The sequence below is a fragment of the Myotis yumanensis genome, unplaced genomic scaffold, assembly GCF_028538775.1.
Source record: "Myotis yumanensis isolate MYYU_CA2020_CCGP unplaced genomic scaffold, mMyoYum1.0.hap1 SCAF_10, whole genome shotgun sequence".
In the NCBI taxonomy this organism is placed as follows: Eukaryota; Metazoa; Chordata; class Mammalia; order Chiroptera; family Vespertilionidae; genus Myotis; species Myotis yumanensis.
The window spans coordinates 83,915,155-83,984,965 of NW_027223761.1; the positions used below are offsets into that span (position 1 = coordinate 83,915,155).

At 57.8% G+C, this 69,811-nt stretch overlaps 1 protein-coding gene and 1 non-coding gene across 6 annotated transcripts; both read right to left on the reverse strand.

Moving 5' to 3' along the window:
• Nucleotides 1-31,566: 31,566 nt before the first annotated feature.
• Nucleotides 31,567-56,442, reverse strand: TRIM29 (tripartite motif containing 29). 5 transcript variants are annotated; one of them, XM_070426244.1, is made up of 10 exons: nucleotides 55,511-56,436; nucleotides 47,735-47,830; nucleotides 46,794-47,027; nucleotides 45,888-46,086; nucleotides 43,342-43,443; nucleotides 40,087-40,179; nucleotides 38,043-38,144; nucleotides 36,760-36,858; nucleotides 35,082-35,158; nucleotides 32,591-32,740 (listed from the first exon to the last, which is right to left on the reverse strand). In XM_070426244.1, exons 1-10 carry the CDS (start codon nucleotides 56,312-56,314, stop codon nucleotides 32,678-32,680), a joined length of 1,869 nt encoding a protein of 622 aa, XP_070282345.1. In that variant the 5' UTR covers nucleotides 56,315-56,436; the 3' UTR covers nucleotides 32,591-32,677. The 5 variants fall into 5 exon arrangements, with proteins under 5 accessions (XP_070282343.1, XP_070282345.1, XP_070282344.1 ...); XM_070426243.1 differs by having other exon boundaries at nucleotides 36,760-36,861; XM_070426246.1 differs by lacking the exon at nucleotides 36,760-36,858 and having other exon boundaries at nucleotides 55,511-56,428.
• LOC139019193 (U6 spliceosomal RNA) lies at nucleotides 50,929-51,033 on the reverse strand. The gene has a single exon (XR_011473072.1). It is a non-coding gene; the product is annotated as a U6 spliceosomal RNA (small nuclear RNA).
• Nucleotides 56,443-69,811: the final 13,369 nt, after the last annotated feature.

The window sequence follows — 69,811 nt, forward strand, 5'->3', positions numbered from 1 at the left end:
GGCGGACTCAGCCGGCTGCAGTGGGCACCCAGGGCCTCCATCCTGGGCCCTGCCGCCGGCCTGGCGCACAGCCCGCCCTGCAGCCTTAGATGGTCCCAGCAGCCGGGGTCATTGGCTCAATTAATCAGCCCAATTAGCACCTTCTGGTGGGGCCATGGCCAGAGCCCACCCAGCCTGTCAGCTGGGCTCAGCCCGGGTGCCAGCGCTGCTGGGCACGAGAGCAGGAGCTGAGGGGATGCCAGGACTGGCTCAGGTGCTGCACTTGCTGGGAGAGGAAGCTCTGCTCCAACAGCAGGGCCCTGGGCCTCAGTCCTGGGGGCACCCCCGCTCCCCCTTCTCTGACACTCTCACCCACCTGCACGCTGAGTCCCAGGCCCTGTGTACCTGCTGTGGGTCCCTCCTGCTCGTCGAGGAGCGGGGGCGGGCTTTCCCCTTCCCACTGGTACCTCCAGATGGATTGACGGAATCTTTTTACAGTCTTTCATTTTTAAATATATATTTATTGCTTTCAGAGAGGAAGGGAGAGGGAGAGAGAGAAAGAAACCTCAATGATGAGAGAGTCATGGATCGGCTCCCTCATGCACACCCCACACTGGGGATCAAGCCCGCCGGGCCTGTGCCCTGACCAGAATGGAACCGTGACCTCCTGGTCCATAGGTCGACGCTCAGCCCCTGAACCATGTGGCCAGGCCAGTCTTGACCTTGCTGGGGCCACCACACACTCCTCTGTGAAGGTGTTGTTTCTGCCTTTATCTGACAGATGAGGAAGAGGGCTCTGAGCGGGAAAGGCCACATAGGGCACATGCGCATATGGACAGGAGTGGCTGTGGGCGGGGCTCTGCCTGCTGCCTCAGGTGTTTGATAATCCCAGCACCTCACACAGACACCCGTCTCATAGGACCCATTGGGAACCATGCCAGGTCCCTGGACAGCCAAGGCCGGTGGGAGCACAGAGGCCTTATTATCAACACACCAGGATGGCCACAGGCCGCGCTGGGCATGTGCTGAAAGGGATGTCCAAGGACTCTGAGCCTGGGAACCCTCATCAGGCCAAGATACCATGAGCAGGTGCAAGGACACACGGCACACTGTGCCCTTCAGTAGCCAGTGTGATTGATGTCACTGTTGGCACCAAGCCTTCGGTGTCTAAATGGTGTAAAAGTAGGTTACTGACCAGCTAGTCGGCTGGAGTGAGAAGTCAGCTGGAGAGAGCAGCTGGGATGGAGGGAGAAGAAGTCTACTGGACAGAGCAGCTGGGATGGAGGGAGAAGTCTGCTGGAGAGAGCAGCTGGGATGGAGGGAGAAGTCTGCTGGACAGAGCAGGTGGGATGGAGGGAGAAGTCTACTGGACAGAGCAGCTGGGATGGAGGGAGAAGTCTGCTGGAGAGAGCAGCTGGGGTGGAGGGAGAAGTGCTGGACAGAGCAGCTGGGATGGAGGGAGAAGTCTGCTGGACAGAGCAGCTGGGATGGAGGGAGAAGTCTGCTGGAGAATGGACAGAGCAGCTGGGATGGAGGGAGAAGTCTGCTGGACAGAGCAGGTGGGATGGAGGGAGAAGTCTGCTGGACAGAGCAGCTGGGATGGAGGGTGAAGTCTGCTGGACAGAGCAGCTGGGATGGAGGGAGAAGTCTGCTGGACAGAGCAGGTGGGATGGAGAGATAGAGAAGCTGCTGAGCTGGAGCTCAGGTGTGGCTACGACGTTAGGCGGTGAGTCTAGAAGGCAGCATGCGGCTGCTCAGCTGAAGCTGTGGGTGCAGGGACGGATGCTGCTTCATGGGGAAGACCTATGCTCACCAGCCGGTGTCCGCTGCCTGCCTGCATGGACTTGGCTGTGGGGACTGTTCTTTCTGACGGCTGTGTGGCCACTGGCTCCCGCAATTATGACTCATCCTTATACACCGGCAGCCTCTCGTGGCTTCTCCATCTCCTTCATCTCCCAGGACCCCCCTGCCAAGCTCTGCCCAGAGTCAGAGCATTTCAGAGCATCTCAGAGCACTAGCCTCGTGCACAGCCCCTGCTGCGTGCTCACACAGCCCCCTGCATCCCCCAGGGTGGGACTCCCTTGCCCACTGGCTGAGACCTAGCCTGGGATCCGAGCTTCCAGACCGCTCCCCACCCCAGGCCCTTGTGCACCTGGACTTCACCCTCCCTCTCCCCACACCCCTGCTCTCAGGAGGCAGGTGCAAGCAGGGCTGGGATTGTGCCATCAGGACAGGGCTCCTTCAGCAACATGGGATTCAGGGGCACATGCCAACCAGCTCAGGAGCTGTGGTGGCCAGTGTCAGGAGACGGTGGTGAGCAGAGCTTAATCCTGGCCCTTTGGGCCCTTTAGGAGCTGTGTGGAGAGTGAGGCCACAGATGGGGTGCAGCCACACGGGCAGTGGCAGGGGCTCTGGGCATCTTCCTGGGAGAGGCCCTGTGGTGGGCAGGGGGAGAAGGGTGGGAGGGAAGCACAGGGGACGATGCTTGGCTGTTGGCTGTTTCAGACCCCGAGCAGTATGGAGGGTTTTCGACAGGATGGTGGGTGGGTTTGAGCAGGTGTGCCGTAGGACCAGTCTACGTCCTGGTGACCAGAACCTGTGATGGGGCCTCATCTGGAGAAAGAATGAAGTTGAAGGATCTCAAGGGAAATCACCCTGGATTATCTGGGAAGGAGGGCCCCAGATTCAATGGCAAGTGTCCTTACAAGGGACATACCAAGGAGAACCTGGGGAAGGAGGCAGAGGTTGGGGTCCCTCACTCTGAGCCAGGGAGAGCAGTGATGAGGGAAATAAGACATTTTTGGGGGGCGGGGCCTAGCAGCCTGACTAATCAGTATCCCTAATGCACATTCTTGTTAGCCTATAGTCTAGTCACTGCCCCTTCCTTAATTATCTGGTCTTGCAAGAGCTATTTACCTAAACACTCCCATTTTTCAGAGGCCATAAACCATGAACCACACACAACCCCCGGAGGGGTTCTCAGCGCTGGCGCCAGGCCAGGCCTTTAGATGTGGTCTCACAGCCCCCATCCCAACACACAGGGCTTTTTGCAAAGCCCGTGAAAGGTCCAGAAATCTGATCCATATTTGGGAGACAAGGAAACCAAAGGGTATAAAGGGAGAGCTTGCTCCATATTTGGGGCTCAGGATTCAGAAACAGGTTCCCTGAGTCACGGTGCTAGTACGTCTGGAAATAACGGGTTTTTCCTGTGTCTCCAAGTACTCCTGTGTGTGTTTTCTGGTCGCCTGGTAAGTTCTGTAACAGCAGGACCCCCATAAACAGGAGGAGCTCAGGGAGGCTGTCCGCTGGAGCCTGGGGGGCGGGGTCCTGCTGACGCCTGACTTTGGGTTTCTGGTCTCTCGGGGTCTGTGAGAGAACGCATTTCCGTCGTAAGCACCTGGTTTGTGGCAATACATTATGGCTAGGAAGTGAATACAATCATCTTTTTAAAGAAATAAAAAGAGTTCTGATTTTAAAAAAACACACCGAGCTGTGGGAGCAGGACTTTTAAGGGGCCTTGCTTAGGGTTGTTAGAAATAAGACAAGCCCCCGAGTCAGGGGTCCTGGTGGAACACAAGTCATACTTGGAGCCAGGCAGCAGGAGGACATCTTTGCTTCTACGCAGAAGGGTGCACACATGGTCTGGGAGCGCCCACACCGAGCAGGCGGTCTGTTTGGCTTTATAACGTGTGACCTGTCCCTTGCTCCTGATTGGCGCTCAGGCGCACAGTCTTTCCCGATTGGCTAATTCAAAGGGAGGGGCTGGCCTTTGCTGTTTCAAGATGGTGGCCCCAGGGGAGCTGCAAGCCATGGGGCCAACATGGTGGCTGCCTACACCAGTGATGGCGAACCTATTGAGCTCAGCGTGTCAGCATTTTGAAAAACCCTAACTTAACTCTGGTGCCGTGTCACATATAGAAATTTTTTGATATTTGCAACCATAGTAAAACAAAGACTTATATTTTTGATATTTATTTTATATATTTAAATGCCATTTAACAAAGAAAAATCAACCAAAAAAATGAGTTCGCTTGTTACCTCTGATACGTGTGTCATAGGTTTGCCATCACTGGCCTATACTGTTCTTTGACAGAAGAGATGACTTGCTCATTCTCACAGGATGCTGAGTGTGAAGTGTGGACGGAAGGGGCCACACGCTACCTGACAGCCCAGGGGAGGCCTGCATGGCGGGCTTGCAAACTCAAAGACCTAAAGTCACCACAAAGGATGGTCTGGAATTACACTTGAACTGAAGGCAGTGATGGTGGGTAGTCACCTCCTAGGCCAGTATCTTCACTGACCAGGTCAACCTTTACCTTCACTGAGCCTGTCTGTCTTTTTGCATCTATGATAACATACTCTTGAAGTGTCTGGGTAACTTGTAACTTCCCTTTTTATGGACCCCCTTGGGGCACAACCTAATGTGCTGGGCGCCAGGACAGAGATCACATATTCCTTCATTGTTATCATGTTCATTGATCCTGCACCCACCTAAGTATGTGTCCATCATTTTACTTTTTATCCAATCCCAGACCCCCCCCCCCCCCGTTTTCCTTTCTCCCACCTCCCTAGTCCATCATCAATGGATTTCATGTCACCTACCTCTGTCCCTCCTTTGATTGCAATGTATACATATGTAACCCGCCTTCTCCGGAGCATTATCTCAATATGTTGAGGTTCTGCTTCCCAGCATTGTTAATAGCTTGGCTCAAATAAACTCACAAAATTCTTTACAGGATTGAATGTTTTTATGTTAACAGAAGCAAGCATATTTCTGTTATGGGTTCACTCAGCGAGATAGACCACCGACTCAGAATTTAAATTTAAGAGCCTTTATTAAGCTGGCCAGCTGACTACAGTTACAGCACCCTGCCAAAGCAGAGGCCGAACTGCAGCGCTGACTACAAGAGTTACATTTTATTATTAAATTTTGTGGAGGCCCAGAGAAAAATGTGTCTTTCAAATTCTGGGCCCCCAATATGGAGGAAACTCTCTTTATTTATACTTTTTCCAGTCCTTTGTCTCCCAAATTTGGAATGAGACTTCTGGGCCTTCTGAGAAAGAAGGCCTGCATGCTGGGAAGGGGCCATGAGACCATATCTCAAGGCCTGGCCTGATGTCAGTACCTTCCTATCTATGTGTTTTAGGAACAGACAGCACAGCATGACCCATCTGGCCAAAGCACCAGATATGCAGCCCAGCACAATTTTCCCCCACCCCGCTGCCCCCAGGACCACCAGAGGTCAGACAGGTCTAGAACCCATAGTGAGGAGGCTGCAGGAATGCCCACCAGGAAATGAGTCCTGGCTGTGCAATGCTCCCAATCACCCTGGGCCACATTCAGCTGAAAGGAGACCCTTTTCAGAGGCAACTTCTGGGTACAAGGTGCAGAGAATAAGAGCCCCCTGCGCACAGAGGAGAGAAGGGAGCAGCTGCAAGCAGGGATGCATCCCCACCTGTTGGGCAGGTGAGCCAGGACCCAGCTTGCTCCTCACACACCTTTGCCATTGCATCAGCTCAGACAAAGACATGTGTGGGTTGTCATTGCCGGAAGCCGGTCCATCCTTGCTGCTTGACACAGTTGCTGCAAGGAAGAAACATCTGCACAGCAAATGTTTCAAGGGACCTGGTGTATATGGCATACTGTTCTTAATATGTTTGCTCCCCTTCTTAGCGCTATGTGTTTTAAACAAGACCACCTCCCTGAGAAAGGTTGTTTCCCCAGGTGAGGATTTTTTCCCCTGGAGTTAGGGGTTAACAGGACTAAGGAAGATAATAAATCAGTGAAACCCCCTAGTGTTACAGAAATACCATGTACTATTTATGAAGAACTTGGACTAAGACTATTGGCAATAAATTTGGGACTTGTTGGGCCCACATCCCCAGGGGTCTGCCCACCAGGGAAAGCACCAAAGCCTATACCCCTGGAGACTCACCGACACAGGGCAGTCCCAGGGAAGGCAAGCAGCGAGGCTGGGAGGACATAACCTTTACTGGGTAGAATAATCTCCTTCAGTCACTTCCTTGTAGCTTATCAGTAGAGCAGTGACCTTGGAATAGCCCTTATAATGGAACACAGAGATTAACCTAGACAGGATTAAACTCAACAGAACTAGATTAACAAATGCCCTAACCTTTGGAATAGAATGGATAGGATTAAAATCAACTGGTATAAATATAGATGTAACAGGACAATAACGACTGAACCTGGCTAGAACCTCACTATGCTGATCAACTGAAAGCTGTCTCCGTGTCATTCCTTCTTCGCCAACTCCGTCCATACCTTTGTGGAACCCCTAGACCTGCTGGGGCTGGACTCCAACATGTCATGACAATGAAATTGAAACTGGGGTGGACAACAGCCACTCAGCCAGCAGAGGAACCTCAGTGCTGACCTGTCATTTTCATCACAGCGGCCTGGGCCTCACATGGACATCAGGTGGCTAAATGTGGAGCTGTTAACATAAAAAAACATATTCCAACCTGTAAAGAATCTTTGTGAGTTTATTTGAGCCAAACTGTGAACGGTTGCCAGGAAGCAGAACCTCAAGGGATTGGGATCATGTTCCTGAGAATGGCGGGTTACATCTGTATTTATACGTTGCAGTCAAAGGAGGGGATGTAGGTGGATTATGTTATGCCCAGATTTCAGGATCCCCAAAAGACCACCAGGGAGCCAGCCGAGTCTGATGCAAAAGCAGAGTCTTTATTTGAGCTAGCTCAGCTCACCGACACAGCGGCAAGCGGCAGAGAGAGAGCAAGCTTTGTGGGTAGAGGGGTTTTATAGGGAGGTTGGAGTAAGGGGAGGAGAGAGAACTGTGGGCCCTGCCGATTGGCCAGGCACAAGTTGGAGTCTTGTTACACAGGATGTGGTCGTATCTATGGCGCGCACTTCCCTTGATTATCATTGGTTAGTTTAAAGAAATCCTAGGTGTGGCTAGCAGAGGCTTGGGCTTCCAGGAAGAGGATCCTTGCTGAGCACATGGCTGCTGCCCAAAAATGGAGGATTCGGGGCAAGATGGAGGGCATAGCCCTTGCCCTTTCAGGTTACATGAAATCCATTGGTGATAGATTTGGGAGGCGGGAGAAAGCAAAGTGGGAAACTTCTGGGATTGGATAAAGAGTAAAATGATAGACACATGCTTCTTTTACTCCGGTGAGTGCAGGTTAGTTAACAGTCAGTAATTAACATGATAACAAAGACTATGAGGGAATCTGTACTCTGTCCCTGGCCCCATTAGTTGTGCCCTGAGGGGTCCAGAAAGGGGGAAGTTATAAGTTTCCCTGACACTCCACAGCAGTGTTATCTTAGATGCAAAAAGACAATAGGCTCAGTAAAGAGCAAAGTTGATCTTTGTCAGGGAAGATACAGGCCTAGGACATGACTACCCACTATAAACTGCTTTTTAAAAAATATATTTTTATGGATTTCAGAGAGGAAGAGAGAGGGAGGAGAGATAGAACATCAATGATGAGAGAGAATCATCTATTGGCTGCCTCCTGTACGCCCCCTACTGGTGATCGAGCCTGCAACCCGGGCATGTGCCCAGGACCTCCTGGATCACAGGTCAGTCAGGTTGGCATGTGGCCCTTCTTCGTCCATGGCCACAGAGCTGGAACCCAGCGTGGTCTTTGCCTCTTGAGCTAAGATAGGGGATTGAGTGGCAGCGGTGAAAGGTCCCGGGCCTGTAGAGGGACAGCAGAGCACAGAAATGTAGTGCAAGGGCCTCAACCAACCAGAGCTCGCCAGCAGAAAAGGTTACAATCTGGTACCCAATCCTAAATCAAATTCCTCAGAAATCATTGCTGGCAGGGGTGGGGGTTGGGGTGGGGGTGGGGAGGGGGACACACACTTTTAAGCTCAGCAGGGCTTCCTGGCATTCACCAAAGGGGTCAGAGCAAAACTGATCATTTGACTTAGTTAGCACTTGAAAATCCTTTTGCATTTCCAGGGCAAATGCAAATGTGACAGGGGCAGAAACGGAATGACTGTGAGGAAGATGAGTCCTGCTCTGGGACCGGGATGGCTGTTCTGATTGCAGAGGCGCATGCTCACCTGGATGGGAGTTGCAGTGGGACCCGGGGGCTCACCTGGGAATGCGGCCCATCCCCCCCACCAGGGAGCTGCCTGTGATCATGAAAGACTAGCAACCTCATTGCAGAGACCAGAGCCCCCAGCCCGGAAAGGCCCCCAGCCTTTGCTTACCCGCAGGCCTTTGCTTACCCACAGGCCTTTGCTTACCCGCAGGCCTTTGACCCTTTTGCCTACTTCCCCTGTACTCTTTGTCCTTCTACCCAATATAAGCACCTGGTGCGATGGGGAGGAGGCAGAGCAGCTTTCTGTGGGTGACCTGCTGCTCCCCCACGCTGCCGGCAGGATTGGAACACACGCTCATGTGATTCACCTGCCTCTGCTTAACTGGCTCAGGTAGTGACAGGCAACGCACAGCCCCTGTGGCATCCCACCCACCCTCCACCTCTGCTGGCCTCAGGCCCAGAGCCCAGACCCCAACCACACCCGCAGAGCTGAGCACCAGAAAGAGAGTAGCAGATGCCCCAAGCCACACTGCAGCTTTAAAAAATGTGTGCTGTTATTTATATTTAATAGCAGCTTTCAAAAAATGTTGCAAATCCTAGGGCTCCGCAAACATGTAAATGATAATTGATTGTTATCCTCCAGAAACTTAGAATTCAAAAGTTTAATCATCCTTATTAGCCTACTTTGGCGACTTCAGTCTATAACTTGGCCTTGGAGTTGATGATGTATGTGATAGATCCTCCCTTCCCCCAACTGGTGGGCGGAGTATGACGTAGCCTGCAGCCCGGAAATACCTGCGTGACTAACCAGGTACCTTATATGGCCTATACATTGGACCACCAATCAGCACCTGCCAAATACCCTAAGCCCTTGTCCTATATAGACAATGCAGTAAGCCACCAATCAGTGTGCGCCCAGTACACTAAGCCCCCACCCCTTCCCATTCCGCCCCTCAAAAGGCGTGCCCACCCCTGCACGTGCTGCTGATCTCCCCTTGCGAGACAGCCCGGCAGGTCTCTTTCCCCTAATAAAGCCTGTAATCCTGGTTTTTAGCTCCCGACTGGTCTCTCAGTATGGCGTCCAACAGAAGCCAAAAATTAACTTTGATTTAACGCCACAATTCCAACCCCAATATAATTCATCATGCAGATATATTTGTCAAAAATAAGTCCGTGAGCACACGATATACAAATGATGGATTATAGGATTGTACACCTGAAACTTGTATAATTTTATTAACCAATGTCACCCCAATAAAGTCAATAAATACATTTTTAAAATGTATTTGTATCGGTAAATTACACACACATTTCCCCAGAAGGGTTAGTGATATGCAAAGGGCTGTGGGTTCTGGTTCCTGCCACAGGTTGTTAATCTCTCCATGATGATCTGCATCCACACGTGCAGCTCCCACCAGCTGAGCATGCACCTTCTGTAATCCGAACAAGACAACCCCGGTCTCCGAGCAGCAGTCACACTCCTGACTTTCCTAGCCGGTCCCCACATGCCAGCTGCCCCTGTCGGGACTGGTCCGTTCCCTCATTCTCACCCAGTGGCATTTACCTCACCTCGGTAGGCGGGGGCCATTGGAAACATGGAACCGGACAACCCAGGGGTCCGGGCCGCCTGTCACTACCTGAGCCAATTCGGCAGAGATGGTGAATCCTATGAGCGTGTGTTCCAATCCTGCTGGCAGCGTGGGAGAGCAGCAGGTCACCCACAGACACCTGCTCCCGCAACCCCCCCTCCCCCCCATAAGCCAGCTGCTGTATTGAGTAGAAGGACAGAGATTACAGGGGGAGGCAAAGGGTGTGCCAGATGGGCAGTTTACAGGCAATGTGGGCTAGATATGCAAAGGCCTGCGGGTAAGCAAAGGCCTGTGGGTATGCAAAGGCCTGCGGGTAAGCAAAGGATGCGGGTAAGCAAAGGCCTGTGGGTAAGCAAAGGCCTGCGGGTAAGCAAAGGCCTGTGGGTAAGCAAAGGCCTGTGGGTAAGCAAAGGCTGGGGGCCTTTCCGGGCTGGGGGCTCTGGTCTCTGCAATGAGGTTGCTAGTCTTTCATGACCACAGGCAGCTCCCTGGTGGGGGGATGGGCCGCATTCCCAGGTGAGCCCCCGGGTCCCACTGCAACTCCCATCCAGGTGAGCATGCGCCTCTGCAATCAGAACAGCCATCCCGGTCCCAGAGAGGACTCATCTTCCTCACAGTCACCGTGGCCCCACGTTCCGTTTCTGCCCCTGTCAACCGGATCCCAGGGAAGTTAGGCCACTTGTCAGGTTCCTGGCTTGTAAAAGGTAGTTGGACCCTGGAACCCTGTTCTGGCTCCACGTGCCAGCCGTGGGACAGGTGCCCGCTCAGCACTCTGTCTCCAGAAAAAGAAACCAGAGTCCTGGGCCTTCCTCGGGGGCTTGGGCAGGCGGAGACAAGGCTCCCAGAACCTGGAGAGAGCCTCGGGACTTGCCCGACGTGGCATTGCTGTGCCTGCGGAGGACGCTCCGCAAAGGCAGGTTCCCACGGAGCAGGCAGAAGCGATAGAAGGAGCCCCAGATGATGGGGCATCATCATGCAGGGCTTCTCCTGACCCCACTTCCCACGGTTTGCCTCAGAGCCCGGCCAGCGGGGCTCAGTGGCTGAGCGTCGACCTCTGAACCAGGAGGTCACATGCCCGGGTTGCAGGCTCTATCACCTGGGTGTGGCGTGCAGGAGGCAGCGGATCAGTGATTCTCTCTCATCATTGATGTTTCTGTCTCTCTCCTCCCTTCCTCTCTGAAATCAATAAAAATATATTTTTAAAAATTTGCCTCTGAGATGTGCCACGTCTTCTGCCGAGAAGGAAATGTGTTTCCGTGGGCAGCACCAGCAGCCAGGCTGGCCTTGCTGGGCAGGTTCTTCCTCAAAATTCTCTGTCTGGACATAAAGCGCCCAGCACTCAGCACCTCTGCCTCCTCCGGGGAGCACCCACACGCCAGGCAGAGCCAGCGCCCCCTCCAGGCCAGGTGCCTGGTGCTCCTCACAGTGGTCAGCTGAGCTGTGTGCCCACAGCCAGGGCCCTGCCCGGTGGCTGGCAGGCAAGTGACCAACTCAGACGGTGCCATTTGGCTCTTTGGCTTCTGCTCTGGGAAAAAAAGTAATTGGCTGAGAAGAGGTAAAAGCTGTTGGCAAAGTGTAAAGTCTGGGCTCTTGGTCCCAACTCAGCAAAGATAATCCTGACTTGGCTTGGCTTCTGCATGTGCGCGTGCGTGCGTGTATGTGTGCGTGTGTGTGCGCGTGCATGTGTGCATGTGTGTGTGCGTGCGTGTGTGTGCGTGTGTTTTCACTGCTCCGTCACATGATTTTAACTGTCATAAAACGAAGATGAAAACAAGCCAAAGTTTCATTGTGAAAGAGAAAGCACCTGGGGCCTCGGGCCAATCACGACCAGTCTTGGATGAGGTCACCTGCCAGACAATAAATGGCTTCGCCCAATTAGAGCAGCCAGTCGGTTCGGTCACCATCTGGCCCACCCATGGGAAAGGCACTTGTTAGAGACTGTGTGGACTTGGCTGCATTGATGCCTCGCCAGCTAAAGGCTGTGATGCTGTGCAGAACCTCTTCCGGGCCTCACTTCACTAAAAAAAAAAAAGGTGTTTTCCCCGCTTCCATTTCTGGGCATGTATTAATAATAACAATGATGCACCCTGTGCACAGGGGCCTCTGTCTGAGCCATGGACTCAGCTGTGCCCTTCATGTACTTTCTCCAAGTCACCCTCTACACTTGCTCACAAGTACGCAGGTGTCTCCCCAACTGGACTGCAGCCTCCGTGACAGGAGAGCCAGCCCGTCCTGCCTGCCCCTGGGCCCCGCGTCCACAGCAGCCGAACAGGAGCCCAGAGCAGGCGCTCAGTAAATGCCACTGGGTGAGAATGAGGGAGCGGACCAGTCCCGACAGGGGCAGCTGGCATGTGGGGACCGGCTAGGAAAGTCAGGAGTGTGACTGCTGCTCGGAGACCGGGGTTGTCTTGTTCGGATTACAGAAGGTGCATGCTCAGCTGGTGGGAGCTGCACGTGGGGATGCAGATCATCATGGAGAGATTAACAACCTTGTGGCAGGAACCAGAACCCACAGCCCTTTGCATATCACTAACCCTTCTGGGGAAATGTGTGTGTAATTTACCGATACAAACGGCCCATTTGGCACACCCTTTCCCTCCTTCCCCTGTAATCTCCGTCTTTCTACCCATACAGCAGCGGCTTATGGGATGGGGCAGATGTCTGTGGGTGACCTGCTGCTCTCCCACGCCGCCGGCAGGACTGGAACACACGCTCACAGGATTCACCGCCTCTGCTGAATTGGCTCAGGTAGTGACAGGCGGCAGGACCCTGGCTGTCCGGCTACACTGTGTCCGTCTGCTCCGTGAGGGTGGGGACAGGTAGAGGGCCTGTGGTGATTAATCGTCCGTGTCGTGTAGACCTGAATGGCCACAGGTTCCCGGCGAGTCGGGAGGGAGCTGCTGGTGAGTGAACTGGAACCAGGCACTGGGGAAGCAGGTGGCCTCCTAGTGTGCGCGGGCCCATCCACACACCGAGGAGCAAAAGAGCATTCAAGGCCGAAGAAGAGCAAACCTCACTGCCGGCCGGGCAGGTGGGGGCGGCGAGTCTCCTGCCTCTGACTGGGACTGAAGCGCAGGCCTCCCGGCTGCACGGCAGCCCCGGGCGGGTTAGCCTCCAGAAGCGCCGGAGCCAGTTCCTTAGAGTCGCCCTCTTTCTACGACTATGTGTCTGCTTATACCCACTGGCTCTGTGTCCCTGGAGAAGCCTGACTAGCCCAGGGCCCCCGACAGGCTCCGGCTGGGGAGGACGGTGGCAGCCAGGCTGAGCGGAGGCGGCGGCCTCCCGACCCGGCTCCAGCAGACGCCCTGTCTTCTGCTCCTCGCAGGCGGCCTCCTCAGAGGTCCCTTTTCTCTCACAAAGCGTTTCTTTTCTCTCTCTCTCTCTTTCTTTCTTTCTTTCTTTCTTCTTTCTTTCTTCTTTCTTTCTTTCTTTCTTCTTTCTTTCTTTCTTTCTTTCTTTCTTTCTTTCTTTCTTTCTTTCTTTCTTTCTTTCTTCCTTCCTTCCTTCCTTCCTTCCTTCCTTCCTTCCTTCCTTCCTTCCTTCCTTTCTTTCTTTCTTTCTTTCTTTCTTTCTTTCTTTCTTCTTTCTTTCTATATTTTTATTGATTTCAGAGAGGAAGGGAGAGGGAGAGAGAAACATCAATGATCAGAGGGAATCATGGAACCCCACTGCCTCCTGCACGCCCCTCACTGGGGATGGAGCCCACAACCCAGGCATGTGCCCTGACTGGGAATCGACAGCTGACCTCCTGGTTCCTGGGTTGACACTCAGCCCCTGAGCCACGCTGCCGGGCAGAAAGCTTTGCTTCAGTCTCTATGGACACATGCGGCAGAGGCGCCGTTCTGACAATACAGGTAGAGCAGTGAATAGAAGGTCCTGGCCTCCTGACTTGCCATTGCCATGGCGAGTGTCATAAGGACATTAGTGTATTGAAGGTGAGGATTACTCTGGAAAGTAAGAAATGGATCCGGGTTAGGAAGGTGAAGTGCACCAGGGTGGGCACAGTGAGCGCTGAAAGGGACACTAGCAGTGCCTCAGTGGGAGGGCGAGCAGGAGGTGAAGGAGGCCCCGGAGGGAGCGCTAGATGCTGGAGGAAGAGATGCCAGACAGAGCAGCCAGCGCACTGACCCTTGGGGAGAGCTGCCTGGTGAGCGGTGGCTGCAGAGGGGCAGGTGCTGGCACGGGAGCGGGAAGGAGGCGGCAGCAGGAGGCCGGATGGGATCACAGAGGGCGAGACATGAAAAGCAAGCCAGGCAGGACGTCCCAGCAGAGGAGGGCGCCATCTGAGGCAGGTTTAAAAAGGATTTCTTTGGCCCTGGCTGGCTTGGCTCAGTGGGTAGAGCATCGGCCTGCGGACCCAAGGGTCCCAGATTCGGTTCTGGTCAAGGGCATGTACCTTGGTTGCAGGCTTCTCCTCTGGTTGGGGTGTGAGCAGGAGGCAACCAATCGCGGTGTTTCTCTCACATCGGTGTTTCTCTCTGTCTTTCCCTCTCTCTAAAAATCAGTGAAAATATCCTCGAGTGAGGATTAACAAAAAAGTAAATAAGTAGATACATGAATAAAGAGGACTTCATTGGCTCTTTATTGAGAAGAGATTGCAGAGGGGCCAGGGACAGGAGCCCGGCGAGCTGGTCGGATGCCAGGTGGAGTGAGCAGCAGGGGAAGAGGTCCCACAGAGTGTGCTTCTTCTCTCTGCCCAGGGACGTGCCCTGAGGACACCCCCTCCCCTGGGACGCCCTGAAACAGTGCTGGGTCATGACTGGGGACAGTCTACGTGGAGGGCTGAGGAGGAGGGGGAAGGCCAATACCTTTCCCTGTCCAGAGCTGCCATTAAAGGTGATGACATCATATGCACCCTAGAGCTAGGGTGGGGGCAGATGGTAGGGAGGAGTGTCTCCCCCATAAGTTCAGGAAGGGATGTGCTGGTAAAGGCTTAACAACTGGGGAAATGTGTGTGTAATTTACCGATATAAAGGCTATTTTGCATGTATTTTGTAAATAATAATAAAATACACAATATCCTTTATTATAAACTAGAAGTCCCATACACAAATTCCTGCACCAGTGGGGTCCTTCAGCTTGGACTGTGGGGATTGGGTGAAACTGGCTCTCCAATATGCCCCCAGGGGTCCCAGATTGCAAGAGGATGGTTCTCAGGTAACGGCACCCCAGAATCAGGCTCCCTCCTCTCTGGTTCTGGGTGTATCACCAAGAACTGCAGCTGCCAAGTCACTGCAGCTCGGCAGCTTCTGTGTTGACCATTTGCCCCCTGGTGGTCAGTGCATGTCATAGCTACTGGCCAGTCGGCTGGTTGCTTAGGCTTTTATATATATAGACTAGAGGCCCGGTGCATGAAAATTCATGCACTTGGGGGGGGGGGGGTGTCCCTCAGCCTGGCCTGTGCCCTCTCACAGTCCAGGAGCCCTCAGGGGATGTCCAACTGATAGCTTAAGCCTGCTCTGGCCTCCCTCTGTGGGAAGTGACTGGGCGGGCAATCAGGGGATGGCGCCGGCCCCCATCGCCCACTGCTGGTTGCCACCGTCCCTCCCCACCCCTTTGCTGTTTCCTCCCTCTGCCTGCTGGCATGCGCCTTGGCTGGCCTGGTGCCACCTGCTCACTGGCTCTGCCCTCCACCTACTGGTCATTCTGCCATTCTGTCCATTTGCATATTATGCTTTTATTATATAGGATTCTGTGTAGCTATTTGGTTCTGACAGAATGACTCTGTTGATTTTTAAAATATATTTTTATTGATTTCAGAGAGGAAAGGAGAGGGAGAGAGAGAGAAACATCCATGATGAGAATCATTGATCAGCTGCTTCCTGCATGCCCCCTACTGGGGATCAAACCCGCAACCCAGGCATGAGTTCTGACCTGGAATTGAACTGTTACCTCCTGGTTCATAGGTCAATGCTCAACCACTGAGCCATGCCAGCCGGGCAATTCTGATGGGTTTTGCAGAACTTTTATGACTGTTGGCAACCTATGGTTGCAATTGACAAGTGAGTGTAGTTCCCACATGAATGTTGTTAATACTTGCATCTATATTAATGGGTCAAAAGAATGCAAAACAACAAAGATGTTTGTTGAAACTTTTTTGTCCATCCATGACATGAGCGAGTTCTTTGCTGCATCAGATAATCATTTTCAATGACTGCAAGAGCATTTCCTCCATGTGTTGTGCCATGTACAATGTAATAACTGCACATAGAACACACCTATAGGTTTAATCTGCATCATTAAGATGTTCTCCATCACTATTTTAAGTCTAAATAAATAAAACTATAAATACAGTCCTGACTTCCAGCATTTGCTAGTTTTCATGCTGTGAATCCTCCCACCTACTCACTTGCGGGTGGCATTACTGAGCTGGTTTGGGAAGATGCTTAGCAGTGAGACCCAGGTAGCATGTCCAACATACAGACACCATTGACAGAAATTGCCTCAAGAGCATGGATAATCTTATCTAATAAAGAGGGAATTTGCAAATTGACCATCACACCCTAACAGTCAAGATGGCTGCGCCCACAGTGGAGGCTGAGTTCCCGAAATGAGCCTTAACGAGCAATCAGCAGGGACCTCAGGCCGCACCCCTGCCCCATCCCTGAGCCGGAGGACCTGAGGCCACGCTCCCTGCCATGTGGAGCTTGATGGTGTGAGAATGAGCCAGTCATCTCTTCTGTCAAAGAACAGTGTAGATAGCCGCCATTTAGGCTGTGTCACTTGGCAGCCGCCATGTTGGCCGCATGGCTTGCAGCTCTCCTGGGGCCACCATCTTGAAACAGCAAAGGCCAACCCCTCCCTTTGAATTAGCCAATCAGAAAAGACTGTGCGCCTGAGCACCAATCAGGAGCAAGGGACAGGTCACACGTTATAAAGCCAAACAGACCGCCTGCTCGGTGTGGGTGCTCCCAAACCATGTGTGCACCCTTCTGCGTAGAAGCAAAGATGTCCTCCTGCTACCTGGCTCCAAGTATGACTTGTGTTCCACCAGGACCCCTGACTCGGGGGCTCGTCTTATTTCTAGCAACGGGGGACCTCCGGCCACACCCCCCGCCCAGCAGGGCTTGATGGGGACCTTAGGCCATGCCCCCCGCCTAGTGGGGCTTGTCAGGGGTGGGGTCGGCCGCATCTGGATCTAGCCCAATGGGGGTGGGGCCGGCCAGGTCTGGGTCTAGCCCAATGGGGGTGGGGCCGGCCGGGTCTGGGTCTCGCATGATTTTGAGGCACCCGTGGGTGGGTGGGGACTTGACTCTGGGTCCCACGGTGTGCCCCAGACTCTGACAGGAGGAAGATTTTCATATATATTTTACTAATTTTCTTTCATCTCTGAGACTTCTATTATAGAGAAAGGGCAAATAGCAATATTAAAATATTTCCTCTAATTAATTCCCTTTTAATGTGCACAAATTTCATGCACCAGGTCACTGTAGTAAAATAATTCAGAAGAAATGAGTTTTGGAGAGGAAGCAAGATGGCGGCGATATAGGCAGACGCGTCCCAGGTCTTGTCCCGGAGCAAACGGAGTAAGCAGCTGAAACTAATAACACCCACCCCGAATTGGCAAATTTACTCAGCTGGTGAGACGGCTTGCAGCCTGGAAGGGCAGACCTCCCCTGGAAAGGTTAAAAACCAGGGATCTGGGCAGGAAAGTTTGCCAGACCTGAGCCCAGAGGGTCGGAGGGAGACCGCATGGCAGACAGCCGCGTCTCTTGGGACAGACACAGACCCTGACCAGGGTAAGGAGTTCCGCGGGTTTGCTGGCGCCAGGAGATTTGAGATTTGGATTTTGTGATTGCGGAGAACTGAGACTAAAGGGGGCATCCTGAGGAACTGATCAGACCGTGCAGTGCCCATAAGAGAGGAGCGTTTCCCAGACCATGCAGTGCTGGTAAGAGGAGCGTTTCCCAGACCGGTAAGAGGAGCGTTTCCGCGGCCGGCCGGCGTTTGTCTGTTTCTTTGTTTTCACTGAACCCTGCTCATAGGACAGTTCGGATACAGACACTCACCTGTGCTGAAGAGAGGGTGAAGGTGCAGACGAGGGGAATCTGGGGAGAGGCTGAGGAAAGAGGGGGAGCCGGAGGAGGTGGCAGCGAATTGAGTGCTGAGACCCCCCTGGGCCCAGGACTGGGGCAGCCATTCCTCCAGAGGGTGGAATTCCTCCCCCCAGCCCCCCAGGCAAGGAGCACAGCCACACCCAGATTCCACCCTGTATGAGATAAAGGACTAAAACAAGCTGATTAGTCCCTGGGAGTTACCAGGGTCTGGCCTATAGAGGGATTTTCAGTCCCACCAACAACACAGAGCAGGGTAAGGATTAAAAAAGGATAGAGAAGCTGTATAGCCTCAGAGGCCAACCCAAAAACACTGCCACCCAGAGGTTGAGCCACAAACTGACTCTTAGGGGAATACAAATTAAGGCAGACTGGATCACAAATACGGCCTGCTTTAAAATCAGGACTGTGATTTACAACACGGAGGAACAGTGTAATGCAGGCAACACTCTCCTAAATACCTGGCAGGACCAAGGCGAACCAGGCTGAAGAGTAGAAGAACCGAAAGACCATCACTACTGCAAATTTTTTCTTTTTCTTTTTCTTTTTAATTTTTTCACCTTTTTACTAAGAAACCAATTTTTTTTTCTCTTTTTCTTCTTTTTCCATCACCTGATTTTACCCTTTCAATTACCACATTTTTATTTTTAACCAGTATTATTACTCCTACCATTTTACCATTTTTTAAAGTGCCATTTTATTTTCTCTTTATTTTCTTTTGGGATTAGTGTTCTCCATTCTATTTTCATCGTTCCTTTAGCATTAATTTTCCCTATCTCAATTCCACCTCTTTGCTAAAACCCTCTTCCTTACTTTTCCCCTTTTGGTGTCCTGTTTCTCTTACCCTATTCCTGCTCCAGACCTTCCCAATTCCCTCTTTTTACCCCCTGTCTAATTCCACCCTACTTATATATCCTATTTCCAATCTACTGCTCTAAATCCTTATACACCTATTCTTTATCCTTCTTCACTTTCCAACCATTTTTTTTTCTCTCTTATCTTTCTATTGTTTTCTTGATTGTTGAATATATTGGGCTTTTTTTTTTTTTTTTTTTTTTTTTTTTAAATTTGTTTGTTTGTTTTGTTTTGTGTTTTTTCTTCTTTTTTAGGACTGGTTGTGAGGTTGTTTTTCTTTTTCTTTTTCTTTTTCCTTTTTTTTTCTGCTGGTTTTTCCCTTCCCTCCCCCACCCCACCCCAGCTATTTTTGTGCTTCTGTTTTCCCTTACCCCTCTGGATATTATTGGTGGTTTGTAGTTTGCATTCATCTCCAGGGATCTGTTGCTGGAATTTGTCGAGATTAGTGGCAGTTCTATTGGAGTTTGCTCCTCATACGGGGAGTCTCTTCCCCACTTCTACTTCATTCTCTTTTTTCGCTCTCTTTTTTTCCCCCTCTTTTTTCCCAATTCTATTTTTGCACTCCTTTTTTGTTTTTTTTTTTTTTTTCTTATTTTTCTTTTCTGTTCTCTCTTTTATCTTCTTCTCTTCTTTCTCCCTTATCCCCTAATTCTCTTAATTCGGTTGGTCACCTTTATTTGGAGTTATTAATATTGTGAATATACTTGTGTTCAGTGCCTGGTACGTTGTGCCTTGCTCTGTTGTATTTTGTGCCTTTAAATCAACGCAGCAGATCCAAGCAACAGCAGCCCCCTGATCACCGCAGCCTCCTGATCACCGCAGCCTCCTGATCACCACACCCTCTGTCTGTGGAACAGCAACTGTACGTGAAGCCTCCCCCCACCAGCCAGAAGAGCCAACACAGCTGTGAACAACACCCACCAGAGGAGCTGCTGCCAACTGGAAAGCAGCTGCTACCGCAACCGTCTGAGCAGCAACCACAACCCAAGGAGCCCCTGCCACCCAGGGAGCAGCCACTGAACACCTCAACATCTACATATGTCAGCGAGATCAAACATGGGTAGGCAAAGAAACCCCCAAAGGAAAGAAAAGGAGGACTCGCCAGAAAAGCAGCTAAGTGAGACAGAGATATGCAACATGACGGAAAAAGAATTCAGAATAAGGTTCCTAGAGTACATGCACCACATGTTCAAGAAGCAAGAAGAAACAGATGAAAAACTCAACTACTTATGCAAGAAGCTAGAAGAAACAGATGAAAAAATCAACAACTTAAGTAAGTCCCAAGAAGAAATGAAGAGTGACATAGCTTCAATAAAAAACTCCATTGAAAGTATCAACAGTAGACTGGGAGAAGCGGAGGACCGAATTAGTGAATTAGAAGACAAGGAAGCAAAACACACTCAAACTGTACGGCAAATGGAGAAAAAAATTAAAAGACAGGAGGAGAGCCTAAGGGAGCTTTGGGACAACATGAAACGAAACAACATACGAATAATAGGGGTGCCAGAACAACAGAAAGATGAACATGGATTAGAAAACCTATTCGAAGAAATAATATCAGAAAACTTCCCTGAGGTGGGGAAGAAAAAAGTCACACAAGCCCAGAGAGTCCCAAACAAGGTGAACCCGAAAAGACCCACACCAAGACACATCATAATTACCATGGCAAATGTTCAGGATAAAGAGAGAATCTTACAGGCTGCAAGAGAGAGACGGAAAGTAACATACAAGGGATCTCCCATTAGATTATCAAATGATTTCTCAACAGAAACACATCAGGCCAGAAAAGAATGGACGGAAATCTACAAAGTGATGCAAAGCAAAGGACTGAATCCAAGAATACTCTATCCAGCAAGGCTATCATTCAAAATTGAAGGGGAAATAAGAAGCTTCACAGACAAAAAAGGGCTAAGGGAGTTTATCACCACCAAGCCAGCCATGCAAGAAATGCTAAAGGGACTGGTGTAAAAAGAAGAAATATCAAGCTCAGAAAGAAAACAGCCACACACACACACACAAAAAGAAATGGCTACAAACAAATACCTTTCAATAATAACTTTAAATGTAAATGGACTAAATGCTCCAACCAAAAGACATCGAGTGGCTGAATGGATAAAAAAACATGACCCATACATCTGCTGTCTACAAGAGACCCACCTCATTAGAAGGGACTCACACAGACTGAAAGTGAAGGGATGGAAAAATATCTTTCACGCAAATGGAAAGGAAAAGAAAGCTGGGGTAGCAATACTTATATCTGACAAAGTACATCTCAAAGTGAAGGCCATAACCAGAGATAAGGAAGGCCACTTCATAATACTAAAGGGATCAATACAACAAGAAGATATAACCCTGGTAAACATATATGCACCCAATGCAGGAGCACCCACATACATAAGAAAACTTCTGGAAGATATCAGGGGAGAGATCGACAACAATACAATCATAGTAGGGGACTTTAATACACCACTGACATCACTGGATAAATCTGCTAGACAAAAACTCAGCAAAGAAACAGCAATCCTAAATGACTCACTAGATCAGATGGACTTAATTGACATCTTCAGAACACTTCACCCCACAGCTGCGGAATATACATTCCTCTCAGGTGCTCATGGGACATATTCAAAAATAGACCACATATTGGGTCACAAGCAAAGTCTCCACAAATTCAAGAAGATTGAAATCATAAAAAGCTTCTTCACAGACCACGATGGCATAATGTTAGAAATAAACTACAATAAAAACAACCCAAAATACTCAAACACTTGGAAGCTGAATAGCATGTTATTAAATATTGATTGGGTTACCGATGACATCAAAGAAGAAATTAAAAACATCCTGGACACTAATGACAATGAAAACACAACAATCCAAAACCTCTGGGACACAATGAAAGCAGTCCTGAGAGGGAAGTTTATAGCTCTACAGGCCTATCTCAAAAAACAAGAAAAAATGGTAGTCAATCATCTAACTCTACAACTCAAAGAATTAGAAAGAGAGCAACAAGAAAACCCCAGAGTGAGCAGAAGGAAGGAGATAATAAAGATTAGAGCAGAAATCAATGAAATAGAGACCAAAAAAACAATACAGAAAATCAATGAAACCAAGAGCTGGTTCTTTGAAAGGATAAACAAGATTGACAAACCCCTCGCCAGGCTCACCAAGAAGCAAAGAGAGAGGTCCCAAATAAACCAAATCAGAAATGATAGAGGCGAAATAACAACAGACCCCACAGAAATACAAATGATTGTTAAACAATACTACGAGCAACTCTACTCCAACAAACTGGACAACCTGGAGGAAATGGACAAATTCCTAGAAAAATACAACATTCCAAAACTCAATCAGGAAGAATCTAAAAACCTCAATAGGCCAATAACTATGGAAGAAATTGAAGCAGTCATCAGAAAGCTTCCAGCAAACAAAAGCCCAGGGCCAGACGGCTTCACAGGGGAGTTCTACCAAACATTCAAGGAAGAACTAAAACCTACCCTCCTCAGACTACTACAAAAAATTCAAGAGGAAGGAACGCTTCCAAGCTCATTCTATGAAGCCAGCATCACCCTAATACCAAAACCAGGTAAAGATATCACAATGAAAGAGAATTACAGGCCAATATCCCTCATGAACATAGATGCCAAAATCCTCAACAAAATCTTAGCAAATCGGATCCAGCAGTACATCAGAAGGATCATACACCATGACCAAGTAGGATTCATCCCAGAGATGCAAGGATGGTACAACATCCGTAAATCAATAAATGTGATACATCACATAAACAAATTGAAAGAAAAAAACCACATGGTCATATCAATTGATGCAGAAAAAGCATTTGACAAAATCCAACACCCATTTTTGATAAAAACTCTCAGAAAGGTGGGAATAGAAGGATCATACCTCAACATAATAAAAGCCATATATGACAGGCCCACTGCCAACATCATACTCAATGGACAAAAACTAACACCATTTCCCCTAAGAACAGGAACAAGACAGGGATGCCCACTCTCACCACTCCTGTTCAACATAGTACTGGAAGTATTAGCCATTGCAATTAGGCAAGAAGAAGGAATAAAAGGCATCCAAATTGGAAAAGAGGAAGTAAAACTGTCCTTATTTGCAGATGACATGATATTATACATACAAAACCCTAGAGACTCCATCAAAAAGCTACTAGACTTAATACATGAATTTGGCAATGTAGCAGGATACAAAATTAACCCCAAGAAATCTGAGGCATTTCTATACACCAACAGTGAACTTTCAGAAAGGGAGATCAGAAAAACAATCCCATTTACCATCGCACCAAAAAAATTAAGATACCTAGGAATAAACTTAACTAAAGAGGTTAAAGACCTCTACTCAGAAAACTACAGGACGTTGAAAAAAGAGATAGAGGAAGACATAAACAGATGGAAGAACATACCATGTTCTTGGATTGGTAGAATCAACATCATTAAAATGTCCATACTACCCAAAGCAATCTATACATTCAACGCACTTCCCATTAAAATACCAATGGCCTTCTTCAAAGATCTAGAACGAACTCTCCAAAAATTCATCTGGAATAAAAAAAGACCCCGAATAGCTGCAACGATCCTGAGAAAGAACAAAGTAGGTGGGATCTCAATGCCAGATATCAAGCTGTATTACAAAGCCACTGTTCTCAAAACTGCCTGGTACTGGCACAAGAACAGACATATAGATCAGTGGAATAGAATAGAGAGTCCAGAAATTAGCCCGAACCAATATGCTCAATTAATTTTTGACAAAGGAGGCATGAACATACAATGGAGCCAAGATAGTCTCTTCAATAAATGGTGTTGGGAAAATTGGACAGACATATGCAAGAAAATGAAACTAGACCACCAACTTACACCATACACAAGAATAAACTCAAAATGGATAAAGGACTTAAATGTACGACAGGAAACCATAAAAATTCTAGAAGAATACAAAGGCAACAAAATCTCAGACATATGCCAAAACAATTTCTTCACTGATACTGCTCCTAGGGCAGTTGAAACTAAAGAGAAACTGAACAAATGGGACTACATCAAAATAAAAAGCTTCTGCACAGCAAAAGAAACCATCAACAAAACAACAAGAAAACCCACCTCGTGGGAAAACATATTTGCCAACGTCATATCGGATAAGGGCTTAATCTCCAAAATTTATAGGGAACTCATACAACTTAACAAAAAGAAGATAAACAATCCAATCAAAAAATGGGCAAAGGATCTAAATAGACACCTTTCAAAAGAGGACATTCAGAAAGCCAAGAGACATATGAAAACATGCTCAAAGTCACTAATCATCCGAGAGATGCAAATCAAAACAACAATGAGGTACCATCTCACACCTGTCAGAATGGCCATCATCAACAAATCAACAAACGACAAGTGCTGGAGAGGATGTGGAGAAAAAGGAACACTTGTGCACTGCTGGTGGGAATGCAGACTGGTGCAGCCACTATGGAAGGCAGTATGGAGGTTCCTCAAAAAATTGGAAATGGAACTCCCATTTGACCCTGTGATCCCACTACTAGGAATATATCCCAAGAAACCAGAAACACCTATCAGAAAGGATATATGCACCCAGATGTTCATAGCAGCACAATTCACCATAGCTAAGATCTGGAAACAGCCTAAGTGCCCATCAGTAGATGAATGGATTAGAAAACTGTGGTACATCTACACGATGGAATACTATGCTGCTGTTAAAAAGAAGGAACTCCTACCATTTGCAACATCATGGATGGAACTGGAGAGCATTATGCTAAGTGAAACAAGCCAGTCAATGAAGGAAAAATACCACATGATCTCACTCATTCATGGATAATAAAGACCATTACAAACTTTTGAACAATAATAGATACAGAGGCAGAGCTGCCTCAAACTGATTGTCAAACTGCAGTGGGAAGGCCAGAGAGAGTTGGGGGGCAGGAGGGAGGGGAGTAAGAGATCAACCGAAGGACTTGTATGCATGCATATAAGCATAACTAATGGACATAAGACACTGGGGGGTAAGGGAGGGTAGTGGTTTGTCAAGGGCGGGGGGGGGGAAAAAGGATACTTATGTAATACCCTTTGTAATACTTTAAGAGGAAAATAAAAAAAAAAAAAAAAAAAAAAAAAAAGAAATGAGTTTTGAGAATTTACAGTGGGGCCTTGACTTACAAGTGTCCCGACTAACGAGTTTTTCACGATACAAGCTGTCTCTCGGCCAATTTTTTGCTTTGAGTTGTGAGCTAAAATTCGGGTTAGGAGCCAGCTTCAGATACCCCACCACTAGTTGGCGCAGCGAACGTCACAGTGAACGCCACAGTGAATGCCACAACATCAGCCCAGCATCACGTGTCTCACTCGTTCACAATTGATTTGACATACGAGTAATTTGAGTTATGAGCTCCGTCACGGAACGAATTAAACTCGTAAGTCAAGGCCCCACTGTATTCCCTTTGTGTCGAATAGAACTGATTTAATTGTAAGTTTATATAATTTAGTTTTAAATAATACTGTGTTGATCCACAAGGTTGCAAAGCCACTGAGAATTTAACCACTGACTCTTAGGAGCCAACACCAGCCAGCTCTCACACCCACCACTGGGCAACGCTCACAGACACCTCCACTCTCCCAACAGAGGTCTGGTAGCTTCCTCTCCCAAAAAAGGGGGACACTGAGGCTCACGTCCTAGAACAAGGATGGCGGGGGGGGGGGGGGGGGGTGTCTGCTGTGGAGTGAGGGGAGGGCTGTGGAGCTGAGAGAGCCAGAGGGAGTTTCACACAAGGGCAGTGAGGGTGGACAGAGGTTGCGTGTAAGGGATACTGAAACCCACGCCCACATTGCCAGCACTGGTGACCCAGCCTGCCCGGGCCGGCCCTCAGGATGAGAGCCACAGATCTTCACAGAGCGGTGGCCACACCAAGGTGCAAATCACACACCAAAGAATGTAAGTAACAAGTTTGCCCACAGGACGGAAGAATGGTCAGTGCCAGGCTCCTGGGCCGGGCCTGTCCGTCAGCACGTAGTGAAGCTGGTCACAGGGAGTCAGGCCCTGGTGGCCAAACGCAGTTGTGTTTCATTGTCTCAGAATTTAGGAAAAGGGCCCGCCGGCGTGGCTCCGTGGTTGAGCATTGACCTATGAACCAGGAGGTCACGGCTCGATTCCCAGTCAGGGCACATGCCCGGGTTGTGGGCTCGATCCCCAGTGTGGGGCCTGCAGGAGGCAGCTGATCAGTGATTCTCTCTCATCATGGATGTTTCTATCTCTCTCCCTCTCCCTAGCTCTCTGTAATCAACAAAAATATATATATATTAAAAAAAAGAATTTAGGAAAAAGGCAAGAGAGGGTTGAGGGGCAGGAGCTGGGAACCCGAAGGTCGAAGACACCCCGACAGAGCACTGCTCTCTCTTGGGAAAGCTGCCTCGGCCCCTGGGGCCCTGGGGTCCTGTTTCCATTTCCCAAGTCCTCTTCCACTCGCCAGCGCACCCTACGTGCCTGCTGGCCTCTGGGTCCCGGAAAGGAGCTATGGCGGCCGCGCCAGGACCCGGCCTCCCAGGCCCAGTGCAGTGGGAGGGGCCGTGCAGAGTCCTAAGCACCAGGGGGCTGAGTGGCGGCCTTTTGTGCAACTCTGAGCGTGGCCTCACTCAGGAGCTGGCCCTGAGGTTCGGATGCCATGAGGGGCGGGGCCGCGGGAGAGGAGCAGGGATGGGTCAGCAGAGACGGGTCGGGTTGGGTCGGAGAGCAGCCCGCCCAGCCCAGAGCGGTCTTTTCTGAATCCATTTGGCAAGTCAAAGAGCCCCTCGGACAGAACCAGCGGAGACCCTGTGACCTCACTCGTGTGTGGGTATAAAAGGGACACGCGCGGACACTAGCAGCATGTGGTGGGGGCCGGAGGGGGGGTGCGGAGAAGGGCGCCTACTATGAGGTGACAGGAGGGGATCTGACTCTGGGAGGTGGGGGACGGGGGGAGGTGGTGCAATACACAGCTCCTGCCACACAGAAACCCACACCCGAAACCTGTATGTTCATGTGGACCAACGCCACCCTAATTTAATTAAAAAACCAAACAACCCCACAAAACAGGGAAATAAATAAGTAAAGCTCCTAGAACATTAAAGAGAGAGAGCACCTCTCCGAGGCCTGCCCCGACCCTGGCCCAGGGCTCCCTCCCGGGGGCTCCCTCCCAGAAGGACTTGGGATCTGGGTCCGAGCTCACCCTCATGACGGTGCGTGGCCCTGAGGCAGCTCCGCCCCCCGGCCTGGTGCCCGCCGGCCTGGGAGTCCCACAGCCTCGGTTCTGCCATTGACCAGGTTACTGAACCCAAGCAAGTGACATAGCGTCCCGCCTCCAGGCCCCTCTCTGCCTTTCCATGCAGGGCCACAGGGAGTCCCGGGGCCAGCAGGGAGCAGGCTGCCCGGATGGGGGGGAGGGGGGGCGGGGTGAGAAGGTGAGCCTCCTTGTGCTGCCCGCACCCTGCCTGCCCTCAGACTCCCAGCTGCAGGAGACAGCTCAGCTCAGCGCCTTCGTCCTGGACAGGAGTGAAACCAGCCCCGCGTGGCCTCGGGCACCTGGGGGAGGGGCGCCCGTGGGAGTGGGAGCCTCGGGAGAAACAGGGGTGAGAGGCACAGACAGGGAGGCTGAGGCCAGAGGGGAAGCCGAGGGGGGGTGCTGACGCAGCTCGCTCTGCAAATGTCTCCCCGACCCTCGGAGGACCTGTTCCCCTTTCTGTGGGGATGTCCCGGCCCATCTCCTGGCCACACGGGCGGCTGCTAGGAGCCTGCCTCTGGCCTGGCAGCTGCCCCGCCTTTCACACCCACCTCCTCAGGCTGCACTGCCTCCCGGAAGGCTGCCTCCTCCAGGCCCCAGACCTGCTTGCCCCACAGGGGCATCCCCGGCAGCAGGTGCAGCGGGCGCTCCCCCAGGAAGGGTGAGTGAGCCTGCTCTGTGCCTGGTTCTGCCCAGCTGCCTGGTGTGCAGTGAATCCTGGGGCCCGGACTGCCTGCTGCTCACCAGGCGTGTGTATGTTTGACATGCAGACACCATCCCTGGGTGAGAAACCCCTGGTCCCACCACTCCCACGGGAGCAGAGGTCGCTGAAGGGGACGCCAGGGCCCCTCACTCACCTGCATGGACCATCCCCAGCCTCCTCCATCCTCAACACCCACCAAGGCTGTGTGGTCAGGGGTCGAGGAGGGGGAGGGGCGACGAGGGTGAGAGGGGAGGAGGAGGATGGGGGAGGAGGGGGAGGGGCGAGGAGGGGGATAGGGGAGGAGGGAGACGGGGGAGGAGGGGGAGGGGAGAAGAGGGGGACGGGTGAGGAGGGGGAGGGGCGAGGAGGGGGATAGGGGAGGAGGGAGACGGGGGAGGAGGGGGATGGGGGGAGGGGGACGGGGGGGGAGGAGGAGGACGGGTGGGGGGGGAGGGGGGAAGAGGGGGACGGGTGAGGAGAGTGCTCCACCTTCTCTCAGCAACGCATCCTTGGGTGGGTCACCAGGACACACGGCCTGTTCCTTTACCTGTGAAATGGATACAGTCACACCTGCCCATCTACTCAGTTTGATTCCTACCCATTCCTTAAACTCTTACCAGATGCTTTTCGCCAGCATCGACCTTTGCCCTGGGCAGCCCAGTGAGGGGAAATCACCACCCAGGCCGCTGACCAGAAGCCTGAGGCCGGACAGCTCCCTTCAGACCTGCGCTGCCTTCACCTGGGCTCGGCCCCAGGTCACATTGGTGGGGTCACAGCCTCGCCTGGGGGTACAGAGGCAACAGGGCCACAGCGTGTGGTGGGGGCCGGAGGGGGGGTGCGGAGAAGGGCCTGCAGACCTGTCGTCAGAACCCCGATCCCCCAACCGGACGGACGCGCCGTTCCGGCTGGAGAATCTGAGGGCTCAGCCCTCCCTCTGCCCCACACCCGCCAGGAGGAAGCCGGCAGCGGAGGGTTCAGTGGGGAATGAGGGGCGGCGCTGGGCCCACACCTCTGCCCCCCCCCGCCGTCATTCCTGGGCCCCCTTCACAGCTCTGTGTTGTTAATCAGACGGCAAGTAGATGCCTTTGCTCCCTTTGCTCCGTGGGTGGGAGAGGGAGGATGATAGAAGTCGGGCTCTGCAGGCTGCAGCCCTCAGGCACCTGTTCTGTGGACGGCCTTCCCGCCCACCCTTACCTGGCGGTCTGCCTTGTCCACAGCCCCATCCCTCCCACATCAGAGTCTGCAGGACGGAGCCTGCCGAGCCCACCCCACCTCTCCTGCAGGCCCACCCTCCCATCCACAGCGAGGGCTCAGCGCCCACATGGAGGGGACCCTGCAGCTCCCGTGCTGGGTTGGGGTGAGCAGCAAGCCCCCGGCCCCTACTCAGCTGGGGCCTGTCATCCTGTGGTCACATTCCACAGCCTCGGATAAGGCCCCTGTGGTTCCTGCAGAAAGAGGGAAGGGCCACCCCTTGTGAAGCGGGTGTGGCCAGGCCTGACTGGGGAGGGAGGCTTAGTGCCCATTCACGGCAGTAAAATTCTGCCACCTTCTGGCCACATCCCTGAACTGCAGAGAGCCTTTGGCGGGTTCCCTGGATGGGGAAAAAACAAACAAACAAACAAACAAACAAACGATGGGAAACCACCCAGCTGCCCCCACTGGGTCCCTCTGAACGTGGGGCCAGCGGTGACTGTGAGGAAGATGAGTCCTCTCTGGGACCGGGATGGCTGTTCTGATTGCAGAGGCGCATGCTCACCGGGCTGGGAGTTGCAGTGGGACCCAGGGGCTCACCTGGGAATGCGGCCCATCCCCCCCACCAGGGAGCTGCCTGTGATCATGAAAGACTAGCAACCTCATTGCAGAGACCAGAGCCCCCAGCCCGGAAAGGCCCCCAGCCTTTGCTTACCCGCAGGCCTTTGCTTACCCACAGGCCTTTGCTTACCCACAGGCCTTTGCATATCCAGCCGCTTTGCCTGCGAACGGCCCATCTGGCACACCCTTTCCCTCCTTCCCCTGTAATCTCTGTCCTTCTACCCAATACAGCAGCGGATTGCAGGGGAGGGGGCAGCTTTCTGTGGGTGACCTGCTGCTCCCCCACGCTGCCGGCAGGATTGGAACACACGCTCATAGGATTCACCGTCTCTGCCGAATTGGCTCAGGTAGTGACAGGCACAGACCCGATGTTTGTCTGGTTACATCTCCTGTCCAAGTGCAGAAGGTTAAAAATCAAGCCTGGCTCCAGGGGGAGATGCTGTCATTGTTGCTGATGATGATTCAACAACCGTAATAATATTGTCGTGCTGGGGGCTTCACACACTGTGTGGTCTTTTCCAAGATCCTTTCAGATGCCGTTACCCTCCCGCAGGCTGAGCCACTGCCCAAGGTCACCCTGGTGAGTCGCCCCTTTGGGCTCTGACTCCGGCCATCCAGTCCCAAACACTGCTCCCTGCCCCAAGCCCACACGACGAGATGCCCTGATGCCCCTGGTGGGGCGTCTCCCCACGTCCCCTTCTGTCTGCTTCGCCCTCCACTCCCACCATCTTTCCCCAAGTGGAGGCGAGAAGCCCTGCCCACATCCCTGCACTGTTCTAAGAAGAGGACCCAGTAGCCCGGTACGCACAGGTATCTTGTGGTGGGCGGGCCTGGAAGACCCGGGTCCAGCGTGTGGGGCAGCACGGGACTTGGCTGGAAGGGCTGCCAGGAGGGCTCTCTGAAAGGTCGGGGGCCTTGAGGGGACGTGCTGAAGGCAGCAGCCCCTGCCTTGACTTTTCCAGTCAAGTATGAACCTTCCTCCCCAACTCCCAACCCCAGTGTTTTACTGGAATCTTTATATTTAGACTTCAAAGTGTCCTTGCTTAAAAAACACTGCAGACGCATGTGTCTTCTCAAGGATGCTCACCCTGCTGATAGTATCTAATAGCTAATTTTAGTTCAAGCTGTTGCTATAATAAAAGCCCAAGGAGGCAGGCGAATGGGGCTGTCTGGTTCCTTTAGCCAGGCAGCCCCTTAGCCCTCTCTTTCACACAAACATGTGTCAGAGTCATCACTCATCCATTGCTCAGGGTCTGCTGGTCAGCCCCAGCACCACAGCAGAGCTGGATAGGGCCCAAGTCCCTGACTGGTCTGAAGGCAGGTGAGGCAGTGGGCTGGGCAGTGGGACCCTGGGGATTTGGGAGTCCCATCCATCTGGCCGTCACTCCATCCTGATCAGGGTGCCCCAGCCTGGGACCACACTCAGTTTTCCAGTCCCTTCCATTCGAGCTGGGAGGGGCCTGGTAATGACCCAGTGTAAGTGCCTCGTGTTGTGCATGGGGAAGGGCAAGCCAGAGAGGGCAGGCAGCCTGCCCAGCTCACACAGCTCAAGTGACCAGCCAGGAGGGGAGCGCCCCACCCCCGCCAGGGGAGGCCATGGCACAGGTCAGCATGGACAGGACTTGTGGGCCTGAGGAAGGAGGATGGAAGTGGGTTTGCTTCTCTGTGCCTCCCGATTGTGGGGAGACGCCCCTCGCCCCGCCTCCCCTCCCCTGGTTGCTTTACCGCCACAATTCCAGCATGGATGGAGTCGGTAAGGATTGACGGGGGAGTGGTGCTTGGAGGGATCCTATCAACATGGCTGTTTTGTCTTCTCACCTCCCGGCCTCCACCCTCCTGGTGAGGCCCAGGCCTGGGACAGGCAGGGACCAGCTGCCCCCATGGCTGTCAGCCCAGGGAACTCAGACAGACCTGGGTCCCTGTCCACTCCCCTCCCCTGGGGCTAAAGGGCTCAACCCAAGGTGTGGCAGCCAGGACCTGTCTCTGAGAATCTAGGCGTCCCTGGAGGCCAGCAGTGCAGCCCCTCACCACACTCAGGGCCACAGGCCTGCAGGGCGGCCCATGGAGATGGGCTGCTGGGTGCCAAGCCCTCCTTAGGGCGCCCCCCACCTCACGCTCACGGAGCCGCAGCCCACCCCCGCGGCCCAGGGAAGGCCCGGAGTGCAAAGCGCCCAGCCCCAGTCCCTCTCCTCCCTGAAGTGCTGCAGGGCATCTCCTGTCTTCCTCTCGACCCAGGAATGCGCTTGTTCAACACAAGAGGAGTAGCGAGATCAGCGGTTTATTGAGTGGCTTGAGTGGCGGCCTGAGCTGAATGTCTGCCCCTCCCTGCTCCCGCTGGCGGCCCAGCCTCCCCCAAAGGAGGGAGGGGCTGTGAGAAGAATGACCCCACTTGCTGTCCCTGGTTTGGTCTCCTCTCCAGGCCTCTAGCCATGGCAGCACGCGTTGGGGAGGCATCGGTGGAGAGGGAGACTGCGCTGGGGCGGGGGTAGGGGGTAAGAGGGATGGGGGGTGGGGGGTTAGGGAGTGGGGGGGGGGGGTGCGGGCAGCAGGCAGCCTAGTGGCACCTCATTGAATAGCGTGGCCTTCCCGCCCAGCACACTCCCCCCGACCCCCCACCCCCCTGGCGCTGACTGCCCATCGCCAGGGGATTCAAAATTACAGAACTAACGGGCTCTGCAGGTAAATGGTGTTCCTGCAGGGCAGCTGGGCCCGGGACTCCATTGTCAGGGAACTGCTCATCTCAGAGAGAGAATGTTCTGGCTCAAGTCCTGCCAGCCAGGAGAGCCGCCCTGCGGGACTGTAGACCCAGAGTGGGTGTGGGAGCCCAGGGACGATGCCAAGACCCTGAGAAGCCTCCCTCTGTCATGGCCACGGGCTGAAGGTCTGCCAGGCTGGGCCTGGACAGGGAGGGCCAGGGCAGGGCACAGCAAGTCTCTCCTGGATGGGTCCCCGCCGGTGGGAAGTGAGGGCTGGGCCAGGCACCCACTGCTCGCAGCCTGGGGCCAGGGCTTGGAGAGCAGGGCCCATCCTGAGGGCAGCAGGCCTGACAGGAGGCAGGCTGGTCCCCTGTGGCAGCCACCACTAGTCCCACTGAAGAGAAAGGTGAGGGGTCGGGGAGAGAAGCCCACTTGTCTCCCACCCCCGTGATGCTTGGCTGCTGAGCAGAAAGAAGACCGTGACCATTAGAAACCGGGTGTGGGAGAGCGGCCTAGGTGGAGTGTGGCCAAGGGGGGGGGGGGGGGGTGGCCAGGATGGCCCTGGGGGCGGGCAGAGGGCTGGGGGCGGCAGGCACAGCACCGGCCTTCCTGCAGCCGTGACAGTAGCAAGAGCAGCAGGGTCAGCGGGAGGGGGGGTGCCTCGTTCCCTCTGGAGCTCACGGGGCCTCGTTGGAGCCAATCCCGTTGCCTTTGTTGACGTAGAATGGCCGGTGGTGAGACTGCGGGAACAAGAGTAGTTAGGGGTGCGCATGGCGGGGATCCCATTAGCCAGACCCACCCCACCCTAACCCCCGGGAAGCGGCAGTGGTCTGAACCCCAACAATTCTACGAGCTGTGGCCTAACCTGCAAGCTCCATCTATGCTGTGATCAGGATCGGGCGCCCATGTCAGTTTCCAGGTTCAAATCCTAATTAGAGTTTATTTCCCTCCATTGGTTGGTGAGCTTGAACCTCAGCCCCTCGTCCAATTCCCTCCATGGCCCAGGGCCTCCCAGCCATTGCAGCTCTCGCTCTGCAGGGCTCTCTACTCAGCAGAGCCACACGCTGCTCACACACACGGACTTGTAGGATTGCAGCCGCCACCCAGTTACCTGGGCTACTGCTCTCACGCCCACTCTCCAGGTGAACAAACCGAGGCGCTGCGAGGCTAAGCGATTTGCCCCGGTCACAGCTGGTAAGTAGAGGAACCGGGACGCCAGGCCCGGCAGTCCGGTCCGTGCACCCACCGTCCCCACCCATTTCTCCAAACCACTTCCGGGTCTCGAGGCCTTTGGATGTTTGCTGCTCCCTTTGCCTGAATCTCCTGACAGAGGCAGTAGAGGGAGGCCTGCGCCCGCCCCAGCCCAGCACCTCCTCTTCCATCCTGGCTCCTCCTTGGGACTCAGGAAGCACCTCTCAGGACAGAGCCAGCGACCTCTCCTGCCAGGTCTGTGTGTGACATCCAGCACCGATTTCACATAACCAGCACTCCCCTCCTTCCTAGGCCCTGACAGGCACTGGGACCCTGACCCTGACCCTGACCCAGGAGACACCAGGCGCCCCCACCCTGTCCTTGGCCTTGCCAGCTTAGACCCTGTATTTCCTCGGACTCCTTGCTGCGCCCGGTCCCCAGCAGGCCTGGGGCCTGGGGTCTGGGGAACGCAGGGCGGAGGCCTCAGCTCATGCCTCCGGGACCCCACCTGTAAGCAAGGGAAGAGATGGAGGCCAGGGAGGGAATGACAGGCAAGGCACACAGCCACTGAGCCGCAGCGTCTGGACCAGGTCTCCGGACCCCCAGGTGCCCACTGGACCCCAAGCCTTCAATACAGCAAAGGGAATGGCCTGGCCGTGGCTGCGCCATTCAGGGAGGCGGGTCAGGTCAGTGAACAGTGCTGTCTCTGTGGCCCCGAGCGGTGGGTGGGTGGAGGCACACAGCCCAGGCACCTGGCAGGGTGTGCTCTCCCCACACCCCCGTTCCCTCTCTGGGTCGCAGTCACAGCCTGTGAGGGTTGGAAGAGCTATGACATCATCCCAGCCATCTGACTCATGTTACAGATGGGGAAACTAAGGCACCGAGGAAGAATGGCTCCCATGAGGTCACAGGGCAGGTGGTGAGAGGCCTGGGGCCAGCCCCTCCCTGGGCGAGAATCCCCTGCCTCTGCTCCCAGCTCTGGGCGCGGCTGCCGGCACCAGGGCCCAGCCAGCCTGGCATCTGGAGGTGCCATGAGCCCCCTCCATGAGATGCGGCTCTGGGACCTGGGGGACGGGGAGGGGGGACGGGGGCTGAGCCCAGGAGCAGGGCCTTCGACTTCCCTCACTTGCTTTGGGCACCTACTGCTGCAGTGCCCTGGGCCCGGCTCTACGTCACATACACTGTCACTCAGCTCCAGTGGCCAGAAAGTTCAAGGTCCTCCCAACTAGCCAGCCTCTTCACTCCTGTGGCCCAGGTCCAGCCCCGCCCTGTGCTCTGACCTCCCTGTGCAAAGGCGGCAGGAGCAGCCTGTCCTCAGCAGGTGCGCCCACCTCCCAGGGCAGCGGGCTGACCCCTGCAGGGCTGGCCTGGCCTCCATGGGAGACGCCTGTGGAGATGTGCACAGCGTTTGAAGGTGTGAACGCTGAGGTCTGTGCAGGGCCTGGCATGTCTGCTACCGAAACCTAAACACATCCGTTCCGAAGTTTGCAGACGCTGCCTCAGCTCTCCCGCTGCCTCACCAGATGCCCGTCCCAGGCTGAGCATGTCACACTCCCAGAGCTGGCAGCAAAGCCACCGTTCAGCAAGCACAGGTGCCCAGCAGCCATCTGCCCAGTAACAGCCAAGGCTGCCCGTTTTACAGATGAGAAAACTGAGGCTCAGCAAGTCCGTACTGACTTACACCCCCCGCCTGTGAGCCCTGGGTTCCTACTGCCCTTTGCTGTGTGCAGGTCCTCAGTCACTGCTGCCTCCTCCCGCCCATGGCCCGGAGATGCCACCGTCCCCCCACAGGCCCCGGGCAAGTGACGAGCTGTCACTGGGGAGCCCCATTTAGTGCCCCATCTGGCCATGCCTGGCCCGGATGGGCTCTCCGCAAGGCTCCTCACTCACCAGCAAAGTCTGTTTGCCAGATTTCCAAGTCTGGGGCTGGACCTTGGGGCTCTGGCTCCGCATGAGGGAGGGGTAGCCTGGGAAGACAGAGGCTGTGGTCAGAGGAGGCCCTGCATGCTGGGAGCCCCCAAGGCACGGACCCATCTCCAAAGAGACCGCCAAGCTCCATCCAGCCCGTTACCAAGGAGAGCCACCCCTGAGGAGGTGTACAGCCCCGGGTCCCGCTGGGGAAACCTGGGAGGCTGGCCAAAGGGAGGGGCCCAAGGCAGACAGAAAGAGAAGGAGCAGGCGAGGTGGGCTGGGCCAGGCAGCAGGGGAGTGTCCCCTCAATCCAGGTCAGGGTCACCCCACTCTGTGGGAATTTTCTCCCCCTCCCCCCGCAATCGCCTCCACCCCCGTCCTGAAGCCTCACCCCCTCCCAGAGCCCAGGAAAGCCTCTTCATAGCACAGCCTGCCAGGCTCACAGGAGGCCCCCACCCCGTGATGCACGGAGACGGATGTGCCCTCACTCACTGGCCCACTGGGCTCCGTGCTGGGTCTCGCTGAGCCCCGCCCTATCTCATGTGAGCCCAGGTTTGCTGGACACCAGCCCCGCCCTCGGGCTCTGCTGCCCCTCCTGTGTCAGAGCAGGGGGACAGGGTCCCGGGAGGGGCAGCAGAGCCCTGTGGCTGTGGTCCAGGGATGAGGCCGCAGCCCCGGGGCCTGGAGCAGGGGTCCTGGGGCCCCAGGGAGGCCTGGGAGAGCTGCGGCCCCAGGACTGGGGAGGCAGGAGCGGAGCCGGGGAAAGACCAGGCTGAGGCCTGGAAGCGAAGGGACTCGGGAAGTCAGCAGGCCCTGCCTGGCCGGGGCTCAGCAGGTGAGCCTCATCCTGGGCACCAAAGGGTGTGGGTTCGATTCCTCGTTGGGGCACATACCCAGGTTGCAGGTTCTACCCCTGATCAGGGCATGTGTGGGAGGCAACTGATCAAGGTTTCTCTCACATTGATGTTTCTCTTTCTTGCTCTCTCTCCCCTTCTCTCTAACAATCAATAAACATAACTTTGCGTGATGTTTATAGTGTGGGATTCATGAGGTCAAACAATTAAAAAAGAAAGAAAGCCTGGCCAGTGTGGCTCAGTGGTTGAGTGTCAACCTATGAACAGGAGGTCACAGTTCAATTCCCGGTCAGGGCACAGGCCCAGGTTGCAGGCTCGATCCCCACTGTGGGGTGTGCAGGAGGCAGCTGATCATTGATGTTTCTCTCTCTCCTTCTCCCTTCCTCTCTAAAATCAATAAAAAAAAAACACACAAAACATTAAAAATTTAAAAAAAAGAAATCACGTCTGTCCCTGGCGAAGGCCACCGAGAGCCCTCAGGCCTGTTCGAAGGGACAAAAGCTGGTCAGACCCAGAAGCCACTGGCAGCACCGGCAGGATGCCAGCCTGGCTGCCCTTCCTTGTTGGGCACTGGGTGAGGGCAGAGACGAAGCAAAGACCCCAGGCTCCGCCTGCACCTGGGGCGGGACAGCCTTGCAAAGAGAGGGTCCTGCTGACCCTGAGCAGGAGCCATTACCAGGAAGAAAACCCCGCACCAGCCGGGAGAGGGGGGCCGGGGCCGCAGGAGGAGTAGGGCAGCAGGGGGACAGTGGGCACCCACGCTCTCCCGTGTGGGAGAGAAGGGGCGGGGAGCGGACAGGTACCGGGACTAATTTTAAACAGCTCATTGGTGTCCACCGGCTTGGGGAACTCTGTGGTGGCCTGTCCCAAGGTGGGGAAGTGGTAGGGGGGCCGCCCAGGGCCTGCTGGGAGAGAGAGACGTTAGCAGCGCGGGCGTTTCAGGGGCTGCCTTCCACAGCCCAAGCTCTCTGCCTCCTGAGCTGCTGCGCCAGCTGCGGGCAGGGCTGGTCCCCTGCCTCCCTCCCTCCAGGGCCCTTCCCTGGGGGCTGGTGAGCTGATCTGTGGAGGTGACAGCAGGTGTCCCAGGCTTCCTGGAGGACACAGTGCATGGGAGGGGGGCTCCCCTGAGGTCAGGCCGACCGGAGGCTCTGCGGGCAGGTGAGGAGACACCCCACCTGACACCTGCCGGGCAGCCTTTGGACCTGACCGCAGAGCAGGGAGGGACCCGTTAGAAGCCAGACAGGCCACGGGGACCCCAGTTCCCCAGCTCCTGCCGGCGGGGACCCTTCACCTGGCTGATCCTTCCAAGACTCTGCCCTGGGCATAGGCTGGGTTCCAGCCTGGAAGAGGGGGCTGGAGGATGAAGCCACCTTCAGAGGCTGCTGCCTGGATGTCTGCCCACCCTGCAAGCCTCCCCCTCCAGCCCCCCACCCCCACCCCGGCCCAGAGCCCCGTCCCCGCATCCGCCATCCTGTCTTCCAGGCCAGGCATCCTCGGTGCGGGACACGGGCGGCTCCCTGCACCAGGGCTCACCAAGCCTGAACATCGCCAAAGAGACGCAAGGGCCTGGGCCCACTGTGAGGGGTTTGGCGCGAGCCTCCCCTCAAAGCGACCTGCCTCCAGGGGCCGGAGGGCTGACTATGCAGCCGTGTGGAGCCGGGGAGTGGATCAGAAGTGGGGGCCCTGGAGGTCCTCGTGCCTACTGTCCCCAAAGCAGCTCGAGGGCTTTGGCTCTGCGGACCGAAATGGTGCCAGGTGCCGCCTGGCCACAGGGTTCAGCTCACCCAGTGGGGGTCAGGGGTGAGCATAGGGGGCTCAGCCCGCACACCTGGGATGGGGGGAGGAGGGGGTGGGGAGGCGTGGCCTGGCCCCATAGCCCAGACCCGCGCGCCCACAGGGGACAGTGCGATTAAACAGTCCCCGGAACGCTGCCTGGTCAGCTGCCCTGGACGGTGGGGAGGGAGAGTGGCTCCCTGGCTCCCCACCCAGGGCTCGGGCCCTGGGAGCCGAGGGCCTGGCGAGTGAGGAGCAGGGCCAGGGGCAGGGCTGCCGGTGGCAGGGGAGGCGGGAGCAGGGCTCAGCTCACCTTTCAGAGAGAAGGAGGAGCTGCCTTGGAGCCCGGGCAGGGGCAGGTCCTCGGGGCCCTGCACGGTGGAGGAGTACTCCCAGACTCTCGACGTGTAGTTACCTGGGTGGCAAAGGGAAGGGTCAGGCCACCGCGGTCGGCCCGGGGCCAGAGCCAGGACGAGGCCAATCCTGTGCCTGTCCAGTCCTCGCCGTGTCTCAAGCCAGGAGGACGCTGGGCCCACTCACCTCCTGCCAATCACAGCTGTCCTTCTGAACTGGGAGGTGCTGCGTCCTGCCCTCCCCCAGGCCCCAGCTGTCCGGCTTTCCGGTGAAGGTTCAAAGCCCACGCGACACGGCCCACCGCTCTCCCCGGCTGCTGCCCACCTCTCACCACAGCCTCCACCTCCTGGCTCCCCCTCTCGCCCTCTCCATCGCTCATCATTCCACCGGCTGCACTCGGAGCTCCTCATACACTGCAGGCTCCCTCTTGCCCTGGCTTTTTGCACAGACCAGGCCTGGGGTACTCCCCATGCACCCCACTCTCAGCAAATCCATGTGCTGGTCTTCCATGTCACCTCCCCAGTCTGTGTGAGCTCAGCCACGCCCCCCTCACCACCCGCCTGCCGGTGTCGGTGCGTGTTCAGCTGTCTGTCTCCCCACTGGGCTCCGAGGGCAGCATGGCACCCGTGCCCGGCACAGAGCCTGGTCCCAGAAGGGGCTCCTTGGATGGCTGACAGGTGAAATGAACAAATAAATGCAAACATGGGCTACACTTTAGAGACAGAGCAGCTGCTACACCTCCTGGCACTCTGCTCACCAGGCGGGGCAGCTGACATGTGTCCATCTGCAAGCGTGTCCCTGCAGCCTGGAGAGAAGGCGGCAGCGGGGGGGACATGCAGGACAGTGGGGGTCCTCAGGGCCCCTCTGGGAAAGGCCCCTCCTCTGGCCCCTCCCATCCAGCACGCAGGGTCCCAGTCCTGCGATTTCCCATGTTGCCTGCAGGGGGGTCTGGGGCTCAGCAGTCAGAGGGGCTGGCTGTCCACCTGCTGTAGGCGAGCCCCACCCACAGGGTGCCCAGGAAGCCTCTGCAGTCTGGACCTCAGCCAGCACATCCGCCCAAGGCTCTCAGGCCCATGGGCCTGGCCCCGTCATTCCCTCACTTATCTGTCCCCCCCCCCCCCCCCCCCCCGCCCCCGAGTCCCTTCGGGCCTGAGGTGGCAGCCGTGACGGACAGACCGAGCTTGGCCTCACAGTCTGGTGTGCGCGTGATGGTGCAATGGGGGCCAGTCCTGGACATGAGGCCTGGGCGCTGCCCGTCCAGGGGGCCCTGCCTCCAGATCCCCAGGACCTCGTTTTCTCTGAAGAGGCCCCGTCTGGCCTCAGCAGACTGGCTCTGTGCCAGGGGCTGGGAGCTGGCTCAGTCTCCCCCACTCCCTCTGCACGGGGCTGGGCAGCACCAGGGGCCCCAGGAGGCACCAGGCCTCCCAGCTGGGCCCCTCAAGCCCACTGCCCGCCCTTGGCGTGAGGTCCACCACAGCACCTGGGCAGAGGCTCGGCACCTGGCTGTCCCCAGGAGGCCAGGGCTCCTTCCCATCTCGTCTCTCCTGGGCCGAAGGGCATGTCACCCTCCCCTCTCATGGCAGGGCGCCTCCCTGACGTCTGGGCGGGCCCACTCCTCCCCGTGCCACCCTGCCACTTAAGCAGCAGGCGTTTGGCTTCACGCAGATTCGCAAGGTCCCTGTGCCCCAACCGCGCTGAGGGGCGTCCCCACACCCATACCGGCCCCAGCTCCCTGCTTGTCCCCAAGCAGAAGGCCCTGGACTCAGGGTTCCCAGGGCGGCCCCTGCTCCTTGCAGCCTGAGTCACCGTGTCTCACACTTGAACACACAGGCACACTCACCCTTTACCCTCAGCAGGACCCTCCCGACCACCTCTGAGCTCACAACCCCTCCCCAGTCCTCCTTCACCTTGGATTGGGAAGCCCAGCACACGGCCCACCTCGCCCTGAGCCCCACCCACCTTGCTCCGAGCCCCGCCCACCTGGCCCTTAGTCCCGCCCCTACCTTTGGTGCCATAGAGATTATTGAAGTTCTTCTGGTTGATGTCCTTGGGGAGGCGGCTGGGGGACACGGGCTGGTACGACGTCCTGGCCCCCCCTGGGAAGCAAAGGGGAAGAGCTGTCATCGCAGAAGGTGGGGCTGCTTACTCAGGGCGGTACCTCTGACCTGAAGGGCCCCCAGCGCCTGTCCCAGGGCCCAGATGCCATTACGACAGCTCACTGGGGGCTGGAATAAGGTGATATGCCATTTACCCCCAAGCCGGGACACTTTCCTAACCATGCCAAGAGCACCAGGTGTGGCCTGGCCAGCCCTGGACACAGGGATGCATCTGGTCACCTGCTCGAGACTGAGGGTCACCAGGGGCTGGAGAGGCCAACACGCCACCCTGGGCCAGTCCCCTGTGGCTGCAACCCCCGAGGCTGGGACACCGGGCTCCTGTGAGGACGGGTGGCCACGGGGACTGTGAGGTGCTGGACGGAGGCCCCGGGCCAGCAGAGGCTGAGGAGCAGGTGCCCATGGACATGGCCAGGTGCTTCCCCGGGAGAGGGTCCTCTGCCCCCCACCCCGTGTGGCCTCTGACATCAGTCTTGAGAGGGTGGCGGACTAGGATGCACACACCCCTTCACAGACGGAAAAACACACTCCTGCCCTGGCCGGCGGGCTCGGTGCTGAGTCGGCCTAGGAACCAGGTCAGGGTTCAATTGCCAGTCCGGGCACAGGCCCGGGTTGTGGGCTCGATCCCCAGGGTGGGGCGTGCAGGAGGCAGCCGATCATGATTCTCTCTCATCATTGATGTTTCTCTCTCTCTCTCCCTTCCTCTCTGAAATCAATAAAATATATTTTTTTAAAAAAGAAAGCACACTGAGGTCCTTCTGTGGGCCCTCCCTCTGCAGAGCCAGCCCTGTCCGGTTCCAGCCCCCTGCCCAGCCCCTGCCGGTCCTCCCTCCGACCCTCCTCCTGCAGTGCTCGCACCTCTCTCCAGCCAGGCCCTCTGCACTGAGCCCACTGCCTCTTGCCGGGCCCTGGAGACCACCCCTCCTGGGAGCCTGACTGACCAGCCCCACTGCCCGGAGCCCCCAGACTCCAGCGGGCAGCCCTCCGGGGGCCACGCTTCCTGAGTCTCTGACCCTCCTTGGCCCCAGAGGGCACATCTCCTCCTGTTCCAGGGCAGGCGGGGCTGGGGCACAGGGTCGGGGGTTGGGGGCACCTGTTTCTCCCCTGCAGATGCCCAGCCCCACACACAGGGCCAAGAGGATCCCTCCTGGCATCCTCTCTTCTCAGACAGGGACAGAGGGTGGTGACAGTCAGGCTGTCAGGGGACACGGTGGGGTGCTCTGCCCTCCCTCTCCATCACTGCCCTCCTCCTGGCAGCCTGCGGGGGAGCTGCCCTCCCCACCGTTGTCCACAGAATGGGGGGGGCAGAGCAGGGGCAACTCAGGGCTCAATGCCCAGAGGCCTAGGGAGCGAGGAGAGAGGCCAGGTGGGGAGCTGGGATCTCACAGAATTGTGCCCAAAGGGCAGCACCAGGGGTCGGGGGTCGGGGAGCAGGACTCGCTGTCCACACCAGGACTGTGGGGGTGGGGTCAGGTGCGGCTGCCTCTCCAGGCCTCCACCTGAAGTCCAGGTGCTGTTTTCTCATTGGGTGGGGTGGCTACTCTGAACTGACCTCATCCCTCCCACCCCTGCACCCCACCCAGTGTGTGTCCCAGGGGGTGAGTCAGTGCGGGCTGAGGCCTCCTCCACGCATCCTTTCTGCCTCTCCCCACATGTGTTCTCCCCCAATATGTGCCTGCACCCCCTCCCCCTCCCAGGCCTGCACCCCTCCCCCCACATGCCTGCACCCCTCCCCTCACATGCCTGCACCCCTCCCCCTCCCATGCCTGTACCCCTCCCCCACACATGCCTGCACCCCTCCCCTCACATGCCTGCACCCCTCCCCCCACATGCCTGCACCCCTCCCCCCCACATACTTGCACCCCTCCCCCCACATGCCTGCACCCCTCCCCCCACATGCCTGCACCCCTCCCCTCACATGCCTGCACCCCTCCCCCCACATGCCTGCACCCCTCCCCTCACATGCCTGCACCCCTCCCCACACATGCCTGCACCCCTCCCCCCACATGCCTGCACCCCTCCCCACACATGCCTGCACCCCTCCCCCCACATGCCTGCACCCCTCCCCCACACATACCTGCACCCCTCCCCCCACATGCCTGCACCCCTCCCCCACACATGCCTGCACCCCTCCCCACACATACCTGCACCCCTCCCCCCACATGCCTGCACCCCCTCCCCCACACATGCCTGCACCCCTCCCCCTCCCAGGCCTGCACCCCTCCCCTCACATGCCTGCACCCCTCCCCCCACATGCCTGCACCCCTCCCCCACACATGCCTGCACCCCTCCCCCACACATACCTGCACCCCTCCCCCCACATGCCTGCACCCCCTCCCCCACACATGCCTGCACCCCTCCCCCTCCCATGCCTGTACCCCTCCCCCTCACATGCCTGCACCCCTCCCCTCACATGCCTGCACCCCCTCCCCCTCCCAGGCCTGCACCCCTCCCCTCACATGCCTGCACCCCTCCCCCCACATACCTGCACCCCTCCCCCTCCCAGGCCTGCACCCCTCCCCTCACATGCCTGCACCCCCTCCCCCTCCCATGCCTGTACCCCTCCCCCTCCCATGCCTGTACCCCTCCCCCACACATGCCTGCACCCCTCCCCTCACATGCCTGCACCCCTCCCCCCACATGCCTGCACCCCTCCCCCTGAGGCTGGCGGGCCACACCCACCTTACGTAATGGGCATTGTTGTGGTGCCAAGGAATGTGACAGGCTCCCACAGGGCAAGGACAGGCAGGCACTGGTCTGCACCCCGCCCAGCGCACCGCCTCTCAGGGCCTGGGTAGGGCCGGGCCCACAGAGGGAGGGAGAGCAGCCCTGTCTCCATGCCCTGAGGAGCAGGACGATGCAAACTGCAAACACCCGGGCAGAGGCCCACACAGCGCGGCCTGGCGGGGGAGGGGAGACCAGCAGCCAGGAACCTGCTGGAGGAGCGAGGGGAAGGGTGGGGGCTGGAGGTGAGGGAAGGTGGGGACCCCTGGGTCCTGAGGAGGGAAGCCCCTGAGGAACAGGGTGCCAGGTCATAGGTCATCCGAACAGGAGGCACATGCTGAGACGGTCCCAGGCAAACAGGAAGTGCCCTCGCCCAACCAGGGAGCCTGCGAGTCTTTCCACGAAGCAGCGGCGCCTTACCCTTGGGCGTGAGGTACATGGAATACCGCTTCATGGTGTCGGGCGCGCTCCAGTCACTGCCGTAGCTGCTAGCGTAGTTGCTCATGTAGCGATGGTCAACCCCTGGGAGGAAGGAGCAAGGTTGGTCAGCGGAGGGGCTGTGGGGAGCAGCTGCCCCAGGGGCACCCCGGCCTCCTCGCCGAGGCAGTGCCCTGCCACCGCTGTCCCCGGAGGGGTGGGGCTCCCCAGCATCAGAGAAGGTAACACCTGCCGCACCCCCTCTGCGGGGGCAGGGGCCTCTGCTGCCTGCACAGACGTGCATCTGCCAGGTGCTGCCGACTCCCTTCCCCATCCGACAGGCCCCACGGCCCCTGGGCCGCCCCCCCCCCCCCGCCCCCCGCAGGTGGTGGGTGAGGACCTGGGCTCAGGAAGTCACTTGCCCAATATGGCTGGGCCAGTGAGGACAGAGGGGGTGAGCCCAGCCCCCCACTGCTGCTGCTCGCTCACTGACTCGCGTGCTCACTGGCTGCTCGCTGGCTGCTAGCTGGCTGCTGGCTCGGGGTGGGCTGATGCCCTGGCTGGTGCCCCGGCTGGGCCTGAGCGTGTGGGCAGAGGAGTGAGCTCTCAGAATGGGCACGACTCCTCCCCCGCCGGCCCGCCCCTCACTCCTCAAAACCCAAACCAATGTGTGGTTCACGCTTGCCTCCCAGCCCCCTCCTTCCCACTCCCTCTTCTCACTCCTTCCCTCTCCCATGTTCCCCTGCCCTTCCCGCGGCCTCCATCCCGGGCAAGAGGAGGGAAGAGAGGCTCGTCCCTCATTCTGCACCTGTCACCTGTGCCCAGCAGCCCTGGCACGCAGGAGGCATCCATGACAACCCCTGGGTGTGGCTCAGCCCTTCCCCAAGCCCAGGATGAAGATGGCTGGTGAACGCAGCCCGCAGGCCTCTGATGGCAGAATGAGACCCTGGCCTGTGGGCGGCCGGCCTCAGGCAGGAGGATGGTCACTAGGGTCTCCCCGCCTCCCACAGCCAAACACGTTCCCAGCAACACTGTGGCCGCAACAAGAACCAACACGGAGGCCAGGGCCCCGGGCACAGGTGCAGGCTGCTGACGTCAGAGGCACCATCGCTGCTCCCGGGAGCCGCCCCTCCACACCCGCAGGGGGCACAGGCCACAGCTGCACAGAGGCTGTGGCCGACACAACCGTGACCTAGTAATGGCCAGTGGGTGGGTGGCAGGCCACCTGGGCCCATCAGGCCATCTTCACCTCCCCCAAGTGGGCACCCAGGGGCTGTGGCCACCACACGCTCCCGCCCTCCCCGTGGCGCCAGCAGCCCTTCTCGGAGGAGAAGAGAGGGGGTGGGTCAGAGCGGAGAGCTGGCTGCCTGCTGAGCGGCGCCTGTGAGAAGCTGCTCCCTGAGCCTCGGCCCTGGCCTGGGAGACGCCCACAGCTGCCCGGAGCTCAGATGCTGGGGGTGGCGAGCGGGCGGAGGCCAAGTGCTCGTCTCGCTGCCATGGCTCACCAGTCCTCAGAGGGACACCGTGTGATGCCACCACCACCCAGACACGCAGGGCCCCGCTGGGCCTGGCCCCTCTGCACACCCCACAACGCACACGCTGCACCTGCGCCTCCTCGGGTGTCTGGGGCCAGAAGCCGTTAGTCAGGCGGTGTCCCCAGGCCGGGGCCAGGCCCAGGACCAGACGGGGCTGTGGGGAAAGTGCCCAGGCGTCGGTCCCTAAAGCGACTGGGCTGGGATGGGGGTGCGGGGCGGGGGGCTCGGCAGGGTAGTTCTCAGGGTCGGGGCTTTCTGGAAGGTTATTCAGTGGCCTCTGTGGGTGGAGCATGATTCAGAAGAGACGCTGCCGTCAGGAGAGCTGTGAGTCACCAGGACATGCTGTGTCCCGCTGGCCCCGCTGGCCCCCAGGCCCGGCCCAGCCCCTGAGCGCAGAGGACTCAGCACAGGTGATGGGCAGGCTCTCTCTCCAGCCCAGGTGCGGCTCTAGGCCCACCTCCTGAGGTCTGCAGAGCCCTTACAAGCGTCAGCACAGCCCGCCCGGCGTGGCTCAGGGGTTGAGCGTCGACTTACGAACCAGGAGGTCACAGTTCGATCCCAGTCAGGGCTCATGCCCGGGTCGTGGATTCGGTCCCCAGTGGGGGCCGTTCAAGAGGCAGCCAACCCATGATTCCCTCTCATCATTGATGTTTCTCTCTCCCTCTCCCTTCCTCTCTGAATCAATAAAATAGTTTTTAAAAAGGAAGAGGCAGCACCCACCCAGCTGCTGGACTGGGCTGGCATCAGATGCAGCGCCCGAGCCTGACCGGCGACCACAGGGAGACATGTGGGAGCCGGCGGCCCGGCGGCCCCTGCCCCGAGGCCCCTTGCAGAGGCTGCCTACCTTTGACAGCAAGTTCAATGGGGACTGCACTCCCGGAATCCTAGTACCAATACCGCAGGTGCAATGGTGGCTGGGGACAATGAGGGGCCATCGGTGGGTGCCAGCCGCACAGGCAGCAGGACTGACAGAGGAAAGTGCCCACGGCCAAGGGTCGCCCGCGAGGGACCCACCGTTCTCCGCGTGGCTCCTCTCGATGAAGCTGCGGCTCAGGTCGGCCTTGCACATCTTCTCCACGTGGCGCATGCACACGTTCAGCAGGTCGTCCCTGCAGTTGCCCAGCGCCTGCCCCAGGCCCTCCCCCTCCAGCAGCACACGGTAGCTGGGCAGGGGCGGGGGCAGGGAGTAATTGCTCATCAAAGCGCCAAATTCCTGCAAGGAGGGAAAGCAGCCCTTAGGGAAGGGGGAGGGGGAGGAGTCTTGGAAGTGGGGGGAGCCCTCTCAGGGCTGTCACAGTGAAGCTGGCAGGTTGCACATCGGAGCAAGAAGAGCAGGGCTAGACCCAGCGCTGCTATTAAACAGCCCATTTCTCTTCCATGAAATGGAAGAGTTTGGCCCTGGCCGGTGTGACTCAGTGGATAGAGAGTCGGCCTGTGGACTGAAGGGTCCTGGGTTTGGTTCTGGTCAGGGCACATGCCTGGGTTGTGGGCACAATTCCCAGTGGGGGGAGTGCAGGAGGCAGCTGATCAATGATTCTCTCTCATCATTGATGTTTCTGTCTCTCTCTCCCTTCCTCTCTGAAATCAATAAAAATATATATTATAATAAAAAAATTTTTAAAAAAGATCCAGGACAACAACTGTGCAACACTTCTCTGCCACAATTCCACAGCCCAAGCAGGCATCACTAATCCATCACAGAGCTCCTTCCTGCTGGGCGGGAGCACTGCTCAAGGGTGCCAGGTGGCACTGGGTGCCACCCTTGGATTAGGCAGTGAAAGGGCTTGGGTGGGAGAATTAAGGGGAGAGGTGGACTGGAGCGTGGATGGATGAGTGATGGATGCCTGGGAAGGTGGATGGATGACAAGTGAGGCCTAGAAGGCGGGGGAGAGGTGAGGGCGGATGTGGGGCTCCTGGCACCTGCAGGAAGAGCACCGAGTCGCTGATGCTGTGCAGCTGCTCCCGGGTCTGCTTGTCCTCCTGCAGCACCTGGGCCCGCTGGTCCAGGGCGTCCACGATCACCTTCACCTGGCCCACGGCGTCCTGCTCCCGCTGCTCCAGCGCAGCCCGCACCTCCTCCTTCTGCTTCTCCAGGTCCCTCACCAGCTCCCGGAAGCTCTGCTCCAAGATGGCCTTCTCGTTGGTGGTGAAGCTCTGGGGGCAGAGCGAGGGCGCCAAGGGAGGAGGCGTCAGTCACTGACACTTCCCTGGGCCTTTAGGTTCCAGCACAGAGTCCGGTCACTCCTACCCGAGAGCCTGGTTGGCCCAGAAGCTCCCTGGAGGCCTCATGGAGAAAGGCCAGTTCCGATGGAGGTGACCGGTGTTTACAGCCGCTGTTCCTTATCCACCCGTGGCCCCACCGCCGCCATCGTTCCTCCCCGCCCTGGTGGGCAACGCTGCGGGCCCCAGAGTGCCCGTGAGTCAGGCTGCTCTCCCTGGAACCTCAACCAGGACCCAGCACCACCAGAAAGTGAATTGATGGATGTGTATGTGGCAGGTCATGGGTCAGATGTGGTTTGCAATGACTCAGACCATGGCACACGGGCATCTATCCTCCCCGGCACAGTGAACGAGGAATGGCAGGCCTTTGGCAGCTGGAGGCCTGAGCAGACAACGGGACATTGGAAGGTGGGTGGTTCTAGAGTCTGTCTGTCCTGGAATGATGTCACGTGAGTGTCAGGTGATGGGTAAGATCCACTTGTACCCCTGGCCCCGACTGAGAAGAGGAATTGGCGAGAACGCCAAAGGGAGTGGGAAAATCGGGAAAAAACCAGTGTGGGGAGTCCGTGTAGGGCTGAGGCCGCCCACAGAGGCCCGCCTCCGCCGGGGAAGGGAGAGGCAGCGGCGCCAGGGCTGCTCACCTTGATGCGGTCCTTCTCCTTCTGCCACTTGTCTGCTTCGTCCTCGAGCTCGATGACCTTGAGCTGCAGCTGCTCCTTCTGCAGGGACAGCTCTGTCTGCAGGGGAGGGCCGGGTGGGAGGAGACGTCAGGGGCGGTGGGAGAAGTGGGGAGTGGGCCCACCTGGGAGCGAAGTCGACAGGCTCACTCCTCACCCATCCAGTCCTTTGTTCAGCAAACCCGCACCCAGACCTCACGCAGGCCAGGCACCGGGCCAGTGGCCAAGGATCCAGAAACACTCTCTCCAAAAACCCGGATCTGTGGGGTCGAGCATCCCAGCCCTGTCTTCACAGGGCTAAGCCTCTGCAAGGCCCTCCACCCAAGGTGAGCAGGAGGGAGGCCCAGGTATGGAGTCCCCACTCCTGCCAGTGGTCCTGGGGCCGCTGGAAGAGGGAGGAGAGCTACGGGAAGGTGGGGACCCAGCCCAGTCCAGGGCACAGCAGGCGGCACATTCTCAGGGCCTGACATGGGCCTGCGCTGCGAGCTGGAGCCAGACCCGCTGCTGGCGGGCAGGCACAGCTGTGACCCTGCTCACGGACAAGGGGGTGCCGTCTGCCTGTGGACAAGATAGAAACTTGATTCTGGGCAGGAAGAGGCTCGTGTGTGAGGCAGTGATGGGCGGGTAGAGGGAGCAGGAGAGGTTCCAGGGGCCCCTGATCAGGCGGAGATCAAGGCTGTTGAGATCAGGGGTGCGCTGGGAAGAGGATGTATCGGGAATGTGCTGGGACATGAGCTCTCCTACCCGTATGTCCCTTCCCTTTGGGAAGAAAGATCTCACTTTGAAAAGCAGCTACACCCAAGACAGAAGGGGAGGCGTGGAGCGAGGCCGGCCCCATTCAGCTGAGCCGGCAGCTGGCGGGCCTGAGGGCTTCCCAGGCTGCTCTCCAAGCCCCTCCCGCTCGGGGGTAGGTGGCCGGTCCCCACCTGGCAGGCAGGCAGAAGGAACAGGCACCTGAGAGCCTGGGGTGCACCAGGTCCCCCCTCCCTGGGCGTTCCATGCAGAGCCACCCCTTCCGCAGCCATCTCTCTAGGAGCATGAAGTCGCCACAAACGGCCAGGAATGTGTCTCTATCGGCTGGAGTCTGAGCAGCCACGGACCTCCACACGTCACACCTGGGCCGGAACCACTGCAGACACCGGCCGTGGGCCGAGGTGGGGAGCGCTCCCGGGTGGTCTGGAAAGGGTGCCCGAGGGCTGGGCTTTCCAGCTGCGACTCTAGTTCCTCTCAGAACGCACCTGCCCTGCGATGCGCTGGAGACCCCGGGGCAGGGACAGGCTCACCAGGGCCGGGCATGGTTGTGGGAGGAGGCAAGTAAGAGGAGGGGAGTGCGGGGTTTGGCTGGGCTCTGGAGAAAAGCTGGGGAGAAGCCACTGCCACAGACACAGGGGCAGGAATACAGAGCACAGGGAGCGGCCTCACACAGGCCAGGCAGCGGGCCCAGGCCGAGCCCTGTGCACAGCAGGCTCAACCCTCGTGCTCTCAGGGGTGGAGCTCGGCCGAGCCCTGGCCTGGAGGCCCCATGGAGTCTGGGCCTGGTGGGCAGATTGAGCTGGGAGGAAGGGACCACGAGGTTGGACGGGGGCCGTCCCAGGCGGCTTTTTATCCCTGGAGAATTCCTGTCTGTCCCAGGCTGAAGGGGCAGGGGAGGCCTGCCCCACGGCGCTGAGCGTCGTTGCTGGCTCAGGAATGGAGGAGCTGGCCTTGAGTTTCTCCCCCTCCACCCCCACACAAGGTCTGACGGACAGGAGAGCCGAGAATAAAAGTGCGAGCAGTGTGCACTCAGCCTTGGGCCTGGGGCATCCAGGAGGGACCTGCCCAGAGCACAGGACTGGCATCGGAAGACAAATCCAGGCCCTGTCACCTGCAGGCAGGGCCCTCACAGCTCCCCTGTGCACACGCCCCACCTTTCATGGAGGCGGGAAGAGGGCTGCCTCCAGGGGCTGTGGGGTCCCGGGATCAGGAAAGGGAAGCTCTCAGCAGGTGCCAGGGCACCTTCCATGGACAGTGAGCCAGGCAGGCCAGCGGGGCGCCGTGAGCGAGGGCCGTGGCAGCATGGTCAGGTGACATTGTGGTGAGCCAGCCTGTGTGGGTGGACTGGCTGCAGGTGCGATGTGTACACTGGCCGGACACAGAGCGAAGTGTGCACAGACAGGCGGGGAGACCACCACTTGAGAGCAGCGGTCGCCAGCCTTTCGGACCTCACAGGCCATCAGTGGCCCACAGGCCACCAGCTGGTGACCACGCTTTAGATTAAAGATGCAAAATAGATCGTGGAGGCTTGGAGGATACGGGAGACACCAGAATGGAGGTGGGAAGAGGGGTGAGCGGGAGACGATTTGACCAGAGAAGGCAGAGGCCCGAGGAGCCCAGTGTCTGGAGGGAGCAGTGGTGCGGGGCCTCGGGGGCAGGGGGGACGAGGCTGTGTCGAGGCCTGCAGGTGAGGCAAGGACAGTGTGGACTCACTGGCCAAGAGCAGGAAGAAGGCACTGACCACAGAGGAAGAAGGGTCCGATGAGGTTAAGAAAATGTGTCAACAAGCCTAGGCCCCACGCCCACGTGGCTCAGGGGTGGAGCGTCGACCTATGAACCAGGAGGTCAGGGTTCGATTCCCAGTCAGGGCACATGCCTGGACTGCAGGCTCGACCCCCAGCATGGGGTGTGCAGGAGGCAGCCGATCCATGATTGTCTCTCATCATGGATGTTTCTCTCTCTCCCTCTCCCTTCCTCTCTGAAATCAATAAAAATCTATTAAAAAAAAAAAAAAAAGCCTAGGCCAAGGGCAGAGGGAGTCCGCCCCGGGGAGCCCATCCTGCAATTGAGGGAGAGCGGGACTGTGGGGCTCGCTGAGGTGCAGAGGGGTGTCTGGCAGCCCTGGGGAGGGGGGTGGCTGGCCTTGAACCGTGAAAAGGTAGAGGCAGAAGTGGGGATGCGCTGTCCACAGCCGGGGGTGGGAGCATCAGCTGGTGCAGAGGCCATCTCATCTCTCTGGGACGCTAGGAAGCTGTACATCAAGCATGTCAAACTCGCAGCCCGTGGGCCGCATGCAGCCCACCATGAATGTTTTTGCGGCCCAGCCAATATAATGGTATGAATAAAAATGTCATAACTTAAGTTTTGCAATATCCTGTTATACATAATAATTATTTTTTCTTTTTTAAAATATGGAACGCTTCACAATTTGCGTGTCATCCTTGCGCAGGGCCATGCTAATCTTCTCTGTATTGTTCCCATTTTAGCATATGTGCTGCTGAAGTGAGCACCACACATAACTATTAATAACGAACTGCAACGTTGGCTAATGACCGATGACTATAATCGTGTTTCATCCATTTCCCTTACAGCCTTACGCGCAGGCGCACCATTTCTCTCCACTAACACTAGCGGCGAATATTTTAGCAGCTGATGGCCACGTCATTAGTCTTGGACTGACTTGTTTGGTGTGCGCAACAGGAAACATTTCGCTTTCGGAGAACAAGAAAAATAGGTTTATTTGCGTTACGCTTATTAATTTGTGTGGTTATTCAGTGTCTGGTAAGTTCATGTTCAAATTAATTGTTATTAAAGTGTTCTATTATTTTATGTTAATGACTTATTTATTTCAGGCCTTTGTGTTCAGCATGTCTATCGAAATAAACCTGCGTTTCTATGAAAAGCGAAGCTTTTGTTTGTTTGCGGCCACACGCACTTACACCTTGTTTATTGGGCCCGTGTTAGCCTCTGAGTCTGACATGCTCGCTGTGCACTGTACACGTGCTGCAGGGCCAGACCCCCGAACGCAGTGGCTCTCGGGAGGGAACCTGGACCGGAGGCTGTGCTGCGAGAATGGCCCCTTCTCAGCTCTGGGGTGAGACCCTGGAGGTGCACTCAGCCTCTGTGCACCCCTTGTCAACACCCCTGCTCTGGGCCCTGGGCTCCCGGCAGCGCGAGGGGAGAAGGGGCACAATTGTATCTCTGGGCACCCTTACGTGCCGGCACGTCTCCTGTCATCAGCAAGCCCCCGCGAAGAAAGGGGTGTTAGAGGTGCAGACACCACCATGTTTAGAAATTGCAGGTGAGAAATAAAGTCATTGGCGATTCCGTGCTGTTTCAACATGGACAGGTGACCCATTAGCAGCCTGCTAGGTTACAGTGGCTTAGTTCTTTGGGGTTTGATCATTCAAGGTGTTGTTTTTTTAGATTATTGTCTTCTAAGTGTTTGGAAGTTATTTGTTCAAGTACTTAATGTAGTTTGGCTCAAGTGCCTTTACACTCTAAATGCATGTTGTAGCATTTAATGGGCGAAATGGCCCTGGTTACCTGAGGAGGAGTCAGCACGACTTGGTGTAGACTTAAAGAACACATGTTGTGAATGTCTTATAAGGTGGAATGGTCATTGAAATATCAAGGACTTGAATAATAGTATTTCCTGAAAAATGTATGTTTATGAATTTTCTAACTTAAAAAAAAATAAACAAAGATGCAGGAACCCGGCCTGGAAAGCTGGCCGAGCTCGCCGAAGGCCTCGCAGCTGGAAAGGGTGAGACCCAGAGGAGCACGCTCGGCTCCGTCCTGTGCCGCCCGGCCTCTGGGCTGTCCCCGTGTCCCGGGACTTCCCTCCCCTTCTCTCCGCCGCCTCAGCTCGCAGACTCTCCCGCCTCACGGGGGCAGTTTGGTGAGTCTGCCCCTTCCTCCTGGCGCCCGCCCCACCCTCCCTATGGCCCCGGAGGCCCCAGCTCTCCCTCCTTCTCTCCCTTGGAAGGTGATTAAAGTCATGTCTGAGGGGGCTCAGCGCCCGTGTTCCCTCCTCCTGACTTCCTCCCGCTCCCCATTTCATCCCTTCACCTGCACAGGCCTGTCCCTAACGCCTCTTTGTTCCCGCTCCCACCCTCGTCTGGGTGCCTCTTGCTCTGATGCCTGGGCCTGGCCGTGTAGGGCCACTCAGCCTCGGGGAGCAGAGGTTTCCTGGAGAGCGGAGAGGGGCTCAGCATGTGCCCCACCTGGGGAAGCCTCCAGCTGCCCACACACCTGGACACTCCCACTGCCTTCGGGGAAGGGGCGACTGGAGATCAGGCCCCTACTGCCCTCAGCCACACGGGCCCCTGGCTGAGGCATGTGCCAAAGGAGCCATTAATTGCCAAATTTGCACTCCCTGACAGTGATTGTCTGGATGACAACCTGAAATGCTCAGCTCCCCATTTCCACTCCTGCCAACAGCCCACGGCTAGTCTGCCTGGCGGGGGCTCCCCTCCCTCTGCTTCCTCAGGTGTTAGGACAGGGGAGGGTCAAGACGGGGGAGAGCATCACCAGGCCAGCGCCACAGCTGTGGCCCTGGGGGAAGTCACCCCTCTCCGGGCCTCAGTTTCCTCCTGGTAACATTGAACTAGAGCTGGGATTCCCAACCCGGCAGCACATCAGCAAAGACCCCAGGCTCTGAGCCCTGACCCAGGACCTCCTGGGGGACCCCAGGGGCATTCAGAGTGAAATGGACAACGTTCTGACCCCGGGTGCCCCAGAAGGGCCGTCCTGTTGCCACCGAGTGCCCTGCCCCCACGCTGCCTCTGCAAGGATCCTAGGCAGATGGACACCCACAGCCCATGTCACCTGCAGCGAAACGTGTCTGCGATGACCTCAGCTGGGCTGTCACCCTAGCCTGTCCGACAGGTCTGGACAGAGCTCCCTGTGCAGAGTGTGGGCCGGTGTTTGGGTCTGAAGGGGATGCGTCAGAAAGGTGCCGGCTTGATGTGCGTGTTCATTCTGACCCATTAACCCACGCACTCCACTCGGTGCCACGCTGGTGCTCCCGCAGAGCCAGGCCCTCCCTCCGTCCCGGGCTGGTCTACGCTGCTGGCACCACACACCCACACGCACACACACATACACGCACACACATGCATGCGCACACGCTCACACACACAGGTGCACACACACTGCATGAAGCTCCCACCATCAAAGTCACACCTGTGGGTCCGACACTCTCCCGGAGAGCACCTCCCCCGAGTCCTGCCCTTCAAGGCTGCTCTACGCTGCTCCCCGTGCTGGACAAGGACGTGGGGAGACGTCCCTCAGACCCGGCAGCTGGACGGGTCCCTCCTCCTGGGCCTGTCCCCACCGCAGGTGAAGCGGGAGGACGAGCCTGCAATCCGTGCACCTGGCCTTCCGTCCACTGTGACTGGTTCACCGGCAGCTGCTGTCGGGCGGACGCTCCCAGGGGAGCTGCTGTGCGCTCTGCTGCCCGCCTGTGCCCGAGCCTCGGGGACCACGGCGGCCTTGGGAGGGCACAGCGGCCCCGGGACCAGAAGGCGAGTTGAGCTGGTGCCTCCGGGGAGAGCAGCCAGGCCCCTCTGTCTTCAGGGCACCTGCTTTCCTAGATGGTGACACCCTGCTCCGGATGAAGTTTGGGCCCAGCCCTGCATATGCGCCGGAGCGGGTGCTCTGCTGGTAGCAGACGTGGGAGCCCCCAGGCCGGCTCTTGGCCTCATCTCCCCTCCTCGTCCCTGAGGCCTTGACGACATGTTCAAGGCCTCCCAGGTTCCATGAGGGCCACGTGGAACACAATCCAGTCCAGCCCTCGGTTTCACAGGGAAACCAAGACCCCGAGCACGAAGGTGAGAGTCAAACCCAGGAACAGAACCGGGTCGGGTCCTGGAGCCCAGGCAGAGGCCCTGCGTGTCCTGGCTGCCGTGGGTGCTGGCGACGGACCCTCGTTCTGCGTGATTTCCCGTCAGCTCCTGAAGGGGGGCTCTGTGGCCCCCCACATCTCAGCCTCCCAGTAGGAAGGTGGGAGCCAGGCTGGGGTGGGGAAGTGGGGGGGGACTGGGGGCCAAATGAGGTTCCGGAGGCATCTGGGTATTTTCCCATCTCCACATGCCCCTCCCTGCCCAGGGAGAGAGCCACCCACAGCTCCTGGTCAGGAGGGCTGGGCATGGCCGTCCGCGGGCCACCTGTGGGGAAGGAGCCTCGGCCGAAGCTGAGTCCTTAACGCACGACCTTCTCCAGGTTTCCCAGTCTACACACCCCTGCTGCTTCCCACAGCAGCACAGGCAGGGCCGCATACACGGACTTCACGCAACACACGGACCTGCCACACATACAAATACATGCAAAATCCATGAATGAACATAAACACCCACATGCCTAGAAACACACACACATATGTATATACCCAACCCACACACAAATGCCGACCTCACTAATAGTGTCCACCCACAGGCCCAGGCAGGTTCTGCACACGACCACACGCCAAGCACACGGGGCCGGCTGAGCGAAGGTAAAGGCGGCCAGAGTGGGGGGCGGGGGGACAGGGGGGGAGGCGGCTGGCTGGGGCGGGGGGGTCAGATAGAGCGGGAAGTCACTGTCCTCTAAATGCAAACTCTGAAGCCAGAGATAAAGGACGTTTAAAGGTCAAATTCCCTCTTCACCCATGACCCTTTCCCGGGGCCAGCCCTGCTCAGCGGGAACGTAAGACTCTCCCTTAAATAAAAAAGGAGAAACAGCCTGGCCAGGCACAGAGCAGGACTGAGGGCCACTCTCCGTCGGGCGGGGGTTGGCCCTGAGCCCTTGGCCAGGCCCCGATCTTTCCTGAGCCTCTACCTGCTCCTCTAGGGAAAGGCCTGTCTCCTGAGGCCTGAGGGCTGCTTCCGACCCTCAGCCTGGGGTGTGCGGGGCAGGAGAGAGTCAGGGACAGAGGAGGCGTCAGCCCCGAAGCTTAGGGACCCCCGTGGAGGAGAGGGAGGGCGGCCCGGGAGCGGGGCGGGTTACCTCCTTCTCGGCCTTGGCCTCCTCCACGGTCACAGTGCTGTGGTTCTTGTGCTCCTGGAACATGCACAGGTAGCAGATGCAGGTCTGGTCCGTCTGGCAGAAGAGCTCCATGGTCTTGCCGTGCAGCGGGCACTTGCGGGCCTCGAAGTCGCCGATGGGCTCCAGCAGCGGGTGGTCGCGGAAGGCGGCGCCCTCCAGGTGTGGCTTGAGGTGCAGCTCGCAGAAGGAGGCCTGGCACACCAGGCAGGACTTGACCGCCTTCTGCTTGTTGCCGATGCAGGAGTCGCACAGGACCTCCTCTGCGCCCGGCTTGGCGCGCGGCAGGCTGCCCGGGTCCGCCCGGGGGAAGCTGTGCCTCCTGGCGTCCCCGGGCTCCCCGATGGCCAGGGCGGGCTTGCGGGGCTCCGAGAAGATGGACTTGCGCAGCTCCCCCTTCTCGGCGAAGGTGACCGGTGGCTTCTTGGCGGCCCCCAGCTGCAGCCCAGCGTAGGGGGACCGCTTGCCGTCCCCGGAGTCCATGCTGAAGTAGTTGGGGCCCTTGTCGTCCACCGACTCCACGAACTGGATGATGGGCCGCCGCCACTCGCTCCCCAGGAACAGGGTGCTCTTCCCCTCCCCTGGCTTCGGGGTGCTGCCCGGGCTCTTGCCCTCAGCCGCCTCCCCGCTGTGCCCGTTGGTGGCCTTGGCGTCTTTACTGTCTGCCTTGGCCCCGTTCTCAGGGCTGCCCACGGGGCCTGGCGGGCTTCGGGCTTCCCTGGCCTCCGGGCTGGCCCCGTTGCTCCGGGCGGCATCGGTGGCGTCCATGGCAGGCGCTTGGCGGGTCTGTCTCAGGGTCAGGGGCTGCGGTGGTAGCCTCTCGGTGGCGTCTGCCGGGCAGTGGGACAGGCAGCGGTGGAGCCCAGAGACACACCTTGAGGGGAGGGAGGAGGAGGCGGAGGGACAGGCTGGGGCGAGCCGGCACAGGGCCGCCTCCAGGCAGAGCAGCTCCCTATCCAGGCCACACCCTGCACATCAGACCCACCCTGACTTGTGGAAGCAGTGTTTTTTCTCCCCCAGTTTAATCATTTCCTGCAGCTCAGCAACCAGTCGGGCTGCTTCCTTCTGATGCACCTTTTAAAGGGGAGCCGTGTCCTCACAGGTGGGCCAGTTTGCTGAGCCGAGAGGCCCCTGGGGCAGAGGCCGAGGTGTTGCTGAGGCCCACGGACAGGGGGCTGTGAACTGGGTCATACAAGCCAAACAGCCGTGTGATGTGTGGGCCTGGGTTCGGAGGGGAGGCCCCCTGCGCGGGACGGTGGGGTTGCTCCTCGTCTGAAGGGAAAGGCTGGGTGCCAGGGATTTCGGGTTTGCAATGAAATGGCTGCCAATTATTCAACTCACCTGGTCACGCCCAGGCAGTCCCCGCTACATTACAATCCCGCAGCCTGCTCAATGATCCCACTTAACAGACGAGGAAACGGAAGCTCTAGGAAGAGAACGCACTGGCCTAAGTCACCTGGGAGAGCCGGCATCTGAACCCAAGGCCTAGAGATGCACAGGTCTTTCCTCAGCGCCACCTGAGCACCACCGTGCAAGGCGGCCTCAGAGCCGTGCGTCTGGCAGCCCTAACCAGGTGCGCACAGCCCTGCGGTTGTTCCTGTCAGAGCAGGCCAGAACTTGCTTGGATCTAAAAGACAGACACAGTAATGAGGGGAATGCAAGCAATGCCAGGCCAGGGGGCTGGGTCCTAGGGCCCAAACACTTACCTCGCACTGTCTCCACAGCAGGTTTGCTGTGTGACTCAGAAAACATCTGCCCCCCTCCCCCCCCTCAGAGCCAGGCCTCCTAAAAGAAGCCATGAAGGTGGGCCTCAGGTTATTCCCGAAGGGGGCTGTTCAGGTGTGAAATCCTCTCAGCACAGAGCTCAGGACCAGACGTGAGGAAGCCTACGCCAGCAGAGGCCTCTCTCCGACCACCTGCAGGAGCACCTGCCAGACAGGCCACCTGGTTCCCACCTGGGCTGTGACCCATTGCCATGGTCCTGGGGAGCCTCCCCAGCCAGTGCATAACTGTGCCTCTCCCGGGTAGGGCTGGAGGGACAGAACAGGTGGGTGCGGCTGGGGTGGCATGTTCTGGGTGGTGTGTATGCAGGAGAGTGGGTTTCCCTCCCTCCCCTTGAATCCAGGTCAAGCTCAGGAGTCCCGCCCTGCTGGCTCACCAGGCTGAGCAGCTAATCCTTTGCAATAATATCCCTGGGAAAAGAGCCTAGACAAGCTTGCTTCACAAGCCAGCTGGAGTTTTAAGAGGTGTGGGGTGGTATTGGGGTGTAGACCTGGCTCCATAATGGGAATTCCCTCTGTTCTCAGGCCCCAAGGAGCCACCTCTTGTTTGAACTTACTAGGAAGTTGGCTAAGAGCTCATGGGGTCTTCGAGGGTGGGGAGCCCTTCCTCAAAAACTCAGTCCCCATTCCACGGGGCTCTTGCCAAAGGTGAGGAGGGAGAGCCCCCTCTCCTCACAGTGTCTCCCCAACCTTGTGAGAATAGACATAAGGAGGAAAGAGCAGGGAAGCCAAGAAGCATAAGAGAAAAAACAAAAGGTTCTAGTATGGATCCGCCATCAATGGGCTGAGCCTGGGGCTGCACTAGGAGGCTCTGCTAGTCCTTGGAGCTCACGCACCTTCATCCCAAGTCTGAGGGATGAGTCTGAGCCTTGGGAGTAGCTGACACAGAGTAGATGCTCAGAGAACATTGGTGGATGGATGGATGGATGGGTGAGTGGATGGATGAATGGATGGGTGGATAGATAGATGGATGGATGAGTTGGTGGATGGATGGATGGATGGATGGATGGATGGATGGATGGATGGATGGATGAATGGGTGGGTGGATGGATGGATGGATGGATGGATGGATGAGTGTATGGATGAATGAATGAGTGGATAGATAGATGGATGGGTAGGTGGATGGATGGATGGATGGATGGATAAGTGGATGGATGGATGGATGGATGCATGGATGGATGCATGGATGGGTGAGTAGATGAATGAATGGATGGGTGGATGCATGGATGGATGGATGGATGGATGGGTAAGTGGATGATGGACGGATGAGTTGGTGGATGGATGGATGGGTGGATGGATAGATGCATGGATGAATAGATGAGTGAGTGGGTGGGTGGATGAATGGGTGTGTGGGTGGTTGGGTGGGTGGATGTATGGATGCATGCATGGATGGATAGATGAATGGATGGGTGGGTGGATGGATGGATGGATGGATGGATGGAAGAAATAAAAGTTAGATGAATATGAGTGGGGAAATAGATGGGTAATATATGTGAAGAATGATGGGTGGGCAAAAAAATGGATGGATGGATGAATATATAGTTTGCAAATTGGATAAAATAACTGAGAAAAAAGGAAGGAAAAAGACAGGAATAGAGAGAGAAAGGAAGATAGGTGGGAAGGAGAGAGTTATGAGAAGGGAAGAGAAAGGATGGATGAAGATGAATAGGTAGAAGGCGGTGGGTGTGCTGATAACAGTTTAGCAGATGGCTCTTCCAGGGTGAAAAAGTGCTGGTTTGTAGTGTGCCCATTTTTCCTACCATGACCAATCTCCAGCTACCAATGCAAGATGTGTGGGGAAGAGATGCACCCAATTGGCTCTCCTGAGCTATTGGGAGCCAGCTCCAGCCTATCACCGAAGAGTGGTGGGAAACGGAAGTAGACTGATAGACCGTAGGAGGGAGACAAAACATATGGATTCTGGAGGATGCCACCCTCAGTTGTCCTGAGGAAGGAAACCAGGTTCAAGTGACTTCAAGACTGTGAAAATCAAGGCTGATTTATGTCTTCCACAGGCGTTCCCTGTGACCCAGGCCATCAGTGATGGCTCCTTCCCCTGGACCCCTGTCTGTCCCACTCTGAGGCATTCAGCTCAGACCACTCAATACTGTTGTGATTCACTCATGGACACAGATTTCTTGAGCAGATTTCTTACTATGTGCCAGGCCCTAACCAAGGGGCCGGTCACACAGCATGAGTGAGTTGGAGAGCTCACACTCCCGTGGGAAAACAAACCAGTGAGTCGATTATTTGAGTTTGGAGTAAACAGTGAAGGGGGCATTCTGTGAGGGGCTGTGCTGCAGAGAGGAGGAGGAGGAGGAGGAGGAGGAGTAGGAGCCGGAGACGTGCTGAGAGGCCTCCCGCCAGGCTGGGTGGGGGCTCACTCCCCAGCACAGAGGGGACTTGGGTTCAACTCAGCAGATAAGTATTTGGTTGAACGCTGGTTGACTGGTCTTCGATCCTCCTGGGCAGGGCCCCTGACCCCTTCCTCCCTTGGGGGACCCGATCCTTCCAAATGCCTGGTGGGAGGTAGGGGCTCTTGGGGACCCCAAGGCCTGAAGAGACCTTCTCAGAGGAAGCCCTGCTCTTCCAGGACGGACGGAGCCCTCACACCCCACCCGCCTGCGGCCGGCCACATCGAAGAGCAAGGATTCTGTCTGCTCAGATGTGAGGGCTGAGCTGGCACTGAGCGCCATCCGTGGGAAACCGACGGCTGAGAGCTGCCCCAGGCCCTTCACTCCGCCCCGCCCGGGTGCCATCCAGGGCCCAACTACACTCAGTCCATCCCCTGGGCCTGCCCCCTCCAACCCAAATCCAGTGGCACTGGCCACAAGCAGACAGTCCCTGACGATGGCAGAGACTGTGCCACACGCCAACTGGCAGGAAGGACCCAAGGCCACCTACCCATGTGCTGAGGGATGGGAGCAGAGGACCTCTTCTATTTTTAAAAATATTTTTATTGGTTCCAGAGAGGAAGGGCGAGGGAGAGCGATAAGCATCCATGATGAGAGAGTCATGGGTCAGCTGCCTCCTGCACGCCCCACACTGGGGATCGAGCCCGAAGCCGGGCATGTGCCCTGACTGGGAATCCAACTGTGGCCTCCTGGTTCATGGGTCAATGTTCACCCGCTGAGCCAGGCCAGTGGGGCTTGTGTGATGTAGCATGTGGGGTCTGCTTTCACGTGGACTAGTGTAACTCTCTCATGCACTAAGCTGAAAGAGCCGTGCAAAGAAAAGAAAGAAAAGAGATCAGCGGGGAGTCCTCCCAGGTGAGGCCCAGACCCAGGCCTTCTCTGCAAGGACCCAGCACAGACGCACTCACTCACACTCGCCCTGAGCTCCGGGACTCTGACCAGGACTCCGACCAGGACTCCGACCAGAACTCCGACCAGGGACCTCGCAGAGAAACAGAATCGTCCGGCTTCAGGGCCAGGGCTGCAGGCAGGACTGAAGGCTGCCTGGCACCATCCTCCCTTTGCTGAGCCCTCCTCCCACACAGCCCTCCCCCCCACAGCCCTCCCCCACACACAGCCCTCCCCCACACAGACCTCCCCATACAGCCCTCCCCATACAGCCCTCCCCACACAGCCCTCCCCCACACACAGCCCTCCCCCACACAGACCTCCCCATACAGCCCTCCCCATACAGCCCTCCCCCACACAGGCCTCCCCATACAGCCCTCCCCCACACAGCCCTCCCCCACACAGGCCTCCCCCACACAGCCCTCCCCCACACAGCCCTCCCCCACACAGGCCTCCCCCCACACAGCCCTCCCCCACACAGCCCTCCCCCCCACAGCCCTCCCCCACACACAGCCCTCCCCCACACAGGCCTCCCCATACAGCCCTCCCCCCACACAGCCCTCCCCCACACAGGCCTCCCCACACAGCCCTCCCCCACACAGGCCTCCCCCACACAGCCCTCCCCCACACAGGCCTCCCCATACAGCCCTCCCCCACACAGCCCTCCCCCACACAGGCCTCCCCACACAGCCCTCCCCCACACAGGCCTCCCCATACAGCCCTCCCCATACAGCCCTCCCCCACACAGCCCTCCCCCACACAGCCCTCTCCCACACAGGCCTCCCCCACACAGCCCTCTCCCACACAGGCCTCCCCCACACAGCCCTCCCCCCCACAGCCCTCTCCCATACAGCCCTCCCCCCACACAGCCCTCCCCCCCACAGCCCTCCCCAACACAGTGCAGGCAGGCGCCAAATCTGGGTCTCCCTGTGGGTTCCCTGAGACCGTCTGCACCCCATTTGCCTGCCTGGCCCGTTTTTCAGCGGCTGTCCCACAGGCTTTGCCTGCACTGCCTTTCCTAACATCTCGCCATGACCCACAAACACCAAACAGCGGCCTTGGCATCCTCACCTCTGGCTAAGGGTCCCCACGCCGGGCACGAGTGGCAGCGTAGCCTCCCCCAGAGACACCCAGGCCCAGCCCGGCAGCGACGGCAGGCTCCCCCTCCAGGCTCTTGTCTTCCCAGCTCCCCCAGACTGAGGCATCAGCCCTCCTCCGGCCCTGGCACTGCCCCCTTCTCCCCCCCCCCCCCCCCCGGCTTTTCCCAGCCACTGGCCTTGGTCTGAGCCAGAGCGCCGCACGCAGCAAGGCGGCCTCCGAAAGGAGAGGGCATCGGGGCTGCGTCCCGTCCTGGGGGGTAACCCACCCAGGACCTACAGGAGGGCAGGCGGCGAGGGCCCTGCCCCCTGTTGGCACTTCCCTGACACGGACCGACGGCTCCGACCAGGACTCCGACCAGGGCTCCGACCAGGACTCCAACCAGGGCTCTGACCAGGGCTCCAACCATGGCTCTGAACAGGACTCCGACCAGGACTCCGACCAGGCTCCGACCAGGACTCTGACCAGGGCTCAGACCAGGGATCCGACCAGGACTCCGACCAGGGATCCGACCGGGGATCCGACCAGGACTCCGACCAGGACTCCGACCAGTGCTCCGACCAGGACTCTGACCAGGGCTCCGACCAGGGATCCGACCGGGGATCCGACCAGGACTCCGACCAGGCTCCGACCAGGACTCTGACCAGGGCTCAGACCAGGGATCCGACCAGGACTCCGACCAGGGGATCCGACCAGGACTCCGACCAGTGCTCCGACCAGTGCTCCGACCAGGACTCTGACCAGGGATCCGACCAGGACTCCGACCAGGACTCCGACCAGGGATCCGACCAGGACTCCGACCAGGGATCCGACCAGGACTCCGACCAGGGCTCCGACCAGGACTCCGACCAGGGCTCCGACCAGGGCTCCGACCAGGACTCTGACCAGGACTCCAACCAGGGCTCTGACCAGGGCTCCAACCATGGCTCTGAACAGGACTCCGACCAGGACTCCGACCAGGCTCCGACCAGGACTCTGACCAGGGCTCAGACCAGGGATCCGACCAGGACTCCGACCAGGGATCCGACCAGGACTCCGACCAGTGCTCCGACCAGTGCTCCGACCAGGACTCTGACCAGGGATCCGACCAGGACTCCGACCAGGACTCCGACCAGGGATCCGACCAGGACTCCGACCAGGGATCCGACCAGGACTCCGACCAGGGCTCCGACCAGGACTCCGACCAGGGCTCCGACCAGGGCTCCGACCAGGACTCCGACCAGGGCTCAGACCAGGACTCCGACCAGTGCTCCGACCAGGACTCCGACCAGGACTCCGACCAGGGATCCGACCAGGGCTCCGACCAGGGCTCTGAACCAGGACTCCGACCAGGACTCCGACCAGGGATCCGACCAGGACTCCGACCAGGACTCCGACCAGGGATCCGACCAGGACTCCGACCAGGGATCCGACCAGGGATCCGACCAGGACTCCGACCAGGACTCCGACCAGTGCTCCGACCAGGACTCCGACCAGGTCTCCGACCAGGGCTCCGACCAGGGCTCCGACCAGGACTCCGACCAGGGATCCGACCAGGGATCCGACCAGGGATCCGACCAGGACTCCGACCAGGACTCCGACCAGGGCTCCGACCAGGGCTCTGACCAGGGCTCTGAACCAGGACTCCGACCAGGACTCCGACCAGGGATCCGACCAGGGCTCTGAACCAGGACTCCGACCAGGACTCCGACCAGGGATCCGACCAGGACTCCGACCAGGACTCCGACCAGGGCTCCGACCAGGGCTCTGAACCAGGGCTCTGACCAGGGCTCTGACCAGGGCTCTGACCAGGGATCCGACCAGGACTCCGACCAGGACTCCGACCAGTGCTCCGACCAGGACTCCGACCAGGACTCCGACCAGGGATCCGACCAGGACTCCGACCAGGGATCCGACCAGGGCTCCGACCAGGGCTCTGAACCAGGACTCCGACCAGGACTCCGACCAGGGATCCGACCAGGACTCCGACCAGGGCTCCGACCAGGGCTCCGACCAGGGCTCTGAACCAGGGCTCTGACCAGGGCTCCGACCAGGGCTCTGACCAGGGATCCGACCAGGGCTCCGACCAGGACTCCGACCAGGGCTCCGACCAGGACTCCGACCAGGGCTCTGACCAGGACTCTGACCAGGGCTCTGACCAGGACTCTGACCAGGGATCCGACCAGGGCTCCGATCAGGACTCTGAACAGGGCTCCGACCAGGGCTCCGACCAGGGCTCCGACCAGGGCTCTGACCAGGGATCCGACCAGGGCTCCGACCAGGACTCCGACCAGGGCTCCGACCAGGACTCTGACCAGGGCTCCGACCAGGACTCTGACCCAGGGCTCTGACCAGGACTCTGACCCAGGGCTCCGACCAGGACTCTGACCAGGGATCCGACCAGGACTCTGACCCAGGGCTCTGACCCGGACTCTGACCCAGGGCTCCGACCAGGACTCTGACCAGGGATCCGACCAGGACTCTGACCCAGGGCTCCGACCAGGACTCTGACCCAGGGCTCCGACCAGGACTCCGACCAGGACTCCGACCAGGACTCTGATCAGGACTCTGACAAGGGCTCTGACCAGGACTCTGACAAGGGCTCTGACAAGGGCTCTGACCAGGACTCTGACCAGGACTCTGACCAGGGCTCTGACCAGGACTCTGACCAGGGCTCTGATCAGGACTCTGACCAGGGCTCTGACCAGGACTCTGACAAGGGCTCTGACCAGGGCTCTGACCAGGGCTCTGACCAGGACTCTGACAAGGGCTCTGACCAGGACTCTGACAAGGGCTCTGACAAGGGCTCTGACCAGGGCTCTGACCAGGACTCTGACCAGGACTCTGACCAGGGCTCTGACCAGGACTCTGACCCAGGGATCTGACCAGGACTCTGACCAGGGCTCTGACCAGGACTCTGACCAGGACTCTGACCAGGACTCTGACCCAGGGATCTGACCAGGACTCTGACCCAGGGATCTGACCAGGACTCTGACCAGGACTCTGACCAGGGCTCTGACCCAGGGCTCTGACAAGGGCTCTGACCAGGGCTCTGACCAGGGCTCTGACCTAGTGCCCGGGGCAGCTCCAGCCAAGGAGCGCTGACTCCTGCGGCCTGGGCCCAGCCACGAGCCACAGCGAGGATGTGCCCGCCTGGGGAGCACCGCCCAGGCGGGTGGTGTGGCGGGTCCCTGCAGGGTGTGTGGTCAGCAGAGCCCGGATGGGAAAGGAGACCCCACCTCCGTGTGGTGGGGCCCCATCGTCCGCTGAGAGCCCCGGAGCGTAAAAACTGAGTTTTCGTGGAGAAAGAAAAAATCCGCCTCAAAACAGCACTCGCCCTCCTGCCTGACTCCAGCCCCGCCGCCCAGCTCAGCGCCACCATCGCATCGGCCGCTGCCTGGGACACACTGCTCGAGTAAACACCCGTCCTCTGGGGCTGGGGCTCGGTGACACCTGTCCGATCCCACGGCGTCCACAGCCCGGGGACTGGCTCCGGGGGGGGGTGGGGGGAGGGGGCGACTGGAAGGGGGGAGAGCAGCAGGAACCGGAGCTTGGCCGGAGACAGAGCCCCGGGGACTGTGCTGGTGTGTGAATGGGCCGGTGCCTCCATTACTCCACCAGGTTCCTGCTACACAGAGCCGAGTCCCAGCCCCTGCGGGAGCACTGAGGGGAGAGGGAAGAGCACTGAGGGGAGAGGGAGGAGCACTGAGGGGAGAGGGAGGAGCACTGAGGGGAGAGGGAGGAGCTCTGAGGGGAGAGGGAGGAGCACTGAGGGGAGAGGGAGGAGCACTGAGGGGAGAGGGAGGAGCACTAAAGGGAGAGGGAGGAGCACTGAGGGGAGAGGGAGGAGCACTGAGGGGAGAGGGAGGAGCTCTGAGGGGAGAGGGAGGAGCACTGAGGGGAGAGGGAGGAGCACTGAAGGGAGAGGGAGGAGCACTGAGGGGAGAGGGAGGAGCACTGAGGGGAGAGGGAGGAGCTCTGAGGGAGAGGGAGGAGCACTGAGGGGAGAGGGAGGAGCACTGAAGGGAGAGGGAGGAGCTCTGAGGGGAGAGGGAGGAGCACTGAGGGGAGAGGGGAGGAGCTCTGAGGGGAGAGGGAGGAGCACTGAGGGGAGAGGGAGGAGCTCTGAGGGAAGAGGGAGGAGCACTGAGGGGAGAGGAAGGAGCACTGAGGGGAGAGGGAGGAGCTCTGAGGGGAGAGGGAGGAGCTCTGAGGGGAGAGGGAGGAGCACTGAGGGGAGAAGGAGGAGCTCTGAGGGGAGAGGAAGGAGCACTGAGGGGAGAGGCAGGAGCTCTGAGGGGAGAGGGAGGAGCTCTGAGGGGAGAGGCAGGAGCACTGAGGGGAGAGGGAGGAGCTCTGAGGGGAGAGGCAGGAGCACTGAGGGGAGAGGGAGGAACTCTGAGGAGAGAGGGAGGAGCACTGAGGGGAGAGGGAGGAGCTCTGAGGGGGAGAGGCAGGAGCACTGAGGGGAGAGGGAGGAACTCTGAGGGGAGAGGGAGGAGCTCTGAGGGGAGAGGGAGGAGGACTGAGGGGAGAGGCAGGAGCTCTGAGGGGAGAGGGAGGAGCTCTGAGGGGAGAGGCAGGAGCACTGAGGGGAGAGGGAGGAGCTCTGAGGGGAGAGGGAGGAGCACTGAGGGGAGAGGGAGGAGCTCTGAGGGGAGAGGCAGGAGCACTGAGGGGAGAGGGAGGAGCTCTGAGGGGAGAGGGAGGAGCACTGATGGTTGTGGGAGGAGCACTGAGGGTAGTGGGAGGAGCACTGAGGGGAGAGGGAGGAGGACTGAGGGGAGAGGCAGGAGCTCTGAGGGGAGAGGGAGGAGCACTGAGGGGAGAGGGAGGAGCTCTGAGGGGAGAGGGAGGAGGACTGAGGGGAGAGGCTGGAGCACTGAGGGGAGAGGGAGGAGCACTGAGGGGAGAGGCGGGAGCACTGAGGGGAGATGGAGGAGCTCTGAGGGGAGAGGGAGGAGCACTGAGGGGAGAGGGACGAGCTCTGAGGGGAGAGGCAGGAGCACTGAGGGGAGAGGGAGGAGCACTGAGGGGAGAGGCAGGAGCACTTAGGGTAGAGGGAGGAGCACTAAGGGGAGAGGGACGAGCTCTGAGGGGAGAGGCAGGAGCACTGAGGGGAGAGGCAGGAGCACTGAGGGGAGAGGGAGGAGCACTGAGGGGAGAGGGAGGAGCTCTGAGGGGAGAGGGAGGAGCACTGAGGGGAGAGGGAGGAGCTCTGAGGAGAGAGGGAGGAGCACTGAGGGGAGAGGTGGGAGCACTGAGGGGAGAGGCGGGAGCACTGAGGGGAGAGGGAGGAGCACTGAGGGGAGAGGGAGGAGCTCTGAGGGTAGAGGGAGGAGGACTGAGGGAAGAGGTAGGAGCACTGAGGGGAGAGGCAGGAGCACTGAGGGGAGAGGGAGGAGGACTGAGGGGAGAGGCGGGAGCACTTAGGGTAGAGGGAGGAGCACTGAGGGGAGAGGGACGAGCTCTGAGGGGAGAGGCAGGAGCACTGAGGGGAGAGGGAGGAGCACTGAGGGGAGAGGTGGGAGCACTGAGGGGAGAGGCAGGACCTCTGAGGGGAGAGTGAGGAGCACTGAGGGGAGAAGTAGGCGAGCGGAGAAAACCTCCTGAGACGGTGGCTCCCAGGACCTGCTCGGAGGGTTACTGGCTTTGTCCGTTTAAGAGAGGAGCAGGGCTCTTCTCTGGGAGGAGGGGGTGCTGAAGGAAGCTGCGGGTTGTCCTCCCCTTGGGGCTGGGCTTTGCCCTGCACCTCAGCCCCCCGGTGCCTCCAGCACTGAACCCCCTGGTTATAGGGCTGTGTCCCCACAGAGAAGGGCCGGGACAGCACCAGAGGCTGAAGCCAACCCGCGAGCACAGCGGCGGGATTGCGGCCTGGGGAGGGCGGCCCACGGCACCCTCAGTGCCCGCAGGTGTCTGCCCTCCCCCCTCTCCAGGCAGCAAGGGGAGGCCCGGCGAGAGGCACGGCACGCGTGGCCACGCCTCAGAGAGCGCGAGGTGGGCCAGGGCCGCCAGCGGTAGGACGTGGACTAGACGCCCTGGGTTTCCTCTCTGCTGTTTGAATTCTAGAACCCAATTTTTCCCAGAATTATGAAAAATAGGAGGAAAGGGCCTGGCCAGTGTGGCTCAGTGGTTGAGCATCCACCTATGAACCAGGAGGTCACTTTTTGATTCCCGTCAGGGCACAGGCCGGGTTGTGGGCTCCATCCCCAGTGGGGGGCGTGCAGGAGGCAGCCGATCAGTGATTCTCTCTCATCATGGATGTTTGTATCTCTCTCTCCCTCTCCCTTCCTCTCTGAAATCTATTTTAAAAATATATTTTAAAAAATAGGAGGGAAGGGAAAGACACGGAGCGCAGATGGACCGGTGGTGGGCGGCCCGGCAGGCTCCAGGGCCGGCCCCAGCTGCAGCGGAGGCCACAGGGGGGGCAGAGGCCCTGAGGGGTCAGTGAGCTCGAGCCACGCGGAGTAGATGGGGTGCATTGTGGAGAGCAGCCCTAGCTCCTGAAGCCTCAGCAGGCGCGCCCCCCCCCCCCAGACAGGCCAGGAGCCTGACCAGGTCCAGGCAGTGCTAGCACCTCAGGGAGACATTAAGAAGAAGAAGACACGCTTCACACCCTGAGTCTGCAGTGGGCAGCTCGCTCTCCCAGGAACAGACAGAGGGGACCCGTCCCCTCTCGGGCTCCTGCCGGCCTCCCCATCCTCATCACCGTCCTCGTCGGAATAACAACAGCACCGCTGTTTTGCACTGAGGGTAGACCCTCCGCCAGACACAGGAACAGCTTATCCCACTTGGAGTGCGGGAAACGAGTTAAGTCGGCTCGCGTGAATTGCGCGTACTCCGCGGGAGCCGTCTTAACTCGGTTCATATAGATTTGCGGTGGAGTGCGGGAAACGTGTAAACTCGGGCCGATTGTAACTGCGTATTACCAAATATTTGTTTGTTTGCCGTTCACAAAGATACCTACCTGCGTATGCGAACCGTTTCATACCCATTGGGGTAATAGGGTATCATAAAAAATCCTGATTTTGCGCGGGAAACCTAAATAATTGCCCGCGCCATCTTATATTTGGCGGGAAATTCACCCGACACCGTAGTGATCCCTAACCTTACAGCTCCTCCTGGGACGTGGCCCAGAGGCCCAGAGGGGAGCCACTTGTCCAGGCCACACAGAGACCTGGGCTCCTGCGCCCGCAAACCTCACCACCAACCAGGGAGGGAGCACCACCGTCCATCTCACTGATGGGAAATGAAGACTAAGCTGAGCGACACACCCTCAGCCACTCAACTGTTAGTCAACGAGGCACATACACCAGCTCCCAAGCCTAACGCCCCTGAAATGAGAGCCATGGGGGCCACCTCCTTCCACAGCTCTACCCCCGGGAAGGCAGGGTCCCTGTGAGGCCCCCAGGGGGCGGCAGGCAAGAGCCACTCAGCCCTCGGCGCAGGGACAGGACCGAGCGACGTCATTCATTACACGCTGCCGGGCCAGCTGAGCCCCAGCGTGGACCCCCTCAGCCTCCCATGATCCTGGGGGGCAAGTACTTCCCTTCTCCCGCGTTTCAGCAGAACCTGAGGCAGAGAGGTTGAGTCACCTGCCCGAGGTCACATGATTAGTAAGCGCGTTGAGGTTTTGAACTCGACATAACCAGGACTCAAGAAGTCTCCTTCCAGCCCTGGCCAGTAACTCAGTCGGTGAGAGCGTTGTCCCATACGTCAAGGGTTGTGGGTTCGATCCCTGGTCAGGGTGCATGCAAGTAGCAACCAACAGATGCATAAATAAGTGCAACAACAAATGGATGTTTCTCTCTCCATGCCCCTCACTCTCTCTAGAATAATTCAATAAATACATTTTTTTTAAAAAAAGAAGCCCAGCCAGTGTTGCTCAGTGGTTAAGCATCAACCTATGAACCAGGAGGTCACTTTTTCGATTCCCAGTCAGGGCACAGGCCCGGGTTGCGGGCTCGATCCCCAGTGTGGGGCGTGCAGGAGGCAGCCGATCCATGATTCTCTCTCATCCTCGATGTTTCTCTCCCTCTCCCTCTCCCTTCCTCTCTGAAATCAATAAAAATATTTTTAAATAAATAAAAAATTGAAGAAAGAGT

Excerpts from the sequence above, each read along its gene's own strand:
- TRIM29 (XM_070426242.1), bottom strand. The coding sequence starts at position 56,314 with ATGGACGCCACCGATGCCGCCCGGAGCAACGGGGCCAGCCCGGAGGCC. Across the intron at positions 46,087-46,793 it reads ACTCGGTGCTCTTCCTGCAG|GAATTTGGCGCTTTGATGAG; the intron begins GTGCCAGGAGCC and ends CCCTCCTTGCAG. Across the intron at positions 32,741-38,042 it reads CTCCTCCTTCTCTCTGAAAG|TCTCACCACCGGCCATTCTA; the intron begins GTGAGCTGAGCC and ends TTGTTCCCGCAG.